General features: G+C 42.7%; 1 protein-coding gene and 1 pseudogene across 1 annotated transcript; both read left to right on the top strand.

Moving 5' to 3' along the window:
- The first annotated feature begins 1,445 nt into the window (after nt 1-1,445).
- LOC106603821 (leucine--tRNA ligase, cytoplasmic-like) lies at nt 1,446-31,899 on the top strand (annotated as a pseudogene).
- Nucleotides 31,900-32,826: 927 nt separating this feature from the next.
- On the top strand, nt 32,827-36,795 carry plac8l1 (PLAC8 like 1). Its single transcript, XM_014198064.3, has 5 exons — nt 32,827-32,990; nt 33,360-33,447; nt 33,603-33,847; nt 34,219-34,355; nt 35,999-36,795. The coding sequence occupies exons 2-5, from the start codon at nt 33,413-33,415 to the stop codon at nt 36,128-36,130; spliced, it is 549 nt and encodes a 182-aa protein (XP_014053539.1). The 5' UTR covers nt 32,827-32,990; nt 33,360-33,412; the 3' UTR covers nt 36,131-36,795.
- The last annotated feature ends 20,243 nt before the right edge of the window (nt 36,796-57,038 follow it).

The following is a 57,038-nucleotide window of genomic DNA, read 5'->3' as shown; positions in this document are numbered from 1 at the left end:
TGTAAATTATAATCTATAAATATGGATTTCCAATGATAGGTATAGGAGGTATATTTCACTGGTCATCTCCAAAGCCAACACCTCCTTTGGCCGCCTTTCCTTCCAGTTCTCTGCTGCCAATGACTGGAACGAATTGCAAAAATCACTGGTTGGAGACTTGTATCTCCCTCGCTATTTTAAGTGTCAGCTGTCAGCAGTTTACAGATCGCTGCAGCTGTATACAGCCCATCTGTAAATAGCCCATCCAACCAACTACCTATCTCATCCACATATTAGTTGTTTTTCTCTTTTGCACACCAGTATTTCTACTTGCACATCCTCATCTGCACATAGAACACTCCAGTGTAATTTGCTAAATTGTAATTACTTCACCACTATTGGCCTATTTATTGCCTTACCCCCTTACTTCATTTGCACACACTGTATACAGATTTTTCTATTGTGTTATTGACTGTACGATTGTTTATGCCATGTATAACTCTGTGTTGTTTTTGTCGCACTGCTTTGCTTTATCTTGGCCAGGTCGCAGTTGTAAATGAGAACTTGTTCTCAACTGGCCTACCTGGTTAAATAAAGGTGAAATAAAAAAAATATTGGTGTGGAATATTCTGATTGTGTTTCGTTCTACAGAGAAAGTACAGTAGGCTGCTTCCTTCTGCTGTGAAAAAGGTTCATGGCCAGAAGGAATCCAGTTATTGACAAATTAATGTCAGATTGGACTTTTCGTAGCAGGTTAGGAGAAATTACGCAGCAGGTTAGGGTAATTAACGTAGCAGGTCAGGAGTATGAAGTTAAGATTAGCTAAATGCAACAACAACAAAAAATTACGTTAATTTGACGAAAGCCCTGACCGTGAAAGAGCCCCTCACTTATACTACATTTCCCAGAAGTCTGCGCTGTGTGAATGAGCTGTAGATGTCAACAGCTAAGTGCTGAAGGTTCGTTTTACTCCAATTTTTGTAAACAAAGTAAATCTAAACAAACACTATATGTCACGACTTCTGCCGAAGTCGATGCCTCTCCTTGTTCGGGCGGTGCTCGGCGGTCGACGTCACCGGTCTTCTAGCCATCATTGATCCATTTTTCATTTTCAATTGGGTTTGTCTTGTCTTCCAACACACCTGGTTCCAATCCCATTCATTACATGTTGTGTATTTAACCCTCTGCTTCCCCTCGTGTCCTTGTCAGAGATTGTTTGTTGTTATGCTAGTGATATTCGATTGGTGCGCGACGGGTTCTTGTACCCACGTTTATTTTATTATGTACTTTGGTTTTGGAGTTTTTGTTTTACGTTGTTAAACTACTCCATTTATACCAAGTTTGATTCTCCTGCGCCTGACTTCCCTGCCACCTACATACACGGCATGACACTATATAGCCTCAAAACATGGTTAAAACTATAATTTAGATGGTCAGCCCTTGCATCCATAACCCTGTCTATGAATATGAGAGTGGCTACATTTCTCCAGCCCCATCCCTTACCTTTTTACCAGGGAATTATCTTTGTTATTGTTTAAACTGCTGATTGCAGCAATAATGATGAGGAATGAGGATGTTGTTCTTCAATCTAAATTAATTATACATATGAATTTTAGGAGCGAAACAGAACAGACTTGGACTTTCTCAAAAGATAGGTGGAAATCCAACAGAAATGGGAGAAGGAAAGGTTTGATTGTGACGCACCCACCACTATTGGTGAAAGCACATAGTAAGTCTACTTGGACCATTATTATCATCATCACAGACCTACTTTAGTTTTCACGCCCACTTCTCCCAACCTAATGTACCACCCTTTCATTCACAGCAAAAACAAGTACTTTGTCACCCACCCCTACTTGAATGGAAGGCTGCATCTCAGTCATACTTTCTGCCTTTTGAAGTAAGATATATATATATAGATTTGATTTGTAGATGCACTACGTGTAGGTCTTATTACGTTCAAGATCCTCTGTGAAAAATGTATTTTACACATTGCTCTTTTTTTCTTTGTAGTTTGCTGCTGGTTTCCATTGCTTGAAAGGGAGGTAATGCCTATTTCCATTTGGGTTGCATTGTACAGGAAGCTTGCTGTGCACATCAAACATGATTGGCTGTTATTTAAGAAGATTACATTCATCTTAATTCACAGGCCTGTGCAAGCAAGCTGAAGTGAGAGATGGAGGTTCCCTGATGAGAAGGAAGAGAACCTCAAGTTTGCAGATGAGTTCATCTTTAAAGACAAATCTAAGGGCATAAAGGTGAACATTTTATGCAAATATCAATTGATCCTCTGCACTACTTGTAAGCTTGGGGGAAATTGTTTCCTTTAATGCACAATTCAAGATTTAACTTATCTCTTGTGTGTGATCTTTAGAGCAAAGCAGTGGCAAAGGCTGTAGTTCCAATGGGACATTATGTGGTCTCTGGGGTTGAGTGACAAGGAGATGGTGCTGTTTGCCAACATGGAGCACTGGCTGGAGTACTTCCCACCCCAGGCCGTGAAAGACCAAAAGATGATGGGTGTAAAGGTGACTGATTATGACAAGAAACCATAAAACTGAGCTTGTTTCTTAATTTTATCTTATTCAGTACCAGGAAGCCTGATGTTAACCAATATACATACATTTGTTTCATGAGAACTGATTCCTAACTCGAGATCTGTGCTAATAACTTACGTTTTCTTGCAAATCTCGCATTTACATCAATGTATAATTATTGTGGAAGTGTGTGGATCTCAAGTTAAGATTCAGACCTGAATGTGCAGAGCAACAGCCATGCTTTAGTTCACTTTGAAAAAGTATTTCAGCTGCTGACAATGTTATTAAAAAAGGTGATATATCACAGATGGTACTGGCGACGCGCCTTCATCACAACCGTTGTGAAACCTTTCTACAACTCCTTAGTGAGGTGGCAGTTTATCACCCTAAATGAGAGTAATACATTAAAGTTTGGTAAAAGGTAAGCTGTTGGAAATGGTTATAAATATCCCTGCATTTTCCATGTAGCATTATTACATTGTCATGCCATTACTTTTTGCAGGTATACCATCTAATCACCGAAAGATGGAAAGCTGTGTATGGACCACGACAGGCAGACTGGAGATGTAAAATGTTCTTACCACTACATAATCTCAATGAGTTGTGTGACTATAGCTCTGCAGCTTTTGTCATCAAAGCCCCATATACTACCCACCACGGCGACCTGTATGCTCTCGTTGGCTGATCCTCACTACATATTTGTCGCCAAACCCACTGGCTCCAGGTCATCTATAAGTCTTTGCTAGGTAAACCTCCGCCTTATCTTAGCTCACTGGTCACCATAGCAACACCCACCCGTAGCACGCGCTCCAGCAGGTATATTTCACTGGTCAGTTCCGAAGCCAACTCCTCCTTTAGCTGCCTTTCCTTCCAGTTCTCTGCTGCCAATGACTGGAACGAATTGCAAAAATCACTGAAGTTGGAGACTTGTATCTCCCTCACTAACTTTAAGCGTCAGCTGTCAGAGCAGCTTACCGATCGCTGCAGCTGTAAACAGCCCATCTGTAAATCGCCCATCCAACCAACTACCTACCTCATCCCCATATTTGTTTTGGTTTTTCTGCTCTTTTGCACACCAGTATTTCTACCTGCACATCCTCATCTGCACATATATCACTCCAGGGTAAATTGCTAAATTGTAATTACTTCGCCACTATTAGACTATTTATTGCCTAACTTCATTACTTCATTTGCACACACTGTATACAGATTTTTCTATTGTGTTGACTGTACGATTGTTTATTCCATGTGTAACTCTGTGTTGTTTTTGTCGCACTGCTTTGCTTTATCTTGGCCTGGTCGCAGTTGTAAATGAGAACTTGTTCTCAACTGGCCTACCTGGTTAAATAAAGGTGAAATAAAAAAAATCATCATGTTTTTACATTCTAGGGATCTACAGGATTACACCCTCATTAAGATGAAGGTTGTCGAGCCCTACCCTGCAAAACTAAGGTACTACTCTATGTGAACCCGACTCACTGTATTTTATTATGTAGAATGAGACTCGGAACAACTTTATCATTTATGTAACAAATCAATTTTGTGTTGTTAATTGTGACATAAGGTGCAAGTTGGTTGTCGTAATAGCAGGTTACAGCAGATTATAGCAGGTTGCTGCGTGAGAATACAATATTTTTTTTGCACTCTTCTGAACACTATTTTCCTGGTCCCTGCAGTGGCATTAACAATCAGAGCATCTTCTTGGTGGCAGCTACTCTCAGACCAGAGCATGTTTGGCCAGACTAACTGCTGGGTCCATCCTGACATCAAGTACATAGCCTTCGAGACGGCCAGTGGAGACGTGTTCATCAACACACGGAGGTCTGCTAGGAACATGTCTTACCAGGGCTTCAAAAAAAGAAGAACGGCAAGGTCACAGGGATCATGGATGTTCTGGGAAAGAGAGGTACATTTAAATTACATCCTTATGTTTAAGTATCTGCACATACACTTACACACTGCAACTTATGTGAGCCTGACACATACACACACACTACATCTCATGTGACCACACACACTCACTTTTAACTCTCTCCGTAGAATATTCTTGGATGTGCTCTTAGTGCCCCGCTGACATCTTACCAAACCATCTATGCTCTGCCCATGCTCACCATCAAGGAGGACAAAGGTATTGGAATAGTCAAGAATGCTCCAAATACCACTTAATTGCTTCCATGATGTCTCTGCTCCAGCACGTCAAGATCGGGCTTGAGGCCTTCCTCCTTTTGAAGAGCTAAAGTGAGGAAGGCACAAGTCATTGTAGAGCACAGTAAACATTGAAATAAAGTAAAAAGATGGTTACTGATTTAGGCCCTGAGGGAATGCTGCACACAACTCCCACAGCATTGCTCTTAGATTGCCTCTTTTGCTATGAGTCATTACGATGAATTATTTTGGTCTGTTTTGCTCCAGGGGTTTACATCTGCATTGAAATGGTCTGACTAAATTGAAACGTCAGAATGCAGATGTCTATGGCTTTATTCTCTCGCTCATGCACAATGTCCCGTGTTTGGTAGAGAAAACATTCTCTGAGGACACCGCAGGGGCATTTGTGTGCCTCTGGGTGTTGGTTGTGTTTCTCATGTGACTTTGGTCTACTTGCTTTGTGACACCCAGGCACTGGAATTGTCACCAGCGTTCCGTCCGATGCACCCGATGACGTCGCTGCCCTCAGGGATATAAAAAATAAACAGGTGATGCTTTAACTGTACTACTTAAGTATTTACTTTGTGCTTGTTTGTGGCTACTGGTTAGTTAACCTATGCATTGCAAAATATGTTTTGGTAAATGAAGTAATTGGAGATCACTTGGATTCCTCTTATAGGTCCTGAGAGAAAAATATGGAATCAAAAACAAGATGGTCTTACCTTTTGAGCTGGTAAGCTGCCTCTCGCAACCTTTATTTGGTTGTAAATGACCAGACAGTGTACTGTGTGCCTTGTACTCACGCTGCTCTACTCCAGCTGCCCATCATTGAGATCCCTGGCTATGGGAATCTGTCGGCTCCTCCAGTTCTGTGACCAGTTGACAATCCCGAGCCACAATGACCGTGAGAAGCTGGCAGAGGCCAAGGAGAGGGGCTACCTCGAGGGCTTCTATGAAGGAGTGAGTCCTAATGGCAACACATAACATCTCAACTATGCATACATGTAATACAATACCACTTTATTTATCCTCGTAGGACAGCTATGGCTACAGAGGTGCAGCAGACCTATACAACAACCTAGAATAATATAAGTAAAGTCAACAACATAGTTTGTAATGAAGTGTCTTCTTTTCTCAGATCATGCAGGTTGAAGGCTACAAGGGCCGAAAAAGTGCAGGACGTCAATAAACCCATCCAGAATACAATGATGGAGGAGAAGGTACCCTGGTTGAAATCCATTATTTCATACTGTCGGGAAGAGTGGGGTGTGCCCGACTAAACAAGTGGAAACAGAGTAAACACACAACAGAGTTCAAGGTTCATAAGCTTTTACTCTAGCTTTCAGTGTCTCTGGAGTTCTTGTCCACAAGCCATTCAGGCAAGAGGGTGGTTAAAGATGGTGGCGATGTGGCCTCACTAGCAGAGTCTGTGGCAGGCGAGCGTAAACACAGTGTGAGTAGGCTGGCTGTCTTCCTAACTGCTCCTGCTGAGTGAGGTCCAGCCTGCGCTCTTGTGCCAGTCAGTTGATTAAGGAATGCCTTGCAGGTTTGCTGATTAGTAATCTTGTACAGGTGTGTTGGGTGAGAGGAGTTGTGGAGCTGTCTTCGGCTGGCCTGGTTTTGAACGTAGTGCAGTCTTCCGCAGTGCTGAACTGAGTGCTGCTGTCCATGGTGCTGCACTGGGACTCCTTCACCTATGCCCATGCTTCTCACGCTGCCACAGATACCACACCAATCTATATTTATTGTGTTCATGTTTATGCTTTTTAACTATATTGGTTGTTGACGTGGGCTCTTTGCTACGGTTGTTGACGTGGGCTGTTTGCTACGGTTGTTGACGTGGGCTGTTTGCTACGGTTGTTGACGTGGGCTGTTTGCTACGGTTGTTGACGTGGGCTGTTTGCTACGGTTGTTGACGTGGGCTGTTTGCTACGGTTGTTGACGTGGGCTGTTTGCTACGGTTGTTGACGTGGGCTGTTTGCTACGGTTGTTGACGTGGGCTGTTTACTACGGTTGTTGACGTGGGCTCTTTGCTACGGTTGTTGACGTGGGCTGTTTGCTACGGTTGTTGACGTGGGCTGTTTGCTACGGTTGTTGACGTGGGCTGTTTGCTACGGTTGTTGACGTGGGCTGTTTGCTACGGTTGTTGACGTGGGCTGTTTGCTACGGTTGTTGACGTGGGCTCTTTGCTACGGTTGTTGACGTGGGCTGTTTGCTACGGTTGTTGACGTGGGCTGTTTGCTACAGTTGTTGACGTGGGCTCTTTGCTACGGTTGTTGACGTGGGCTGTTTGCTGATGTGTTTGATACGTTTCTTTGTTATGCATTAGTGTGTTCTAACCTGGACCTCTACCAATGTTCCAGGGCCAAGCTTTGATATCTATGGAGCCAGAGAAGCAGGTGATGTGTGGTGGCACTCTGTGACCACACACTCTTTAGGTGATGAGATGAGAAAGAACTGTGAGGCCACTCTGGACTGGCTCCAGGAGCATGCCTGCTCTCGTACCTATGACCTGGGTGAGGAGGGGGACAGGCACATGGGGTAGGATCAGTGGAGTGAGTTTGGACAGGGGGCAGGATCAGGGAAATTAGTTTGGAGATTGGACATGATCAGTGGAGTTAGTTTGGACAGGGAACATGGGACAGGATCAGTGGAGTTAGTTTGGACGGGGACATGGGACAAGTATCAGTGGAGTTAGTTTGGACGGGGGACATGGGACAGGATCAGTGGAGTTAGTTTGGACGGGGGACATGGGACAGGATCAGTGGAGTTAGTTTGGACAGGGGCATGGGACAGGATCAGTGGAGTTAGTTTGGACAAAGGACAAGATCAGTGGAGTTAGTTTGGACAGGGGCATGGGACAGGATCAGTGGAGTTAGTTTGGACAAAGGACAAGATCAGTGGAGTTAGTTTGGACAGGGGACAGGATCAGTGGAGTTAGTTTGGACAGGGGACAGGATCAGTGGAGTTAGTTTGGACGGGGGACATGGGACAGGATCAGTGGAGTTAGTTTGGACGGGGACATGGGACAGGATAAGTGGAGTTAGTTTGGACGGGGGACATGGGACAGGATCAGTGGAGTTAGTTTGGACGGGGGACATGGGACAGGATCAGTGGAGTTAGTTTGGACGGGGGACATGGGACAGAATCAGTGGAGTTAGTTTGGACGGGGGACATAGGACAGGATCAGTGGAGTTAGTTTGGACAGGGGACATGGGACAGGAACAGTGGAGTTAGTTTGGACAGGGGACATGGGACAGGATCAGTGGAGTTAGTTTGGACGGGGGACATGGGACAGGATCAGTGGAGTTAGTTTGGACAGGACACATGGGACAGAATCAGTGGAGTTAGTTTGGACAGGGGACATGGGACAGGATCAGTGGAGTTAGTTTGGTGTCACAGCAAAGCATGTCCTGTGCAGGGCCAGGATTTTTACTGACCATGTGACCTGACAACTCTTGGCGTGGTTCTACCAGTAACATACAGTCTGACTAAACTCTGGGCCCAGTTCTACCAGTAACATACAGTCTGACTAAACTCTGGGCCCAGTTCTACTTATAACACACAGTCTGACTAAACTCTGGGCCTAGTTCTACCTATAACATACAGTCTGACTAAAGTCTGGGCCCGAAACGGAACTTCGTCAGTTCAAACACACTGAGTGTTCACATCCAAAAATATATACATTTCACCTCATATGACCATTGCGGACATAACGCATGGTGGGTGCAAAAAACATTTGTATATCTCTAATAATTAGATAACAATGAGATGGGGGCATGTAATGGTTCCAGAAAATAACCTCTCACGTCCGGGAACACATATTTTGAGAACAGAGGCTTTGGGGAAGTTTGGGATGGTGTAAAATTTGCTTGGAGGCAAAATACCCAGAATAAGGAAGCATGTTTTAGTAGATAATGTGCCAAACTACAGGAAGGACACATGTTTCACATTCTTAATGATCAGTTATCCATTACAATGGAGGAACCAGCGTGTAAAACCACACACATTTTATGATAAGCATATCCCTTACCGTTCACACTAGAAGGTGGTTGATTGTTTTTCTTTCTAGGTTTTTTTTTTGTCCGGTGTGCTTGTTGCTATAGGAACAAGGTTGCCATGGGACCAGCAGTGGCTAATCGAGTCCCTGTCTGACTCGACCATTTACATGGCCTACGACACCGTGGCTCACTTCCTCTAGGGGGAGTGCTCAACAGACAGGGACCTTCGCCTCAAGGGATCAAGTGTGCACCACTCTCTACTCTCACATGGTCATTTAATTTAGTGGAAATAGGCTTCTGTAGATGCAGACTGAGGGCATTATAACTCCTTAATATGACCTTTTCAACACATTATTGCAATACAGAAAGTTTGTATTGTAATAGTTGGAGATATGATTATAATTATTATATAATATATTATATAATATATAATTATATATATAATTATATGATTACATTTTGCACATGCATATACAGTTGAAGTCGGAAGTTTACATACACCTTAGCCAAATACATTTAAACTCAGTTTTTCACAATTCCTGACATTTAATCCTAGTAAAGATTCCCTGTCTTAGGTCAGTTAAGATCACCACTTTATTTTAAGAATGTGAAATGTCAGAATAATAGTAGAGAGAATGATTTATTTCAGCTTTTATTTCTTTCATCACTTTCCCACTGGGTCAGAAGTTTACATACACTCAATTAGTATTTGGTAGCATTGCCTTTAAATTGATTAACTTGGGTCAAACGTTTCGGGTAGCCTTCCACAAGCTTCCCACAATAAGTTGGGGGAATTGTGGCCCATTCCTCCTGACAGAGCTGGTGTAACTGAGTCAGGTGTTTAGGCCTCCTTGCTCGCACACACTTTTTCAGTTCTGCCCACAAATATTCTATATGATTGAGGTCAGGGCGTTGTGATGGCAACTCCACTACGTTGACTTTGTTGTCCTTAAGTCATTTTGCCACAACTTTGGAAGTATGCTTGGGGTCATTGTCCATTTGGAAGACCATTTGCGACCAAGCTTTAACTTCCTGACTGATGTCTTGAGATGTTGCTTCAATATATCCACGTAATTTTCCTTTCTTATGAAGCCATCTATTTTGTGAAGTGCACCAGTGCCTCCTGCAGCAAAGCACCCCCACAACATGATGCTGCCACCCACGTGTTTCACGGTTGGGATGGTGTTCTTCGGCTTGCAAGCATCCCCCTTTTTCCTCCAAACATAACAATGGTCATTATGGTCAAACAGTTCTATTTTTGTTTCATCAGACCAGAGGACATTTCTCCAAAAAGTACCATCTTTGTCCCCATGTGCAGTTGCAAACCGTAGTCTGGCTTTTTTATGGCGGTTTTGGAGCAGTGGCTTCTTCCTTGCTGAGCGGCCTTTCAGGTTATGTCGATATAGGACTCGTTTTACTGTGGATATAGAAACTTTTGTATCTGTTTCCTCCAGCATCTTCACAAGGTCATTTGCTGTTTTGCACCGAAGTACGTTCATCTCTAGGAGACAGAACGCGTCTCCTTCCTGAGTCGAATGACGGCTGCGTGGTCCCATGGTGTTTATACTTGCGTAATATTGTTTGTACAGATGAACATGGTACCTTCAGGTGTTTGGAAGTTGCTCCCAAGGATGAACCAGACTTGTGGAGGACTACCATTTTTTTTTCTGAGGTCTTGGCTGATTTCTTGTGATTTTCCCATGATGTCAAGCAAAGAGGCACTGAGTTTGAAGGTAGGCCTTGAAATACATCCATAGGTACGCCTCCAATTGACTCAAATTATGTCAATTAGCCTATCAGAAACTTCTAAAGTCCTGACATCATTTTCTGGAATTTTTCAAGCTGTTTAAAGGCACAGTCAACTTAGCGTATGTAAACTTCTGACCCACTGGAATTGTGATACAGTGAATTATAAGTGAAATAATCTGCCTGTAAACAATTGTTGGAAAAATTACTTGTGTTAAGCACAAAGTAGATGTCCTAACCGACTTGCCAAAACTATTGTTTGTTAACAAGAAATTTGTGGAGTGGTTGTAAAAATTAGTTTTAATGACTCCAACCTAAGTGTATGTAAACTTCTGACTTCAACCTTATTTTGTGGAAGAGGATGAAAGCAGTGTGCCAGAGTTTTTTAAATCCCAATAGTTGGTTATGGATACAGTGGAGCCACTTTATAATCTGAGTCTCTGTGTCTGTGCTCTCTCTGTCTCCCCTTCTCTCTCTGTCTGTCAGGCCAGAACAGATGACCAGGGAGGTGTGGGACTTCATCTTCTTTAAGAGCTCTCCCTTCCCCCAAGATGGAGATCCCCAAGGAACACCTGTAGAGGCTGAGGAGGGAGTTTGAGTACTTGTACACCATGGATGCCCGTGTGTCTGGGAAGGACCTGGTGCCCAACCACTTGTACAACCACGTGGCTGTGTGGCCCAAAGACAGGTGAGATGAACCCCCAGCCTGGCTACCTGCCTGTCTGCCGGCCTGCCTCTCTACGGTGTTAGGGCTGCTACAGGGATACAAGCTATTTGGGCTTTATGGGAATGTTGTTTTGCTATATTGAATGCTGGAATGCTGTATTGATTGAGTTAATTGAGCCTTCATTTTATGATGAAATGGGTGCGGGTGCTGTATATTAATGAGACCTGGAAGTGGTTTGTTTGTCTTTTCTGATTTATGCAGTTTTGGGTGAACTTGTACGTCCTATTCTTGACATACTATAAGACTAATGTCCACATACATTAGATACAGCTGGTGTCCTTACAAGTGTAGAATAATTATGCAGTTCCATACCTCTATTATTTGAAAGGATTGGCAGGATAAGCCTAATTACTGCAGGGTGTAACCAGTTATGGGGTAAGGCACTGTGCAGATGGTACGGATGGGAAGACAACCCCTCTAGAGATTCTCATGTTTTGAAGGAGATTATCTTTGTGTATATAGCAGAAAATGACTGCAGGCAGTCCGGGTGAATGGTCACCTGTTACTGAACTCTGAAAAGGCACGTTTTCCCTTCTCTGAAAGAGGTTTTGTTAACTACAAACAAGTCACCGATGCACTGAACTCTCTCTGTCGCCTGCTCTGGCATCACGGGACCTGTGTGTTTGATATGGTCTGAAGACGCCAAGTGTCATGCACAAATAGTGTGTGTGTGTGTGTGTGTGTGTGTGTGTGTGTGTGTGTGTGTGTGTGTGTGTGTGTGTGTGTGTGTGTGTGTGTGTGTGTGATCCTACTGACAGTCTTTGTTCATATTCATCAGATGGCAACATCTTCACTCTGAGTATCGCCATCTCCAAGTTCTCTGCTGACGGTAAGTAGGGCCCTATAAGCCTTCCAGCCTCTTAACTCAACATCTCCTAATTACTAGGCAGCTTTATGAGAGCAACAGTCATTATTTTACAGGCCTTTTCTCCAGAAGTCATTAGCATAATCAATTAGTCATTCTTTACTTCTTGATGCCTAAATGTTTCCTGCTATTTCTCTGATTAAAGGGTGGGTTTGCTTTAGTAGGGAAACAGAAGAGGAATTGGAAGGGGTAGCAGAGCAGTGAGATAGCGTTTCCTGCATTCCTTCTGACCACCTCTTCCTACTTGGAGAGTAGAAATAAACACTATGGTCAGGCCCAGAGTGGTAGTCGTAAATTAGTCATGTTGATTTGATGCCATTCCTCTGGCTGATTGCTTCCTTCTGGTTATTTATGAAGAAGTGGGACTGCCTAAATGCACTGTTCTCTTCACATACTTTTGTAGAAGACAGGAGAGGGGATGGAGGAGGGATTATGTAAGGCTGTCATTATGCATCATTATACTAATTGCAAAAATTCTGCTTTTAGTGTCAAAGTGCTTTGTTTCTACCAGTGCCACTGTAATATGGTGTGTGTGTGTGTGTGTGTGTGTGTGTGTGTGTGTGTGTGTGTGTGTGTGTGTGTGTGTGTGTGTGTGTGTGTGTGTGTCCTGAGTGTTAAGCACAGCCTTACCATGTTGTGTGTGTCCTGAGTGTTAAACACAGCCTTACCATGTTGTGTGTGTCCTGAGTGTTAAACACAGCCTTACTGTGTTGTGTGTGTCCTGAGTGTTAAACACAGCCTTACTGTGTTGTGTGTGTCCTGAGTGTTAAACACAGCCTTACCATGTTGTGTGTGTCCTGAGTGTTAAACACAGCCTTACCATGTTGTGTGTGTCCTGAGTGTTAAACACAGCCTTACTGTGTTGTGTGTGTCCTGAGTGTTAAACACAGCCTTACTGTGTTGTGTGTGCCCTGAGTGTTAAACACAGCCTTACCATGTTGTGTGTGTCCTGAGTGTAAAACACAGCCTTACCGTGTTGTGTGTGTCCTGAGTGTAAAACACAGCCTTACCATGTTGTGTGTGTCCTGAGTGTAAAACACAGCCTTACCATGTTGTGTGTGTCCTGAGTGTAAAACACAGCCTTACCATGTTGTCCGTGTCCTTGCCCATGGATGTCCAGGGGACACAGTGGAAGACGCTAACTTTGTGGAGGCCATGGCCAATGCTGGTGTCCTGCACCTCTACACCTGGGTGGAGTGTTTCAAGGAGATGATAGCCAATCAGAACAACCTGAGGACAGGGCCAGCTTTTGCCAGGTAGTTTGCAATGTCCAATGAGATAATTGAATCTAACACAGTGTGGAATCATCATCCAAGCTCCAACGAATTTATCTCCATCAAGGAGAAATGTTCTTTATTTCTGGCCATTTTGAGTCTGTAATTAAACCCACAAATGCTGATGATCCAGATACTCAACTAGTCTAAAGGCCAGTTTTATTGCTTCTTTAACAGTTTTCAGCTGTGCTAACATAATTGCAAAAGGGTTTTGTAATGATCAATTAGCCTTTAAAATTATAAACATGGATTAGTTAACAAAATGTGCCATTGGAACACAGGAGTGATGGTTGCTGATAATGGGCCTCTATACGCCTATGTAGATATTCCATAAAAAAAATCTGCCATTTCCAGCTACAATAGTCATTTACAACAATAACGATGTATACACTGTATTTCTGATCAATTTTATGTTATTTTTGTTTTAAAAAAAAAATGACATTTCTAAGTGACCCCAAACTTTTGAATGGTAGTGTATATTCCATTTAGCAGACGCTTTTATCCAGAGCGACTTAGTCATCCGTGCCCCAGTGGGAATCAAACCGATGATCCTTGACATTGCAAGTGCCACACTCTACCAACTGAGCCACATAGGACCATGGTTCACTATAACCAGCAGATGTACACATTATAATAGGTTATGCATTAGGCCTGGGACGATACCAGTATCGCAATATTTTTTCCATGCTGCCAAAAACGAAAACACGCAGCAGACCAAAGTCTTTGGTCCTGTATGTATGTAAAACTTGATGTATGTAAAATATTGGGTGCTATAGCTTGGAAAATAAATAAATGTCACTCTGGATAACAAAATAACGATGTTTGTTTTCTTTTTGGTAGATTGTTTATTTTTAGGATCAGCTTTTCCTACTGAAGTTGGAACCACAACCCAAAATATAGCAAGCTTGTTTTGGACATGAAGTAACACCATAATGGCCCTTCCTGTCTCCCACAGACTGGTTATACCAAGCAACCTGCAGCCACCCAAGAGCAGGATTATATCTAGCTACCTGGCGCCCCCCAAGAGCAAGGTTATATCTAGCTACCTGCAGCCACACGAGCAAGGTTATATCTAGCTACCTGCAGCCACACAAGAGCAAGGTTATTTCACGCTACCTGCAGCCACCCAAGAGCAAGGTTATTTCACGCTACCTGCAGCCACCCAAGAGCAAGGTTATATCTAGCTTCCTGCAGCCACCCAAGAGCAAGGTTTTATCTAGCTGCCTGCAGCCACCCAAGAGCAAGGTTTTATCTAGCTGCCTGCAGCCACCCAAGACCAAGGTTATATCTAGCAACCTGCAGCCACCCAAGAGCAAGGCTAAATCTAGCTACCTGGCGCTCCCCGAAAAGCAAGATAACATAATGCTCAGTGCTCTGCCAAGGGACAATCCATTTGTACCAGTAATAGCTGGTGAGTGAATATTGAATGGATACTTAGAGATGTTGGCAATAATGCCTTTATCTATTTCCCCAGAGTCAGGTGAACTCGTGGATACCATTTATGGCTCTGCGTCCAGTATGAAGGAAGTTAGAGGTAGTTTCACATGCCAATGCTAACTAGCATTAGCGCAATGACTGGAAGTTTACAGGAACAGTGAGCATGCTAGCTACTCCCATAGACTTCTAGTCACTGTGCTGTTCCCATTGATTTTTGTCAATGCGATAAGGCTGTTAGCAACTTCCAGGGGCGCAACAATGGTTTTAGAAGTGGGGGGGACATTATTGTTATTATTATTATTTTATTGGCTAGGGAAACTGACAGATCAATACTTGGCTATACAGACTCACATTGCGCTGAAAAAAAACATACATATATATATATATATATATATATATATATATATATATATATATATATATATATATATATATATATATGAGAGAGAATATATATATAGAGAATATATAGAAGATCATCAAAGGTAAGGCATTTATTATATCGCTATTTCTGACTTTTGTGGGTCTTCAATCACTATATGGGTCTTCAATCATTTCATCTTGATTGACTCTGATCCAGTGAGTGAGGCAGAAATAATAAAAGAATAGCTAGTGAGCAAAACTTTCCAACTATCCCCTTAAAACTTCTTATGGGCAGGTGGGACGGTAGGAAATTGCAGAGCTCGAAATTCAAACTACAGAATTATAAATATTTAACTTTCATAAAATCACAAGTGTAATACATCAAAATAAAGATTAACTTCTTGTTAATCCAGCCGCTGTGTCAGATTTCAAAAAGGCTTTACGGCGAAAGCACACCATGTGATTATCTGAGGACAGCACCTCGCATACAAAACCATGAAAAACATATTTCAACCAGGCAGGTGCGACACGAAAGTCAGAAAAAACTATATAATAAATGCCTTACCTTTGATGATCTTCTTCTGTTGGCACTCCAAAAGGTCCCAGTTACATCACAAATGGTCCTTTTGTTCGAAAATGTCCTTCTTTATATCCATAAAAACTCAGTTTGGCTTGCGCGCTTCAGTCAATAATCCACCCAGTTTCCCTCCATCAAAATGCATACAAAATGAATCGCAAACGTTACTAATGAACTTTTCCAAACAAGTCCAACAACGTTTATAATCAAACCTTATGTACCCTAATACGTAAATAAACAATAAAGTTTAAGACGGAGAATCGTTATTGTCTTTACCGGAGGAAAATACCAAAGAACGCGTTCTCATTCACTCACTTGGAAACACTACAGCCAAAATGGGAGCCACCTAGAAAAACAAAAATTTCTGGCTCATTTTTCCAAAAACCAGCCTGAAACTCTTTCTAAAGACTGTTGACATCTAGTGGAAGCCCTAGGAACTGCAATCTGGGAGGACTTCGCCTTATAATAAAAGTGACAGCCATTGAAAATAGTGGTAGGCTGAAATGTTTTTGTCCTCAGGGTTTCGCCTGACATATCAGTTCTGTTATACTCACAGACATTTTTTTAACAGTTTTAGAAATTTAGAGTGTTTTCTATCCAAATCTACCAATTATATGCATATCCTAGCTTCTGGGCCTGAGTAACAGGCAGTTTACTTTAGGCATGCTTTTCATCCAGACGTGAAAATACTGATCCCTACCCAAGAAAGGTTCATCTTAATGTGCAAGTGCTGTAGCCCTTTACACTCGTACTTGTATACGTGTTGAAAATGGCAGAGTTGTGCACTGATAAACGCTTAAATTGTAACTCAGTGGCTGTACAGCTATAGATGACGTCAGAGCTATGGCTCTATGCTTCACAGCTCTATATGGGTTTTGACTGACAGCCGTTCTGAACTTGAGCATCTTGCTCCACAAGAAGTTGCCCCCAACCCTCCCATTAATTTGGCAACTTTTGCATTTTGTTTTCTGAGTGAGGGAAATGCTGTAAATTAAGAGGACTCAATGTTTTTTGAAAGATGAGACATTGAGGATTATAATAAATAACTATTTGATGTCATACAAGCAACCCAAACACCTGTGAGTCCAATTGTGCACTTCACATTTCCATATCATAAAACTCATGTCATATGCAATGGCAACGTTTATGATCACTATGTTTGATGTACATTTACAAGATGTCATGGCGTCATACCCTGGGCTGTTCTGAACAGAATCAGCCCATCACCCTGGGTTGTTCTGAACAGAATCAGCTCATCCCCCTGGGTTGTTCTGAACAGAATCAGCCCATCACCCTGGGTTGTTCTGAACAGAATCAGCCCATCACCCTGGGTTGTTCTGAACAGAATCAGCTCATCCCCCTGGGTTGTTCTGAACAGAATCAGCCCATCACCCTGGGTTGTTCTGAACAGAATCAGATCATCACCGTGAGTTGTTCTGAACAGAATCAGCTCATCACCCTGAGTTGTTCTGAACAGAATCAGCTCATCCCCCTGGGTTGTTCTGAACAGAATCAGCCCATCACCCTGGGTTGTTCTGAACAGAATCAGATCATCACCCTGAGTTGTTCTGAACAGAATCAGCTCATCACCCTGGGTTGTTCTGAACAGAATCAGCTCATCCCCCTGGGTTGTTCTGAACAGAATCAGCCCATCACCCTGGGTTGTTCTGAACAGAATCAGCCCATCACCCTGGGTTGTTCTGAACAGAATCAGATCATCACCCTGAGTTGTTCTGAACAGAACAGGTCTGAACAGACCCAGATTGTTATTTGTAATTGGACTGTTTTTGGATTGCATAAACCAGTGGTTCCCAAACGTTTTATAGTCCCACACCCCTTCAAACATTCAACCTCCAGCTGCGTACCCCCGATTGCACCAGGGTCAGCGCACTCTCAAATGTTGTTTTTTGCCATCATTGTAAGACTGCCACACACACACTATACGATACATTTATTAAACATAAGAATGAGTGTGAGTTTTTGTCACAACCCGGCTCGTGGGAAGTGACAAAGAGCTCTTATAGGACCAGTGCACAAATAATAATATAATAATAATCAATAATTTTGCTCTTTATTTAACCGTCTTACATATAAAACTTTATTTGTTCATCGATTGTGAATTGTGAGTAACTCACCACAGGTTAATGAGAAGGGTGTGCTTGGAAGGATGCACATAACTCTGCAATGTTGGGTTGTATTGGAGGGAGTCTCAGTCTTAAATCATTTTCCACACACAGTCTGTGCCTGTATTTAGTTTTCATGCTAGTGAGGGCCGAGAATCCACTCTCACATAGGTACGTGGTTGCAAAGGGCATCAGTGTCTTAACAGCGCGATTTGCCAAGGCAGGATACTCTGAGCGCAGCCCAATTCAGAAATCTGGCAGTGGCTTCTGATTAAATTCAATTTTCACAGAACCGCTTGTTGCAATTTCGATGAGGCTCTCTTGCTCAGATATCGTTATGTGGACTGGAGGCAGGGCATGAAAGCCATAACGAATCCAGTTTTGGGAAAGTACCTGCGTAATTACACTCCCAACCTACTCAGGTCCTTCACTATATCACATTTAACATTGTCCGTAAGCTTGAGTTCATTTGCACACAAAAAAATCATACAATGATGGAAAGACGTGTGTTGTCCTTGCAACTTCTTATTAATCATAGCCTCAATTTTGTCCCGCTGTCAAGTGTCAGGGTGTAGTGGGTCGGACAAAGTCAGGTGCAGGACACAGAACTGAGTAAAAACGTAACTTTACTCGAAAATAAACCAAACATATATTCCACACTGGGAAACACACCAGCTCACAGAAATACTGACCACTTCACAACGAACAAACAGCACAAACCATGTGGGAACCAAAGGGTTAAATAGGGAGTAAATTATAACGTAATGGAAACCTGGTGTGTACAATCAAGACAAAACAACATAGAAAAAGAAACGTAGATCGGTGGCGGCTAGAAATCTGGTTACGTCGACCGCCGAACGCCGCCCGAACAAGGAGAGGCACCAACTTTGGCGGAAGTCGTGACACCCGCACATTGAATATAGTTGCGGAGAGTCCCTGTAATCCTAGATTCAAATCATTCAGGCAAGAAAAACATCACCCAGATAGGCCAGTTGTGTGAGAAACTAGTCATCACGCAAGTTGTCAGACAAGTGAAAATTAAGCAAAGAAAACTTTAAGCTCGTCTCTAAATTAAAAAAAACTTGTCAGTACCTTTCCCCTTGATAACCAGCGCACTTCTGTATGTTGTAAAAGCATTACATTGTCACTGTCCATATCATTGCATAGTGCAGAAAATACACGAGAGTTCAAGGGCCTTGCTTTAATTAACAAAGTTAACCATTTTCATTGTAGTGTCCAAAACATCTTTCAAGCTGTCAGGCATTCCCTTGGCAGCAAGAGCCTCTAGGTGGATAATGCAGTGTACCCAAGTGGCGTCGGGAGCAACTGCTTGCACGCCCGTTACCACTCCACTATGTCATACCTGTCATGGCTTTTGCGCCATCAGTACAGATACCAACACATCTTGACCACCAAAGTCCAGTACTTTAAAAATATCCTCTCCTGTTGTCCTGGTTTCCAGTGGTTTGCAGAACAGGATGTCTTCCTTAATTGACCACCCATAAACGTAACGGAGGTATACCAGGAGCTGTGCCAGGCCCGCCACGTCTGTTGACTCATCTAGCTGTAGCGCATAGAATTCACTGGCTTGTATGCGATGCAGTAATTGTTTCAAACATCTCCTGTCATGTCACTGATGCGTTGTGAAACAGTGTTGTTTGATGAAGTCATTCTCTGTATAGTTTTTGTTGGCCTTTCTCCCAGCATTGTCCCAGCCATATCCACGGCAGCAGGAAGAATGAAGTCCTCCACAATAGTATGGGGATTGCCTGTCCTAGCCACTCGGTAACTCACCATATAAGATGATAGTACTTTTGCACATATAACACACTGTGGCTGAGGAAGGGCACTACTCCCAATATAAGTGAACCCCAAATCAATGTAGTTCTCATCATATTTGTGCCTCTTCGATGGTCCAACGTCCCTGTCTGTTGTTCGGTGCTTTCCCGGGTAAGTGGGCAGTAGCTCTTCGGCTGCATCAGATTCACAACTGTCAGTATCCATGCTAGCTGGGCTAACAACAAATGTAGAATTACTGATGCTAGCATTGGATGTGCTCGTGGAAGCCGAACAACTTGTGTGGTCGACAGGTGCAGGTGTTGTACTGCTGGTACTTTTTTAAATGTGAATCACATTTTTATTTAGCTTACCCCCCGACGGCATTGCGTACACCAGTTTGGGAATACCTGGCATGAACAACATTAATTGTGTGATGACGGGGATGCAGGGTTGTGTTCAAAACATCTACACTTGTGCTTTCTCTAGTTCCCCAATGGCACAGCTAGGAGAGCTCAAAATAGAAGCTTATACAGTTGAAGTCGGAAGTTTACATACACTTAGGTTGGAGTCATTAAAAAGGTTAGGCGTCCCGCTAGTGGGACAACTTCTGGTGAAACTGGAGGGCGCGCAATTCAAATAAATAATCATAATAATTATGGATATTAAACATTTAGGTACATACAAGTGTCTTATATCGGTTGAAAGCTTAAATTCTTGTTAATCTAATCGCACTGTCCGATTTACAGTAGACTTTAAAGCGAAAGCATGCCATGCGATTGTTTGAGGATGGCGCCCCACATCAAAATATTTTTCCACCGGCAAAGGTTTCATAAATTTACAAATAGCTATTAAATATTCACTTACTTTTTGAAAATCTTCCTTTGATTTGTCATCCAAAAGGTGTAACATGTAGTGTCGTTTTGTTAGATAAAATCTTTCTTTATATCCCAAAAAGTCTGTTTAGTTAGCGCCATCGATTTGAGTAATCCACTCATTCAGCGTTCCAAGATAGGAATCCGAAAATCTACCCCTAAACTTTGTTTCAACAAGTCAAAATACATTTCTAATTAATCCTCAGATACCCTAAAATGTAATCAAACTATAATATTTCATATGGAAATAAGTATGTTCAATAGGAAAGCGATATTAGCAGGTGCCCGTTGTCTTCATGGTGCGCGGTCACACAAATTTCCAAGCAGATGTCCTTGTACTAAAACTCATTATTCTTACTTGTTTTGGAAGAAACAAGCCTGAAACATTGAACAAAGACTACTAACACTCAGTGGAAGCCATAGGAATTGCATACTGAGAGCTAGATTTAATTATTTCCATATACTTTCCATTGTAAGAGCATGGGCTCTCAAAAAAAACATATCTATTGTGTTATAGTCTCCTACATTATTTTAACATTTCTACAAACCTCAGAGTGTGGGTGTTTTCTTTCCAATGGTACCAATTATATGCATATCCCAGCTTCAGTGCCTGAGCAACATGCAGTTTATTTTGGGCACGTCAGTCATGCGAAAATTGAGAAAAAAGGATCCTAGCCTAAAGAAGATAAAACTTGTTTTTCAACCACTCCACAAATTTCTTGATAACAAACTATAGTTTTGCCAAGTCGGTTAGGACATCTACGTGTATGACACAAGTAATTTTTCCAACAATTGTTTACAGACAGATTATTTCACTTATACCTCACTGTATCACAATTCCAGTGGGTCAGAAGTTTACATACACTAAGTTGACTGTGCCTTTAAACAGCTTGGAAAATTCCAGAAAAGGATGTCATGTCTTTCGAAGCTTCTGATGGACGAATTGACATCATTTGAGTCAATTGGAGGTGTACCTGTGGATGTATTTCAAGGCCTTCCGTCAAACTCAGTGCCTCTGCTTGACATCAGGAGAAAATCTCAATATATCAGCCAAGTCCTAAGAAAATAAATTGTAGACCTCCACAAATCTGGTTCATCCTTGGGAGCAATTTCCAAAAACCTGAAGGTACCACGTTCATCTGTACAAGCAATAGTATGCGAGTATAAACACCATGGGACCACGCAGCCGTCATACCACTCAGGAAGGAGATGCGCTCTGTCTCCTAGAGATGAACGTACTTTGGTGCGAAAGTGCAAATTAATCCCAGAACAACAGCAAAGGACCTTGTGAAGATGCTGGAAGAAACAGGTACAAACGTTTCTATATCCACAGTAAAACGAGTACTATATCGACATAACTTGAAAGGCCGCTCAGCAAGGAAGAAGCCACTGTTCCAAAACCGCCACAAAAAAGCCAGACTATGGTTTGCAACTGCACATGGGGACAAAGATTGTACTTTTTGGAGAAATGTCCTCTGGGCTGATGAAACAAAAATAGAACTGTTTGGCCATAATGACCATCATTATGTTTGGAGGAAAAAGAGGGAGCTTGCAAGCCGAAGAACACCATCCCAAACGTGAAGCACGGGGGTGTCACGCCCTGACCTGAGAGAGCCGTTTTTCTCTGTTTAGTTAGGTCAGGGTGTGATATGGGGTGGGCATTCTATGTATTGTTTTTCTTTGTTTTGAGCCGAGTATGGTTCCTAATCAGAGGCAGCTGTCTATCGTTGTCTCTGATTAGGAATCATACTTAGGCAGCCTTTTCCCACCTGTGTTTGTGGGTAGTTGTTTTCTGTTTTGTATTCGTTACCTGACGGAACTGTTGGCTTTTCATTTTGTTTCTTTTGTTCTAGTGTTTCATTGTTTAATAAATCATCTTGAACACGTACCACGCTGCGCTTTGGTCCACTCCTTCAGACGACAGCCATAACAGGGGGTGGCAGCATCATGTTGTGGGGGTGCTTTGCTGCAGGAGAGACTGGTGCACTTAACAAAATAGATGGCATCATGAAGTAGGAAAATTATGTGGATATATTGAAGCAACATCTCAAGACATCAGTCAGGAAGTTAAAGCTTGGTCTCAAATGGGTCTTCCAAATGGACATTGACCCCAAGCATACTTCCAAAGTTGTAGCAAAATGGCTTAAGGACAACAATGTCAAGGTATTGGAGTGGCCATCACAAAGCCCTGACCTCAATCCTATTGAACATTTGTGGGCAGATCTGAAAAAGCGTGTACGAGCAAGGAGGCCTACAAACCTGACTCAGTTACACCAGCTGTGTCAGGAGAAATGGGCCAAAATTCACCCAACTTATTGTGGGAAGCTTGTGGAAGACTACCCGAAACGTTTGACCCAAATTCAACAATTTATGGGCAATGCTACCAAATACTAATTGAGAGTATGTAAACTTCTGACCCACTGGGAATGTGATGAAATAAATAACAGCTGAAATAGATAATTCTCTCTACTATTATTCTGACATTTCACATTCTTAAAATAAAGTGGTGATCCTAACTGACCTAAGACATTACATTTTTACTCTGATTAAATGTCAGGAATTGTGAAAATCTGAGTTTAAATGTATTTGGCTAAGGTGTATGTAAACTTTCGACTTCAACTGTATGTATGTATATTATTTTACTGCTCTAGGGATGTAATATACGATTACTTATTGATTTTTACCTTACTTTTTCTTTCTTTCTTTCTTTTGTCTTAGAATTTTTTTTCCCACTCTTTATGCGATCAGCAATGCAGAGAACACCGGAAGAAGAATTATAATTTTATTACCATAGTGAATTATTGTAAAGTTTGTTTGTGTCAATTAATCCCGTAAGGGATGGGTTGCCAATTGGCGATTTGACAAGGAAATACAATTTAATTAATTAATTAATTAATTACTTCATTGTAATGTTGTAGGCCGCATGTTTTGCACCAGAATCTCATGTTCTCTCCGTGCTTTATCATGTGATGAAAGAAATTAAAGCTGAAATAAATCATTCTCTCTATAATTAATCTGACATTTCACATTCTTAAAATAAAGTGGTGATCCTAACTGACCTAAATGTCAGGAATTGTAGTTGAAGACTCTTCTTTGAGTCATAAAAGTGCATTGAATTTACTTAGGAACTGTGTACACTTTGGAGACACCAGTAGTCCTCTCACTCAAACCCTTGTCATTTTTTGCCTTGTGTTGCACCTAAACCAAATTTTCCAGGAATTTTCTTTTTCTTTTATTTATTTATTTTACCCCCCTTTTTTCTCCCCAGTTGGTAGTAGTTACAGTCTTGTCTCATCGCTGCAACTCCCGTACGGACTCGGAAGAGATCCATGCTTCTTGAAACAATGCACATCCAACCCGGAGGCCAGCCGCACCAATGTGTCGGAGGAAACACCGTACACCTGGCAACCTGGTCAGCATGCACTGCTCCCAGCCCGACACAGGAGTCGCTAGTGCGCGATGAGACAAGGATATCCCTGCCGGCCAAACCCTCCCTAACCCGACGACGCTGGGCCAGTTGTGCGCCGCCCCATGGGCCTCCCAGTCGCAGCCGACTGTGACAGAGCCTGGGCTCGAACCCAGAATCTCTGGTGGCACAGCTAGCACTGCGATGTAGTGCCTTAGACCACTGTGCCACCCGGGAGGCTTCCAGGAATATTCTTATCATGTTACTGAATGTATCCAGAGTATTTTCTTATTTCGTTATCAACAAATGCGGGCGAAAAGTACAATAAATGTAAAATGCACACCAAATCAACAGTGTCTTGTTTGGATTCAGTCTTGTGTCAGGTGAACTTCTGTGTCCTAACCTTTGGTCTAATAATTTCCCCATAATCTTCAAATTGTTCCCTTTCAATTGCTACCATGGCTACCATATGCTTTTCATATATCTTCTGTAGAAACATTTCAAATTAGCTCTATCCATGTAGGCCAATTCCCCACGAGTATAAAGGGTTAATGGAGCTGAACTAAGTTTGAAATGTGCCTTTGTGGTCAATGTTGATGAATAGCTTAATTGTTAGATGGGACATAATGGTCCTGCAGAATCCTCTCCCTTTCACACAGCACAGTGAGCCAGAAAACAAGTCTCTTCATTAAACCCTGAAAATACCAAGCAGCCTTGGATACAGGCATATGTCACTAAGTTGTACAGCAATTACCCAATGGTGACATTTAGGTCTCATTGGATTCTAATGTTATCACAGAGACCAATGAGGTCTCAGTCAAATGGCTGCGGTCCTAGACAGAAGTTAAAATGCTACTCTGATCTTGTAGCCTATCTTGTGTACATCTCCGTAGATAGTACCATACATAATTCTATGGCGAGGAGTGTATTGACAACGTGAAGCTGTATTCTGCCAGCCTCGACAGATGGCTCTTCAGTCACTGTCTATATTTTTTGGTGCATGTAGTAAAGACAAATTATTTTTTCCATAGAAAACATAAACACGGCTATTACACATCCCCTATGAGTAGGATAGTTGGTAACAGTCAGTGAAAACAGCTCTTCTTCAAAGAGACCTATTTACAGACCATTAGCCTAGCTGAAGCTTTCTGCCATAGGGACTAGACAGCATCTTTAATGTATGGCTCACACACCCTCCACTACTCATCTGAGAAGGGAGAAAAACGAACGTGGTGGCAGTGTCCCGTGTGGTAACTAGAAGAGAGTCGACAGCTGTCATGTTAAATGAGTTCACGGATGCCCAGCTCCACTTGGCACTGAGACTAGTTCACACAGTAGCTCTTAGAGGGGGTACAATGAATACTCATCCTCCAGATAGGTTTAGGATCTTATATAACACAGTAGACTTGGCAGCATTAACTAGAGAGTGACATTTCTCAGTCATGTCATGTTAGCCCAGGTGCTAATGGACGTCTGGCTGGGTCAGGACTTCCTGCTCTGATGAGCATCACAGCCAGGCTAACACTACTGCTGTGCTAGCAGGCTGCAGACTGACTGATCTCTCTATTGTCTGTCTGTTTCTCTGTCTGTTACTCCGTCTCCCTCCCTCCCTTTACAGAAGGGCGACGTGAAACCCCCGGCCAAGCCCTTCTACTGCACCATCTACGTGGCCAAGACGTACCCCTCCTGGCAGCACAATACCTTCTCTCTGCTGGGAAAACACTACAAGACTAACCCCAGGAATCTGCTTGGTTGGGAATCAGGCCGGGAAGACCGAGTGAGCCTATGAACTTGACTCTATGTCCCAAATAACACTATAGAGGGAATAGGGTGCTATAGGGATCTGGTCAAAGTTAGTGCACAATGGCTGCATTTATTGCTGTACTTATTTTGCCCAATTATTGACTAAAGAGCTGATCTGATTGGTCAATATCAGAATTGGGCTGCCTGTGTAAATGCAGCTAGGGAATAGAGTGCCATTTGAGACACAGAAATAGATGGTTCTGAAATGTATCTGCATTTCAGCTTGTCCCTCCTGTTGTTTTGGGGAGGAGTGGCTACAGAATATAGAGACCCTACTGTGAGCTGTGATCCGCCCACAGGCAGAGAAAGTCGCTATGCTGCTGACGGCCTGGAATCCCCCTGATGATAGACTGACACTCCTGTGTGTGTGTGTGTATGTGTGTGTGTGTGTGTGTGTCCCTGGATGTGTGTTCTCAGAGCAACAAGGGCACTCTGCCTGATACCAAGGTCATTGCCATGGAGCTGAGCGCCCTGCCGGAGCTCTAGAAACAGATGGAGAGAGTTATACTTTTCCTTGCTGTGATCAAGGTGAGGCTGAGGACAGGAGAGTTGGCCCCTCTCCACCCCCCAGGGCCCTGGTCTGTCTCTGTGGTGGGGGCCAGGGCCTCACTATAACACGGCCCTTGGCTGACCTCTGCTAGGCTCTCTGCATTCTTTTGAAAAACATATATTGCTCTGTACAGTTGGTAAGCACATTGAGGACACTGTTTCCGTCATTAGATCACTTGTATTTCTACAGTCCATATTCACTACCGGGCCAGCACGACCCATATTCTCTACCGGGCCAGCACAACCCATATTCACTACCGGACCAGCACGACCCATATTCACTACCGGGCCAGCGCGACCCATATTCACTACCGGGCCAGTGCGACCCATATTCACTACCGGGCCAGCACCACAGTGATCAATATTGGATAACCTTTCTCAGTTGTTCAGAGCTTAGCATGGGTATTGCTAGAGGTATGACTGCATCAAAGTGATCAAATATCCAACAAACAATATATTCCAAGCCAGATGATTGCCTGTGTTGGGACTGTAAAACCCTACTGTATAGGTCCAATCTAAATAGCTGTGAAAATGAAGGCTCTTAGGCCAATGTGTGTGTGTGTGTAAAAACTATTGGTCTCTAAATCAGGAGAAATGGCGGACCATGTAAAACTGTTGGTCACTAAATCCTGCTAGAAAGACCATGTAAAAGCGTTTGGCTGGTATGCCCTCACCCGTCTGAGTGGTCGGTGGTGAATGCCCTCACCCAATATATAGTTATTGGTTTGGTTTTGCCCACTATGGTGCTGTCCGGTCAGAACATGATGTTGAGGCCCTTCACTGTACTCTTGAAAGTCACTACCACACACACGGACACAGCTGTTTCCATTTGAAGATGTTTATACAATTTTGATCATCCGAATGACTTGGAAATCTTATTGTTGTGGTTCTATAAGGAAAATATACTCACACATTTAAACAGTAAGGGTTACCACAATGACATATACATGTATGTACATTAATAATTGACAAATGGCATTACACTTACAACATGTCTATAAAGGGCTATAAACACAGCATCAATATAAACATAAACATTCACCTCTTGGAGAGAGAGATAAACAAATTACTTGGATTGACAAAGGGTCAATATTTATGACACCCTCTCTCTGCCAGGCTGAGCTCTTATCAGATCTGTCTTGGCACCACAGGGTCGTATGAGCAAGCTCCAAGAACCGTCTGGGAGGACTCTAGAAGCTCGCCCATGCCAGCACAATAAAACACCTTAATAAAAGCCACTATGGAAAACGCTGTGGTAGCGTGTGCATGCAAAATACTATGTTTACCAATACAACAATTTATTTAAAAATGTTATTTCACATTTATTTAACCAGGTAGGCCAGTTGAGAACAAGTTCTCATTTACAACTGTGACCTGGCCAAGATAAAGCAAAGCAGTGTGACAAAAACAGCAACACTGTCATAGGCGTCGTAAGGATTGGACCAAGGCGCAGCGGGTAAAGTGCTCATTTTCTTAATTTATTTGAAAGAAACACTTAAACAAAATAAACAAATGACGAAAACAGTTCCGTAAGGCAACACATGTTATACAGGAAAATAACCACCCACAAAACACAAGTGAAAACAAACCCAACTAAATATGGCCTCCAATTAGAGACAACGACAACCAGCTGCCTCTAATTGGAGATCCTACCAAAAACCCAACATAGAAATAGACAACTAGATATACACATAGAAATAGAAAATATAGAACATTAACCAAAAACACCGAAACACATGAAACAAACACCCCCCTGCCACGCCCTGACCAAACTACAATGACAAATAACCCATTTTACTGGTCAGGACGAGACAAACACATGGGATAAACAAACGTACAGTCAATAACACAATAGAAAAATCTGTATACTGTGTGCGCAAATGTTGTAAGATTAGGGAGGTAAGGCAATAAATAGGCCATAGAGGCAAAATAATTACAATTTAGCATTAACACTGGAGTGATAGATGTGCAGATGATGATGTGCAAGTAGAGATACTATGGTGCAAAAGAGCAAAAACAATTTACCCACTTCTGCAAAAGTACTTGTGCAGTACGGAATAATACTGCATAGATAAACAATAAGCAGAGCAGTATTGGCAACTCTAACATTAATGGGAATAGTAACAGCCATACAGTAGGACATATGGCTGAAACTTATCAAAGTAACAGGAAGTCATTAGTGGTAATTACCTATTATTACACAGCATGTAAAACCCCCAATAACCCCCCCAACCCCCCCCCCCACAGTTCGATACACGCACAACATTCAGACATTGATGTCACTGTCGACAATAAAAAGTCCTGAGAAATGTACGTCTTCTTCCTTCGGATGATGATAATACTCTGACCTGAATGGACGTGTGCAGTGCTTCTGGAGAACATAGTTTAACTGACAAACTCTCTGGAGGTAGCTACACCTAATACTCTGACCTGAATGGACGGGTGCAGTGCTTCTGGAGAACATAGTTTAACTGACAAACTCTCTGGAGGTAGCTACACCTAATACTCTGACCTGAATGGACGGGTGCAGTGCTTCTGGAGAACATAGTTTAACTGAGTTGTGAGTTGTGAAGGATAGGCTCTACAACCTGCTATTCATTCTCTTAACTCCGCCCCCTGGTAATCTCTGAAACATCTATCAAGCGTTTCTTTTTCTCCCAATTGACTGTTTTCAGTTTGACTTTCAGTTTGTCCTCCACCTCCAGAGTTGAATGCAGCTATTGTCTATCTGATTAAGAGCACTATTGTCCAACTATACAGCCCTATGTGTTTTATTAATCTCACCTATGTTCCACCTCATTCATTATCCAAGATAATTCCCCAATACAGATGAATACTTTATTAGTTCTGTAATATTATACCATGGCTCTATGCTTTCTCTGGAAAATAATGCATCTCCGTCGAAGGTTGGCGCCACTCCGCTAAAACATCTTGGAACACACTTTCCACGTCGTTCATTATTTACCATAGAACGCATAGCCCCTTGTTGATTATCCCTTACATAACTCCCATAGCAACCATAGTGATTCAGCCAGCCTGTGATGTTTATTTGGGGCATTTGCTTGCACACCAGGCCTGTCTAACTAACTGTATCTAGTTTCTAATACCCTCTCTAACCAGTCTTAATTATACTGAAACAACAACAGTTGCCTTGAATGTGTAATGTGGGTAACTTTTCTGCAGCGCCAATCGCATGAGGATTTCAGGCTAATGCCAACCATCTCCCCTGTTCCCCACAGTATGAATTCACAACGCTCCAAACATGTCACACTGGCCCTATCAAATATTAAACTACTGTGTTAATAGTTTCTCCCTCAATCTTTCTCCCTATCTCTCTCTCCCTCTTCTGCCTCTCCTCCCTGTCCTACCTCTCCCTCCTCCTCCTCTTCCTCCTTCTTCTTCTTCTTCTTCTTCTTCTTCACCCCAGCTTGATCAGATAGATGCTGTGTTCGCATTAGAGGCAAGATGGCAAAATAAAGGAGGACTGTTGCCTTGGGAAACCGTTCAGTGTCTTCAGATCCGAGGTAGACGGACAGACACATCCTTTTGTTTGAGCTGCCATTCTACCACAAAGACCTGCCTGTCAGTTGCTTCACTAGTTTGTATTTCTGCTTGATCAGCTCCCCACACAGACAAACAGACAGGACATTGTAGATGCTATTAGAATCATTATAGTAACAGCAACAGTTTCCAGAGAGACCTCTTTATTATTCATTATTTTATCTTGAAAACACTGATACCACTAAACGTGTGTAACGCCCTGGCCATAGAGAGGGGTTTTTGTTCTTTATTTTGGTTAGGCCAGGGTGTTACATTGGGTGGGCGTTCTATGTTCCTTTTTCTATGTTTTTGTATTTCTTTGTTTTGGGCCGTGTGTGGCTCCCAATCAGGCACAGCTGAAGCTCGTTGTTGCTGATTGGGAGTCACACATAAGGGGCATGTTTTCCCTTTGGGTTTTGTGGGTAATTGTTTCTGTTAGTGTTTGCACCTGACAGGACTGGTTGGCTGTCAGTTTTCTTGTTTTGTTTGTATAGTGTTCTTTCTGTGATTAAATATTCAATGATGAACACTAACTCCGCTGCACCTTGGTCTACTCTCTCTCACACGACAGCCCTTACAACGTGTTCAATCAGTCCATGTTAAATGTTTACTTAAACATTTTGAAAGTGATGATAAATAATAACTTGACACTTGACACAACATATTATTTATGGCAACATGTATGTCTGTCTGTGAAATGATTTGAACACTTTATGAATGATGACTATAGTTCAGACCAGGGAGCTGTGTGTGTCTCCTAGCTTGGTGTGGCAGTGTTCCTGGTCAACCCCCATCCATCCAACGGTCTCTTCACCATCACCTTCACCTTCACCATCACCTTCACCATCACCATCACCATCCGACAGGGCGACAGCAGAGACGGCATCATCCGCAGCCTATCCAAAGCCATCAGGCTAATTAAAGGTATATTTTTAAGCCCCTAAAGACCTTCCAACTTCAATGCTTTCCTATTGATAGCGTATAATTTAGCCATATTTGATCATGTTTTTTGATTTGCCTGCCTTGACCTATTGCCATTGCCTTAGTTAAATGTAAAAGTTAGTTTTACTGAGGGTGAGGGTTTACTGAGGGTTGTCCTTAAGATGTACAAATAGTTTATGTCTAGTAATCATTTAGATGAGTACTCTGCTCTTAGTTTTCATACAGTAACTTTTGATCATACAATTAGCAGAATGATGTTGTTTTAGGCTGCAGTTCAACACTGTTATGTCCTGCAGACCTGACTGAAGTGAGGCATCTACAAGGTTAGTGTTGTTTAACCCTGCAATGTAACCATGTTGCCTGAACTCCTACATGTCCCCTCTGTCCCCATGCAGACCTGTCCAAAGTGGAGCTGATGCGCTTTGAGGACCCGGTCCTGGGGCCTCGCCAAATAAAATAAAATGTATTTGTCACATACACATGGTTAGCAGGTGTTAATGCAAGTGTAGCGAAATGCTTGTGCTTCTAGTTCCGACCATGCGGTATCCCTCCCCAGGTCTAGTTCCGACCATGCAGTATCCCTCCCCAGGTCTAGTTCCGACCATGCAGTATCCCTCCCCAGGTCTAGTTCCGACCATGCAGTATCCCTCCCCAGGTCTAGTTCCGACCATGCATTATCCCTCCCCAGGTCTAGTTCCGACCATGCGGTATCCCTCCCCAGGTCTAGTTCCGACCATGCAGTATCCCTCCCCAGGTCTAGTTCCGACCATGCAGTATCCCTCCCCAGGTCTAGTTCCGACCATGCAGTATCCCTCCCCAGGTCTAGTTCCGACCATGCGGTATCCCTCCCCAGGTCTAGTTCCGACCGTGCGGTATCCCTCCCCAGGTCTAGTTCCGACCATGCAGTATCCCTCCCCAGGTCTAGTTCCGACCATGCAGTATCCCTCCCCAGGTCTAGTTCCGACCATGCAGTATCCCTCCCCAGGTCTAGTTCCGACCGTGCGGTATCCCTCCCCAGGTCTAGTTCCGACCGTGCAGTATCCCTCCCCAGGTCTAGTTCCGACCATGCGGTATCCCTCCCCAGGTGCCCAACCTGGGGAGGGAGAAGGAGGGTAAGCTGCCCATCTCTGACAACTCTTCCTTCAGCATCAGCCTGGCCAACAGGAAGGTCCTCATGACAGACGTCAGCCTCAGCATGGATATAGGAGACACCCTGGTTTACCTGTTACAATAGCACAGGTCTGGGGCCTGTTTCAATACTTCTATCACTGGTCTGACAAGGGCTCATCTAGTCTCATAGATATCAGTGATTACCTTCTAGGAAGGTAGGAAGGATGCATGTTAACAGTATTTGAACAGGGCCCTGCTCTCTGTGTAGAGGGGTGGGACTGAACAGCAGGGGCTGTAGCAGAATGACAAGACACTATTTTCCTGCTGAGCCTGAGGTCTATGTAGATAACATGCACAGCTCTGTGGCGTATAGCCAGGCACGAGTCTTGCCTTTACCTTTTCTATTGAAGTGGTTCTAAAATAGAATGTGTACCTTCGTCCTCTCATCTTATGTGAAATTAAATGTAATTATGTTGTTTCAGCGGCTCAGTGTCTGCCATTATGTGCTAAAGTACGGATGAATAAAGCTTCTCTGGAGCATACCTGTACAGCCCTCTGCCTACGGTCTCTTTCCACTAGATACAAGCCATATATTTTGTATTCATATGTTGAGGGGTTCCAGGCAAAGGTGTCTTCTGAACATCTCTTCAGCTGTACTTATATGTCCAATAACTACCGTATACAATGAATCATTTCCACAAATGTGTCAACAAAACAAAAGATATTCTGGCATAATTGTCAGAGATTGAATAAACACATTTTTATGTATTTGGGTGGTGCATTTCTTTCTTTTCATTCATGTTGCGACATACGGCCACATTAAACTCCCTCTGCAGTGGTCTTCTAGGTTACCAGTTTGGCGTGAATCACATGAAAAACATCTCTATAATGGACTGTAGCCAATCTACTGGCAGTATGAGCACCGCTAATTAAATCCCCCTTGGAAATCAGTCATGCAGTTGAAACACAGTCTGCCTCTGTTTCTATAAACACTACACAATAGATGTTCTGCTTTTTGCTCTCACTCAGCAGGAAATGTCCTCGGCTGTTCAGAGAAACCGGGTGAGATGTTTCTTATTATACCACAAGCCTCCCCCAGCCGATTCTCATACCAACACTGTACCAAAAAGCAGAAGTGATCAGGAGGATGTTTGCCAGACAGCTCACTTGTGTCCAGGACTAAGCGGTAGCACGTTGCTGTTGTCTGTGATTCGGGTAAGTGTTGCCTTTTAATTTTACAATGATTTTCTCGTTGCCACTGCTGCCCGTTTATGTATGTGTTGGGAGTATGAACTTACCGATCCGCTGGCTTGCCTTGGCCTTGGCCCCTACACTGTGGAAATGTGGCATTTGCGCTTTGAATTAGAGGCTCCATTCCAGACAGTCTTGAACAGGCCGGCTCTGTCCTTGTTTGCTGTGGCAGCGCACATGCTGTATAAGAGGGTGTTATGAGCCCCTAGAAGAGGAGGCCCAAAATGTCTTATCTTCCCAGAGCAGCCGCTGAGCTCCAGCCCTCTCTGGAGTAGTACACCCCATCTCAGTGGGAAACTCAACCAGTCTCCCCTTCCTTCCCTCCCATCTCAGTGGGAAACTTATCCAGTCTCCCCTTCCTTCCCTGGCTGGGAGCAGTCGTCAGCATGGAGGATACCACAGCCATAGTCACCACAGACCAGTAAGTGTTAGGCCCTTATCAGTAGAGATCATCATTGTTGGGTGTAATGAATCATTCCAACATGTTCTTAAGCCTGATGTTCTTAAGCCGCATTGCAACACAGCTAAGCCTACATTCATTTCTACATTTTATAGTTCCTTTCTTGTTTATCTCAGTTGTGCACCAGTCACCAAAGCTGCAAAGCAGCAGGCCCCAGGTGATGAGGAGGACGAGGAAGCCGGGGGCTGGGACATAGGAACAGAAAGCTGGAACACACAGAGTGCCGCTTCTGCTGCGATGAAACTCCCTGTGCTCACGCAGCCTGGCCTGGGGGTAACCACGACAACAGTGACCACCATCACTCAGACGGGAGGGGACTGGAGCAGCAGTCTGTTCAACGTGTGTGGAGACAGGACCACATGTGAGGCAGACACAGCATTGGGCTTATTACACTGCATTGTACACACTCAAGTGTAAAAGTCACATTTGCCGGTTTGAGTAACTGAAATAGTCAGATGGTGGATGGCTATACTGCTATCTTACATGCTTACGCTCTAACTATGTTAATTAAGGACATTCAATGTTACCCAATGTTAAAGAGAGGATACTTCGTAAAGATGACGATTCTCTTGCATAATACCATATCAATCTACAATTCTCTGTGGGGTTGCTAAACATGTATTCAAATTGGAAACGTTTTCCGTAACCAACTGCTACTATCTTGTGGAAAATGACATTGCACTAAACCTAGTAGAGTTTTCCTAAGCCCTGTATCGCTCTCGTTTTTCCCAGGTCTCTTGGGGGCCTTTGTGCCCTGTTGCTTGGACCTTAGTCTGGCCCACCAGTACGGGGAGTGTCTGTGTCTGCCCCTGCTCCCTGGCTCCACATTCGCCATGCGGGTGGGCATCAGGGAGAGATACAAGATACAGGTGAGGATTGTTACACAATAATGACGGGGGTTAATGGGTGTTATTAGAATCCATTAACGACCTGCTGGTGTCATGGGGACCAAAGCAGTGTTCTCTCACAGAGCAATTCGGTATCACAATGTATTTCAAGAGATGTAGGTTGCACATCATGTACAACAAATTATTGTACAACAAATTATGTGTCACTCACTCCCTCACATTTACTTTCCTCCTGTCTATGCAGCCGTGGCTGTACACCATATTTTATTTTATATTGCATGCGGTGGGAAATTTGTTTCTGATTTGTAATGTAAAGACTCATTCTGATTTGTTATGTAACGACTCATTCTGATTTGTTATGTAACGACTCATTCTGATTTGTTATGTAATGACTCATTCTGATTTGTTATGTAAAGACTCATTCTGATTTGTTATGTAAAGACTCATTCTGATTTGTTATGTAAAGACTCATTCTGATTTGTTATGTAAAGACTCATTCTGATTTGTAATGTAACGACTCATTCTGATTTGTAATGTAAAGACTCATTCTGATTTGTTATGTAATGACTCATTCTGATTTGTTATGTAACGACTCATTCTGATTTGTTATGTAACGACTCATTCTGATTTGTTATGTAACGACTCATTCTGATTTGTAATGTAACGACTCATTCTGATTTGTTATGTAAAGACTCATTCTGATTTGTTATGTAAAGACTCATTCTGATTTGTTATGTAAAGCCTCATTCTGATTTGTAATGTAACGACTCATTCTGATTTGTTATGTAAAGACTCATTCTGATTTGTTATGTAAAGACTCATTCTGATTTGTTATGTAACGACTCATTCTGATTTGTTATGTAAAGACTCATTCTGATTTGTTATGTAAAGACTCATTCTGATTTGTTATGTAAAGACTCATTCTGATTTGTTATGTAATGACTCATTCTGATTTGTTATGTAACGACTCATTCTGATTTGTTATGTAAAGACTCATTCTGATTTGTTATGTAAAGACTCATTCTGATTTGTTATGTAAAGACTCATTCTGATTTGTTATGTAACGACTCATTCTGATTTGTTATGTAAAGACTCATTCTGATTTGTTATGTAAAGACTCATTCTGATTTGTTATGTAAAGACTCATTCTGATTTGTTATGTAAAGACTCATTCTGATTTGTTATGTAAAGACTCATTCTGATTTGTTATGTAACGACTCATTCTGATTTGTTATGTAAAGACTCATTCTGATTTGTTATGTAACGACTCATTCTGATTTGTTATGTAAAGACTCATTCTGATTTGTTATGTAAAGACTCATTCTGATTTGTTATGTAACGACTCATTCTGATTTGTTATGTAAAGACTCATTCTGATTTGTTATGTAAAGATGCATTCTGATTTGTTATGTAAAGACTCATTCTGATTTGTTATGTAAAGATGCATTCAGATTTTTTATGTAAAGACTAAATTAGTTCAGCAGCCAGACTTCAGATAGAAATAAAGACCCCTGCCTGAGACCAGATGTGAACTTTCCCCTGTTGTGTGTGTGTGTGTGTGTGTGTGTGTCTGTGTGTGTGTGTGTGTGTGTGTGTGTGTGTGTGTGTGTGTGTGTGTGTGTGTGTGTGTGTGTGTGTGTGTGTGTGTGTGCGCGCACGCGCAGGGCAGCGTCTGTGAGGACTGGACTACAGTGAATTGCTGCTACCCCCTGGCCATCTGTCAGATGATCCGAGAGATGAAGAGGAGGATGAAGAGCCAAACCTACAAGGTATCCACTGCACTAGAGTGCTCTTGACAACATGGCTGTCTGTGTACTAGATTCATTCATCCAGGTCAGGACCACATCTTATTCATATTGCAATATTCATGATCTAACCTTGGTACCTATAGCAAACTTCGCTTGTGTATAGAACCTTCTGAGGCAACCTTCTGAGGCATTCATTTCATTGGTGCATCACTGATGTCTGCATATTACTATGTCACAGATGGATGGATGATTACTATGTCACAGATGGATGATTACTATGTCACAGATGGATGGATGATTACTATGTCCCAGATGGATAGATGATTACTATTACAGATGAATATGTCACATCCGTCCAGATGGTGATTATTACAGGTCTCTATGGGTGTCCTCATACTACAGGTGCCCGTTTGGTGTCTTATGAGAGCCCTCGTGGTCATTCTAGGGTTTCTGAGGACATCCCTGTTAAAGACGAGTTGGCATATGTAAAATAAAGTTGGTTAAGTTAAGAATTAAGTTAAGAATGTATTTGGGGATGGGAACTTGGAGTAGGCTTAGTATTTGAGCCTATGTAGGATGTGGAACATCAGTGATACTTTACCAGACAATGTTCCATAAATGTTTGTAAAGTAAAATAAAATTCCTAACCAATTGTATGAAACCGTCCATGTAGGCTAAGCCATTAAATAATAAAACCTATTTGCATATTTGTATTATTATTGTATTATTCTATCACGGTAAGCTAATTGTGCACGTCCCTCTCTGAACCGCAAATGCCAACCAACACCAAGCCGGGGTGTATCCAAAGGCTGAATATGCAATTTGTTAACTGCTGTTTATTGCTTAATTCAGCATTATACATCAAATACGGAACACTTTTTTTTAAAAGTCTATACTAGAAGCACATTGATCCAGGTGAGTGAGTTCATAAGTGGTAGTGTGTGTTTCCAACAATCCTTCACTTTTAATCTCCCTGTTGTAGAACAGCAGTCCTTGCTTGACCCCTTGACCCCTGACCTTTGTATGCTGTATGATCCCAGATGAAATATGCATGAATGTCAACCTGTGAAGAGGGTGGCTAGCTAGGAGCATGGTGATAGTAGCTTGATGATAGTAGCATGGTAGCTAATACAGTATTATGATTTCATCAGACTTTATCTTCTAATAACAATCAGCATCATGCTCTCATTATGGAAAAAGGTTTCTCAGTCTAATGGCAATCTGGTTCTAACCAGATGGACAGCCTTAGTGACCTTGCCATCAGCCCAGCTCCATTTACATGTGTCTACCAGTAGATGGCAGTGTTGCCTGAACTGCAGTACTGCTGCTCTGCTGCCTCCTGGGCTTCTGTAGGGACCTGAAAGCTGCTTGCGTGTGCCTCCCGCCTGGCGCACCAGGTGTGCAGGTGATGCTGTTGGTCTGTGGTGAGACCCCCTGGGGGGCGGGACTGCTGGAGCCAAACCACTGCAGAGCCCAGGAGATGATGAGAGGGAGGGAGGAGAAGAGAGTGGGAGGAGAGGAAAGGGGGAAAAAACAACAACAGTGGTGATACTGTAGATGCATACCCTGTGTATTCTTCTCATACATTCACAGTGTGGTAGGCTTGTTAAATAATGTGTTTTATATTTTACACACACTGTCTCATCGTTTCCCTTCCATGCAGTGAAGCCATTATGAAGGCTTCTGTTGGCACAACCGTTCCTGCTTCTAGGTATTCAGATTCAGTTTAAAGGATGCTTTAATAAGAGGAGTTGGCCCCTGGATTTATTGACATTTCTTACACTCCTCTTGTCTGCCATACCATCCCTCCTACAGAGCATGCCTCAGTCACTCAGCCTCTCACAAGCGTATGACGTGGGAAGAAAAGGAGGTGTGGTGCAGGGGGACCTAGGAAGTTGTCCCCTTGGTGATAACTCTGTCCAGGACAACAGCCACCTGGGGCTTACATAACAGAGTTCGCGTCCCAGGCAGATTCACACACACACATACGCCGCACACACACGCACACACACACACACACGGGAAGGACTGTTCAGATGTTAAGAGCCTGGTAGCCAGCAAGTTCTCTATACTGTATAGATGGCCAGAGGAGAGGAGAGGGATTTAAATTAATCAAATATTTTGGGGTGGGGTGGGGTAGGGGGGTGTGTATAGTCAAGTGATGCATGCATAGTCAGTCACAGCCGCCCCAAGGCAGTTAGGGGGTGATGGTCATTATTTTGTCTATTTACCGCTGGCATGCTTTTGGAGGGCTAGTCTGCTCTGTGTTCCTCTGCCATGGTCCACTGCATCAGTCTTGGCTAGGGGCATGTCTTTGCTGCTTCCCTGTGGAATCCATTTCCTCTTGTTCCTCTCCCCTCCCCCAGCCTTATGAAGGGATCGGAGAGCAGGCATGGCTACAGTAGTTGGTTAGAAGGACCTCATCTGTCTATCCCTTCTCTGCATCATCTTGTCTCACACCTCCAAGCTGAAGTGTGTATTTTATTTAGCTCTACATACAGGATTCATAAGGTCCTGGTCCCGTTGATGTTGCTGCTCTTTCGTCCGACATGGCATAGTGTCTCTTGTTGTTGGGTGTTAAGAGGCTTTCACTGTGGCAAGATGTGGTGAATGGCATTGATGCTGTGTGTGTGTGTGTGTGTGTGTGTGTGTGTGTGTGTGTGGCACTGATGCAGAGCAGCAGAGGATAGATCTTAGCACATCTATCATAGCTCCTCTCTTTGTGAATATTTGCTCCTCATCTCCCTGGCTTGGGTATGTTCTGGCTTTGGATGTGGTCCAAGGAGGTTTGTTACCTTGAGATGAGAACCCCCCCGCCCCCAATCTCTCACTTAATCATAAGGATCAAATCAAATTTGATTTGAACAGCCTCCACACCACTCCACACACGACCCCTCACACTCAGCATACTGCTCTGTTTGGGACAGTTTGATGTCATAGCACAAGTATAAAGAACCTAAAGTCGGCACAGCACAAGACATGCACGTGATGGTGCACACACAGACACACACAAACCCACAGACACAGAACAACAGATGCACCAGTTTTCTGTAGAACATCAAAACAAACCGCTCTATGGAGCTCATTAAAACACGATCAGACGCCTCGAATAATGCATATTTATCCAACTGTGCCCCGCACGCACACACACGCACGCACGCACGCACGCACGCACGCACGCACGCACGCACGCACGCCGCACGCACGCACACACACCACACACACACACACACACACACACACACACACACACACACACACAGGTCCCCTCACTGTGATACTGTAACTGTCCTACAAACATTTTATAACAGATGGACTAACACACCTCGGCTCCATTGAGATCCTTTCAACAAAGAAATGAAAGTAGAATCTTCCCTGTTGAGGGAGTGGGAATAACTCAATCTGGGAGTTATCTCAGTGGCCACAGCACTGAACAGCCATTTCATTCTGTACATGGCTGCATACATTTGTTGTCACTCTAATCCCAGCATTTCTCACCAAACTCATTACCCATACCAAGTCATTATTTTCTCATCATTAATAAGACGGCTAGTATCTCAGGCGGGTATTTTCATCCTTCTCTTCGTCTGGAGGGGAATAGAGATTGAGGGAAGTGGGAAGGTGGGTCAGACCACCTTTCATCCAACGTTCTCTGTACACAGAACGGGAGGGTTCATCAAGCTACTGTTACATCAGCAGCTGATTTAGGCCCTGTTAAAAAAAAGAGGTGAGGGAAATTTCAATCAATGAAGACTTGAAGTAAAGTAATGTACTGGGCTTCAGCAGGAGTAGGGGGGGTCACCCTATTAATAACTCCTCTCAGACGTAGGAGATGCAAGGCTGGTTTTCATACTCTGTGCATTTGATACCTAATGAAGTCAAGGACTTAGCTTATCCCTGAGCTCCATGTATGGTCCCATGACTGGGGATTCTCTTGGCAGGCTGGGGGTCCGCTTGAAGCTTCCACTGTGGAGGAGACCACTTCTCATATTTCCTGCAATGGAATGCCAACCACAGCCACTAGGTCAATCAGTGGAATAGAAAACAGGTATCTGCAAACAACCTTTGACATTCTGTTCCAGAAACAGAACTATAATTTTCAGATTAATTCCAGTAAATCGGACTGATGATACAGGCAGGTCTGGATAGAAAATGAAAAGAATTTTAATTTGGGAATTTTATTTTCTGTTTGTCCAGAGATGAGAGATGATAGTAGGAGCCTCATCGTTCCACAAGAGTAACCTTATTTGAAGAAGCACGGCTCTTGTCAACTGATCATCATTCCCCCGTCAGAGAGTTGTACTTTCCTAGAACTCTAAAAGTATGAAGAGAAAAAAATATACGAGCGCTGTCTCTCTTCAAATAGACTACAAGATCGTAGAAGCAGGTCCAATCTAGGCATGTGAGCGGCTTAAACATATTGTGTGGATGACGTGTCACTCAAGTCAACAGAGTACAAGGGAGGGTGATGAAGCATGTCTGACTGTTTGAGTTTGCAATAGCTCATTGCTTCACTCAGCCCACACACACACCCCTTTCTGTCTGCTGCCGCATACACACACATAGACACAGGCAGAGCCGAAATGGAAACTTCTAGAAAAGGAGACTGGAGAGAGAGACGGGGAAGAGTGAGAGTGGCATCAGGGATTCAATTATACCATATGTGTGCTGGCGCCCACTCTGGCGTACGTCAGCAGACATCAGCCTGTCAGAGGCGAGAGCAGAGCAGTACAGAGCAGGACCTCTCACACAGCACTCGATGACAAATCCACACAAAGTTGAGTGTGTGTGTGTGTTTCTGCATGCAAGTCAGTGCAAGTGGGTGCAGAACCTTGACGGAGACTAAGGTAATGTTGGTTTCGTCTATACAGTACTTCAGGAAGACCAAACTTCAGATGTATGCCTCGTCTATACTTCGGGTAGACGTAGGGTGTTTTCACATACAGTCCTCTTTTAAAATAACCAATCTTACTCCTCTTTAATGTGTACTCTGTGACATAGCCACGGAAAGTAGGGATGCTGAGGGTGCTGCAGCACCCCCTGAAAAATCATAATAATAATAGAATTTTATAAAGGTCCTGTATTAGCTGATAAAAAAAAGCTCAACATTCACTCAATGCACTCTGGGTTTTTACAAAGTGCAGGACAAGCCATTCCATCAGATTGTGTAATCAGACAGCTAAACTCAGCCAAAAAAGAAACGTCCTCTCACTGTCAACTGCGTTTATTTTCAGCAAACTTAACATGTGTAAATGTTTGTATGAACATAACAAGATTCAACAACTGAGACATTTCTGGACATTTCTGGGGGGAATGGCCCTAGCCCTCACCCTCCGATCCAACAGGTCCCAAAAGTGCTCAATGGAATTGAGATCCGGGCTCTTCGCTGGCCATGGCAGAACACTGACATTCCTGTCTTGCAGGAAATCACGCACAGAATGAGCAGTATGGCTGGTGGCATTGTTATGCTGGAGGGTCATGTCAGGATGAGCCTGCAGGAAGGGTACCACATGAGGGAGGAGGATGTCTTCCCTGTAACGAACAGCTTTGTGATTGCCTGCAATGACAACAAGCTCAGTCCGATGATGCTGTGACACACCGCCCCAGACCATGACGGACCCTCCACCTCCAAATCGATCCCTCTCCAGAGTACAGGCCTCGGTGTAACGTTCATTCCTTCGACGATAAACGTGAATCCGACAATCACCCCTGTTGAGACAAAACCGCGACTCGTCAGTGAAGAGCACTTTTTGCCATTCCTGTCTGGTCCAGCGACGGTGGGTTTGTGCCCATAGGCGATGTTGTTGCCGGTGGTGTCTGGTGAGGACCTGCCTTACAACAGGCCTACAAGCCCTCAGTCCAGTCTTTCTCAGCCTATTGTGGATAGTCTGAACACTGATGGAGGGATTGTGTGTTCCTGGTGTAACTCGGGCAGTTGTTGTTGCCATTCTGTACCTGTCCCGCAGGTGTGATGTTCGGATGTACCGATCCTGTACAGGTGTTGTTACATATGGTCTGCCACTGCGAGGATGATCAGCTGTCCGTCCTGTCTCCACTGTCTTAGGCGTCTCACAGTATGGACATTTATTTCCCTGGCCACATCTGCAGTCCTCATGCCTCCTTGCAGCATTCCTAAGGCACGTTCACACAGATGAGGAGGGACCCTGGGCATCTTTCTTTTGGTGTTTTCAGAGTCAGTGGAAAGGCCTCCTTAGTGTCCTAAGTTTTCATAACTGTGACCTTAATTGCCTACCGTTTGTAAGCTGTTAGTGTCTTAACGACCGTTCCACAGGTGCATGTTCATTAATTGTTTATGGATCATTGAACTAGCATGGGAAACAGTGTTTAAACCCTTAACAATGAAGATCTGTGAAGTTATTTGGATTTTTACGAATTATCTTTGAAAGACAGGGTCCTGAAATATACCTTCTTACATTTTGGAAGCTAATAGGTTGTAAAAAGCACTTCTCTTTTCCTGCTAGCACCGACTTTGTTGATAATGCTTTGTTGAGGGCAAATGTACTTGATCCGATTGTGATTGTCTGGTCTTCCTAGCTATCTTAAGATGAATGCACTAATTGTAAGTCGCTCTGGATAAGAGCATCTGCTAAATGACTCAAATGTAAAAAAAAATATTGTAATAATTGTAATAAGAAGATGCTGTTAACATGTATTATTGGTAACAGAAGAAATAGCAGAAGAATAACTGATCAGGAAGACCCAGCTTCAGATGTGGGCCTCGTCTAAACATCAGGTAGACCCAGCTTCAGATGTGGGCTTTGTCTATAATTCAGGTAGAGCTAGCTTCAGATGTAGGCCTGGTCTATAACTCAGGTAGACCCAGCTTCAGATGTGGGCTTCATCTATAATTCAGGTAGAGCTAGCTTCAGATGTAGGCCTGGTCTATAACTCAGGTAGACCCAGCTTCAGATGTGGGCTTCGTCTATAATTCAGGTAGAGCTAGCTTCAGATGTAGGCCTGGTCTATAACTCAGGTAGAGCTTGCTTCAGATGTAGGCCTCGGCTATAATTCAGGTAGAGCTAGCTTCAGATGTAGGCCTGGGCTATAATTCAGGTAGAGCTAGCTTCAGATGTAGGCCTCGGCTATAATTCAGGTAGAGCTAGCTTCAGATAAAGGCCTAAGCTATAATTCAGGTAGAGCTAGCTTCAGATGTAGACCTGGTCTATAACTCAGGTAGATCCAGCTTCAGATGTGGGCTTTGTCTATAATTCAGGTAGAGCTAGCTTCAGATGTAGGCCTGGTCTATAACTCAGGTAGACCCAGCTTCAGATGTGGGCTTCGTCTATAATTCAGGTAGAGCTAGCTTCAGATGTAGGCCTGGTCTATAACTCAGGTAGAGCTTGCTTCAGATGTAGGCCTCGGCTATAATTCAGGTAGAGCTAGCTTCAGATGTAGGCCTCGGCTATAATTCAGGTAGAGCTAGCTTCAGATGTAGGCCTCGGCTATAATTCAGGTAGAGCTAGCTTCAGATAAAGGCCTAAGCTATAATTCAGGTAGAGCTAGCTTCAGATGTAGGCCTCGGCTATAATTCAGGTAGAGCTAGTTTCAGATGTAGGCCTCAGCTATAAATCAGGTAGAGCTAGCTTCAGATGTATGCCTCGGCTATAATTCAGGTAGAGCTAGCTTCAGATAAAGGCCTAAGCTATAATTCAGGTAGAGCTAGCTTCAGATGTAGGCCTCGGCTATAATTCAGGTAGAGCTAGCTTTGGGCATGCATGAAGGATAATAAGAGAACAGCCAAAGTCTGCATCATTCATCGTTTCAGCAACCCAGAGGGAGAGGAATAATTGGGGCGGGGTTGTATTGGTGTGTAGAGGACTTTAATATCTTATGGAAATTGTATTTTTAAAAGTAGGGGGAAAAAATAAGTTAATTGTGGAGAATAATGGCCTGGGTGGACTGACCCACAAATGACCCACAATTACATAAAATCAGTAATCCACATTTTATTTGTCACATACACGTTTAGCAGATATTATTGCGAGTGTAGCGAAATGCTTGTGTTTCGCTACACCCGCAATAACATCTGCTAAGCATGTGTATGTGACAAATAACATTTTATTTGATTTGCCTCCCTTGATTTGTAAAAAGGCCTCGCTCAAATGACACACAATTACATCTAACACCACAAGCAGATCACATGATTTCAAAAAAGTTAGTAACTAATGATCACCATTATCTCTGAAGTTGCCCTGAAAAAGAAAAGAGATAAAGAAACCCCGAGGTTGTTTAACAACCTGTTCAGAACATATCTTCAGACACTGTGGAGCAGTGTTTGTTTGAGTTGGGTGCAGTGGTTATTGCTGTATGCCAAACAGAGAGACGGATGAAAGCGATAGATGACCACCTTATTGTGTTTAGCGCAGTGATAGATACTCACATGTTTATCCCCACAGGTATTCTGAACACAACACCACCTGGCAGCTATTTATAGATAAAAAGAGCAGAATTTCCCCCTCTCTTCAGACTGCTGCCTACAGTAAAGCAAGGTGATCTTACTGAGTAGTCGACAAAGCTGTGGTAACTTTGAAACTCCAAACAGTGTGTCCTTTTCACCCTTAGCTGTTCCACCAACAATGCTTTTTCACAAACATGTCTTTGTCTCTGCATGACAGTGCTTTAGTCCATTTCCAATGTTTTCATATACAAAGAACGTTAATAGTCTATCTATGATAGCCCTATGCACATTTGTTGGACACTATGTAATTTGCTTGGTTACTATAATAGGAAAAAGGATCACCAGGTGTCATTTAAAAAAAGGACAAATCACTGTCAGTGAAGCCTTAATCTGCTTTGCTATTGGAAAAGGTCAGCTATCAGTAATAGGCCTCTATCTTTTCAATGCCTGCTTCACCCATGCATGGAAATCAGGTTGACAGGCATCTGTAATTGAAGCTGCTTATGTGGTGAAAAAGAGAGGGTTCACTGCTCCACCAAGTGGAATGAGTTTTACTGGCGATAAGAGTGTGACCATTGCGTAACTTGCACAAGCGTGCAGCGTGAGTCACGGCCATGTGTGGATTGGACTGATTAAGTTTGGGGGCGGGGGAGCCTAGTGGTTAGAGCGTTGGGCCAGTAACCGAAAGGTTGCTGGATCGAATCCCTGAGCTGACAAGATAAAAATCTGTTGTTCTGCCCCTGAACAAGGCAGTTAACCCACTGTTCCCCGATAGGCTGTCATTGTAAATAAGAATTTGTTCTTAACTGACAAGTTAAATAAAATATAAAAAAGTGGAGGGGAGAGACTTGGACCACTCAGAAGTCTCCCCTCCCTCCCACCACAGCATTAACTACACTGTCCTGTCTCTTAATTCCACAAACACGGAGTCACATGCTATATGTGTAATCATTGAATTAACTGTTATGCCAGTGTTTCCATGTTTGCAGCCTGTGATGACACGTTGAGGCTCTTCACGGCCCTGCACCGCTCGTCTATGAGCATCCTGTGTATGTGCAGTGAAGGGCTTTGCTCCAAAGCCAAAGGGATGGATGACTTTGTCTATGCCTATAAGGTGAGACGTTTCATTACGATGAAGTGGAAAAACAACCTTTAGTCATGTTGACCTTACTACCAGACTCTACCAGTTGCAGGTCTTGTAGAATTTCTCCTTTTTCATTGACTTGTTCAATGTAATGCCTCTATGTACATGCATATTTCTTGAGGTAGTTAAGGCCCTGTAACTATGAGGGCATGGATTCTAGAGACCTTACACACTCCACTGTGCCTGTTGTGGGACATTTACATTGATGTTAAAATGTCATCCATCCGACTGTGAACAACGAATAGCAACACTTTCAGCCTCTCTCCAGTGGCGTGCCATGCTTTTTCATAGGGCGCTGGTCTGAATGCTGCAGATCAGGAGCCAGAGCAGAGAGGGGAAAACCTGGATAGGGATGGGACTGCTGAATTATTCAGAGTTTGAGGCATGAGTTCTAGGCAGGTCATAAATGGCTTATCCATATCCTGGCCTGCATCGCTACTGGTTCTCAGAGCCGGTGCCTGCAGGACGTCTTAATAACACTGATAAAACCCTATGAGCTCACAGCGTGACTGTCTCTGTTTCCTGTAATAAGACTTGTTCATTGTGACAGTGGTCTGGGTCGATGTGGGCCTGGAGAGAAACATCTGTGAGGTCAGCAACAGTGGACCTGACACACACACACTCAGAATTACTCTGCTTGTTCTCTCCCACTAAGTGTCATATGAAGGTTCAATTTCAGCCACAGGACGCCATCACTCAAAAGACAGGTCCAGCTCCTTAGGAATTCCTGAGAATCTCAATGCTTCTATGATCGAGCGTCCATCCCCTGTACTGCTAAAACAAACAGGCATAGCTAGTCAGTAATTTACAGTAGTGTACTGCTAAAACAAACAGGCATAGCTAGTCAGTAATTTACATCCCTGTACTGCTAAAACAAACAGGCATAGCTAGTCAGTAATTTACAGTAGTGTACTGCTAAAACAAACAGGCATAGCTAGTCAGTAATTTATAGTACTGTACTGCTAAAACAAACAGGCATAGCTAGTCAGTAATTTACAGTAGTGTACTGCTAAAACAAACAGGTATAGCTAGTCAGTAATTTACAGTAGTGTACTGCTAAAACAAACAGGCATAGCTAGTCAGTAATTTATAGTACTGTACTGCTAAAACAAACAGGCATAGCTAGTCAGTAATTTACAGTACTGTACTGCTAAAACAAACAGGCATAGCTAGTCAGTCATTTATAGTACTGTACTGCTAAAACAAACAGGCATAGCTAGTCAGTAATTTATAGTACTGTACTGCTAAAACAAACAGGCATAGCTAGTCAGTAATTTATAGTACTGTACTGCTAAAACAAACATGCATAGCTAGTCAGTAATTTACAGTACTGTACTGCTAAAACAAACAGGCATAGCTAGTCAGTAATTTATAGTACTGTACTGCTAAAACAAACAGGCATAGCTAGTCAATAATTTATAGTACTGTACTGCTAAAACAAACAGGCATAGCTAGTCAGTAATTTACAGTAGTGTACTGCTAAAACAAACAGGCATAGCTAGTCAGTAATTTACAATAGTGTACTGCTAAAACAAACAGGCATGGCTATTCAGTAGTTTACAGTACAGTACTGCTAAAAAAAACAGGCATAGCTAGTCAGTAATTTACAATAGTGTACTGCTAAAACCAACAGGCATGGCTAGTCAGTAATTTACAGTAGTGTACTGCTAAAAAAAGGCATAGCTAGTCAGTAATTTACAGTAGTGTACTGCTAAAACCAACAGGCATGGCTAGTCAGTACTTTACATCACTGTACTGCTAAAACAAACAGGCATAGCTAGTCAGTAATTTATAGTACTGTACTGCTAAAACAAACAGGCATAGCTAGTCAATAATTTATAGTACTGTACTGCTAAAACAAACAGGCATAGCTAGTCAGTAATTTACAGTAGTGTACTGCTAAAACAAACAGGCATAGCTAGTCAGTAATTTACAATACTGTACTGCTAAAACAAACAGGCATGGCTATTCAGTAGTTTACAGTACTGTACTGCTAAAAAAAACAGGCATAGCTAGTCAGTAATTTACAGTAGTGTACTGCTAAAACCAACAGGCATGGCTAGTCAGTAATTTACAGTAGTGTACTGCTAAAAAAAGGTATAGCTAGTCAGTAATTTACAGTAGTGTACTGCTAAAACCAACAGGCATGGCTAGTCAGTACTTTACATCACTGTACTGCTAAAACAAACAGGCATAGCAAGTCAGTAATTTACAGTACTGTACTGCTAAAACAAACAGGCATGGCTAGTCAGTAATTTACAGTACTGCATGAGAAGTAGGTGAGACGACTCAGTGTGGGTCCCGAAGGTAGTTGCGCAGTATCTTCCAAATCGCTGACCCAACTCAACTGCCACAGCCCAGATTCTGCCCTCAACTTCCTGAAACTTGGAATAGTTTCTTTCAGAAGTTCAGTTCCTATTTTAGTTTGAACTCTTGGCTCCAGCCAGGTGTAGAGCAAAGTGATATGAAAGACAGGAGTCTCAAAGAGTCTGAAAGATACTTCTCCTGCTCGACTTCCCTCTGGGTACCTGGCTGGTGTGGGTTCAGCTCCTCACTCGGGTTTTAGGTAGATGTCCTGTGTTCTTTCCCTTTATCTTACAGCATGCAGGAAGCCTGAAGGCTGTTGTGGTTAGGTGCAGGAAGGCTCAAGAATGGACACAACTTTGCCAAGACATACAGGCTGGGATAATGCGTCCCAGTAATGTGTTAGAGAACCACTGAGAGGGAAAGGCCATCAGCGTCTTAACGCTCTGTTAGTCTTCACCAGTCAAGCGTCATGTGCTCAGAGTGAGGTTCACCACCACCAGAAGAAGTGTGTGATTCAGTCAGACACAGGTTGCATCCCAAAGGGCTCTGGTCAAAAGCAGTGCACTATGTAGGGAATAGGGTGCCATTTGGGAGTCATCCACCGTCTTATCTGATATTGGCAGCTGCCATTCAATCGATAATCCATTCAAACACCTAGACAGACCTTTTTTTTAAAGAGATTATTCCCCAGGAGCTTTAGCACCAAGGAAATAAACTTCTGAGTTTGCTTCCCACAGACTAAAGCTTGTCACCTAAAAAAACGATGCTTTGTACTTATTATACGACAGAATCTAATGGAATGTGTCAAACTATAGTTAACCTCCCTCAGCTCTGCTCTTTCAAGCTGCAACTTCTCAGTTGGCCTGTTACGGAGTTATCTGTGGGTCCTCTTGATGCAAAAATACTAATCTCTCAGAAAAAAATTTTTTATTTATTTTTTTCATTTTTTCGCTAAAATAATACATGTAAACAGAAAATGTTAAATTGGTCTAAGAAACAGCGAGCGATGTGCCTTGGCTCTGCATTCTAAATGAAGCACTGTTGGGGTTGCACTAAAAGAGCTCCTTGATGAATAATGGAAATTAGTGATAGTTTAAAGCACTTCTATTATACTGAATACACTATACTGAGTGGTAACAGTGCCTATCATTAGGGCAATTAAAATGAGAATGAAGAAGGAAAACATATTCCTAACTCACTGCTCGTAATATGATAGTAAAAATCTATATTGCTAAAGTTATCCTCTTCAGTCCTAGCAGGCTACATTTTGATGGCATTCAAGCCAAAGTGTAAGATATTGAGGCAGTGAAAGTGCCAATAGGGTATCACATGGAATCACATTCAACATTCATAATTCCTTGTTTCTCCACCTGGTCTGTAAATCAATTGACTGACAGTACATAGGTCCAGGAATGATTATATTGTCAGTTGGATAACCTTATTGTTTTACTTTTTCTACACCTCACTTGACATGCTCTTGTCCAAGTACATACTGCATTTTGTCACAATAGGCATCTGCCTCTACCTGTATGTTGCCCTCTTACCAGCAGCAGCCTCTTGTCCAAACAGCAGCCTGGGTGTCTTGTCTGCCTATGGCATCAGGCCTGGCACTGTGCTCTGTGAGTCATCAGACTGTGCTCTGTGAGGCATCAGACTTGGCACTGTGCTCTGTGAGGCATCAGGCCTGGCACTGTGCTCTGTGAGGCATCAGACTGTGCTCTGTGAGGCATCAGGCCTGGCACTGTGCTCTGTGAGGCATCAGGCCTGGCACTGTGCTCTGTGAGGCATCAGGCCTGGCACTGTGCTCTGTGAGGCATCAGGCCTCGCACTGTGCTCTGTGAGGCATCAGACTGTGCTCTGTGAGGCATCAGGCCTGGCACTGTGCTCTGTGAGGCATCAGACTGTGCTCTGTGAGGCATCAGACTTGGCACTGTGCTCTGTGAGGCATCAGGCCTGGCACTGTGCTCTGTGAGGCATCAGGCCTGGCACTGTGCTCTGTGAGTCATCAGGCCTCGCACTGTGCTCTGTGAGGCATCAGGCCTGGCACTGTGCTCTGTGAGTCATCAGGCCTCGCACTGTGCTCTGTGAGGCATCAGGCCTGGCACTGTGCTCTGTGAGTCATCAGGCCTCGCACTGTGCTCTGTGAGTCATCAGGCCTGGCACTGTTCTCTGTGAGTCATCAGGCCTCGCACTGTGCTCTGTGAGGCATCAGGCCTGGTACTGTGCTCTGTGAGTCATCAGGCCTCGCAGTGTGCTCTGTGAGGCATCAGACTGTGCTCTGTGAGGCATCAGGCCTGGCACTGTGCTCTGTGAGGCATCAGACTGTGCTCTGTGAGGCATCAGGCCTGGCACTGTGCTCTGTGAGGCATCAGACTGTGCTCTGTGAGGCATCAGACTGTGCTCTGTGAGGCATCAGACTGTGCTCTGTGAGGCATCAGACTGTGCTCTGTGAGGCATCAGACTGTGCTCTGTGAGGCATCAGGCCTGGCACTGTGCTCTGTGAGGCATCAGACTTGGCACTGTGCTCTGTGAGGCATCAGGCCTGGCACTGTGCTCTGTGAGGCATCAGGCCTGGCACTGTGCTCTTATATTAATATGAGAAGGACTAACCACATTTTGTCATTTGATAGATGCTGTAATTAAGATAATTATATTTATTCAATACTTTACTATTTGTTGAAAACCAGCCTAATAGATCACCTACCCTGTAAAAATGGTATGTTTGTGCTTTGTCCCAGCTCAACACATCTGAAACTCCTGAATCATCTCTTTGTCTGTTTGCCAAATAAAATCCATTGTGCTGCAATAAATGCCATTCAAATGTTGGACCCCAGGAAGAGTAGCTGCTGCTTTTGCAACAGCTAATGGGGATCCTAATAAAATACCAATACCAAAATACCAAATCCCAGTCCAAAATAATGATGTATTTAATCAGTTTGCCAGTCATTTAAGACAGACATGAATATTGCATGCTCATCTGTAGCGTCCCTTCTTGTCAGAGGAGGCTGGAGTGTGATGACAAAGTCAAAAAGTACAACTTCACTTCCATGTGCAGGACGGTAATAGACCCGTAATATCTGCCTGGAACAAATCACCTGCAATGCATTATGGATGAGATTCTAAAAGGGAACTATATTGGCTGCCATTCAGAAATGGTCTTTTCTTGGGCTGGACTCACGAAAGCCTATTGAAGTCATCTTACAAAGAGGAGCTGTTCCTCAGTCACTCTGGTAGGGCTCTCTCAGTAAGTTTGCCCCTGTTTTTAGTGAATTAAATCTTCTGACACATTTTCAGCTATGTCCTATTAGGATTATATATGATTTAACACATGGGAGAATTTGAAATTGGACTCAATCCTATTTCCAGATTGTATACCATTAGAGGCCATTGAAATGAGAAATAATGTTGTGTAAAACCTTGTAAAGGCCTTCAAAAATAGTTCAGAAAAACATTTTAGATAGCCATTACTACATTTTTTGTGTGTGTTTTAAGCCATATACAATTTATTATTTAGCCCAGACATGGAATATATTCAAGTCTTTATTATATCTGCAAGCGCATGCTGAAGACAAGCAGAGGTATACTTTGCGGGATGTTCACCTGAAAACTGTTATTTATTATGGCCTTATTAGACGAACATATATGAAATGCATCAGTTGAGTGCTAAAAGGAATATTATAAACCGGGTGGTTCCAGCACTGAATACTGATTGGCTGACAGCTGTGGAATATCAGACCGTATACCACCAGTATGACAAAACATTTATTTGTACTGCTCTAATTACGTTGCTAACCAGTTTACAATAGCAATAAGGCACATCAGTGGGTGTGGTATAGGGCCTATATACCACGGCTAAGGACTGTATCCAGGCACTCCGCTTTGCGTCGTGCTTAAGAAAATCCCTTAGCTGTGGTATATTTGCCATATACCACACCCCCTTGTGTCTTATTGCTTTAATAATATACATCATAGCCTACATGTAGATTACAGTGTCAATCATTTCAACCAAACCAGTAGGATTCCTGACACTTTAAGTTATTCCTTTACTGAGAAGCACCCAAAACAATTTCTCGGATGAACGAGCCCACAGTTGTAGCGCAAACAGATTACACAGACTTGGACTGGGTAAAAGGAAACAAAAGGGATTAATCTAAGCATAATACAATAACAGTCCTCCGTGGAGATAATTGCAAGATTGATTTAGACATGCATGGGGGTTAATGGCAGCCATTGATTAGATTAGAGGGCCTATCTAAAATGGCTCTCCACAGGCATTAAGCCCCAACCCTAAAAGTTACTAATGCCATTTGAGATTTCTAAACCGAGATATTAACACACTCCATGGGAGCATGATAGTCTGAATATTTATGGCTATGTTTACACAGGCAGCACAATTCTGATATTTTTTTTGACCAATCAGATCAGCTCTTTTGCCAATAATTTCTTAAAATGGCGGACTGAACACAGCGGTGCAGATCGCCTCAAGATAAAAACATAATATTCAATGTCAGTAAATTGGACTAAATATTAGCACTTCATATACTTGTAGGTAATAACCTTCAATCTGGATAACAACAGAAAACAAATCATAAGGCAAGAGAAAAGTATCAACAAATATTACAAAAACAAGCAACACTCAGACATGGCGGAGAGTAAACGAGGAGAATCAATCTCCCCCCAAAAAACGCGACTCCTCGACGGATACAGACGATTTATGCTTTTCACCACCGGGACTGGTAAGGGTGGAAAGCGATCTGTTAAAGTTGATAAATGACAAACTGGGCATACTTCAGTAAGGACAGGGTTGGGGAGTAATGGATTACATGTAATCCGTTACATGTAAGGGATTACAAAAAAACGGCAGCTGTAATCCATTACGTTACCAGCAAAAATATTGTAATCAGATTACAGATACTTTTGAAAAACTAGATGATTACTTCAAGGATTACTTTTAAATTCAGAAAGGATGTTTGTGAGAAAAAAATCTTTGACACTTCTCTGTTTGCTCATTGACATTCAAATCAGCATTGAAAAAAGGCGCAAGTTTAAGTTTGTTCCACCTGAGTGAGTCTGACCACAAGTCAGAGACCACTATGATGACACACCAAATGTGTTTGATGGATCACGGGAAAATATCAGGAATAGGCTTTTGTAGGCCACAGTCCAAGCTATGTCTTCCAATAGTGCGACTGCTGACAGCATCCAAAGATGATCCAACTTGAATAAACGCTTGGAGGTAAGGATGATAATAGTGGTGTAGTCTACAGCAATATGGATATCACTTATTATTGATATTTACATAGCGCATTGATGTGAATCACGCTACTGCTGCTCTCATTTAGCTATTCGTGCCTTACGGATTGTGATTGTTGTGGATGGCTGTTCATAAATCTAAATGTGTATTTGAACCAAATAATGGTTGAATTCAAGAAGTTTAAGCTGCCTATCAATCATTGTTTTTCAAACCAGTGGGCAGCCAGTGAAAAATGGGCTCTCGCAACAGCTGCATAGTGCTGATCCAAATCTATAGAAAAAAAGTGGGGCTTTTATTGCTCAATCTAATTCATGCTGATAACATTTTTTATCCATTGGCCTAATGGACACTTGCTCAAACTTACACACTTTTGATAGAGTTAAAGGGACAATCTGTAGTTGCTACATCCATTTTTGGACTTATGAATTATATATATATATCCATTGATTATTGAAGAATATAACTCGTGATCTTAGTTAAACTGTCACACTCCATGAGAACCCAAAATATAAGCTTGTCTTTCTCCAATGTTTGTAAACATTGTAAATGTAAACAAACACTGTATAGCCTCATAACATGGTTAAAACAATACTTGTTATATCATGGATGGTTAGTCCTTGCATCCATAGCTCTGTCTATTAATCTGAGAGGGGTTACATTTCTCCAGGTCAAATCCCTCAGCTTTTTACCAAAACAGAGGCGGGGCAACCGTTTTGTTATTGTTTCATCAATGGATTTGCCCTTTCAACAGCTGCATATTATCAAGATATCAAAGTGTCACCAACAAAAAAGTAAACAATAGGCCTATAGCAAATGCAGCATATGGCATTCATTTTTCACAAGTAAATCGAACTTTTCAGTAGTGCTGAAAGCATGCCATACCATGGGCACAGCATTTATTTTGCAGCTGGAATCATTGAGCCCAATCAGTCCTCCATGACAACAAAATCATAAACAACAGAGTAGGGCTGGCTAACAAGTCCTTCGTTTTGGGGTCATACTTAGATAAAACAATTTGGCTAATCTATACTTTCATATTTCCAAGTCCTATTCTTGAAGATCAAGACCTAGGGCCTCCTTAGATAAAACAATTTGGCTAATCTATACTTCCATATTTCCAAGTCCTATTCTTGAAGATCAAGGGGTATAACATTTATTGATATGACTGGAATTCTGATAGACTTTGGTTTTTAATGTAAAGATATAATTTAATAATATTATTATATGTAGTAGAAAGCGGTGGGTTAGAAGAAGCCTACAAAACCAACCCATAAAGTAAAATGTAACATCCATATATGGCCAGATTTGTTAACATTAACATTGATTTATCCTGCAATAAATGTCGTTCAATTGGTAACATACATTTTTGTCTTCTTCTAATGTCTCTTAAGGGGATTACGTTACTGAGTTTGGGTAATCCAAAAGTTACGTTGCTAATTACAATTTTGGACAGGTAACTAGTAAATGTAATGGATCACATTTAGAGAGAGGGAGAGAGAGAGAGACACAGTTGAAGTTGGAAGTTTACATACACTTAGGTTGGAGTCATTAAAACTCGTTTTTCAACAACTCCATGAATTTCTTGTTAACAAACTATAGTTTTGGCAAGTTGGTTAGGACATCTACTTTGTGCATGATACAAGTAATTTTTCCAACAATTGTTTACAGACAGATTATTTCACTTATAAGTCACTGTATCACAATTCCAGTGGGTCAGAAGTTTACATACACTAAGTTGACTGTGCCTTTAAACAATTTGGAAAATTCCAGAAAATTATGTCATGGATTTAGGAGCTTCTGATAGGCTAATTGAAATAATTTGAGTCAATTGGAGGTGTACCTGTGGATGTATTTCAAAGCCTATCTTCAAACTCAGTGCCTCTTTGCTTGACATCATGGGAAAATCAAAAGAAATCAGCCAAGACCTCAGAAAAAAATTGTAGACCTCCACAAGTCTGGTTCATCCTTGGGAGCAATTTCCAAACGCCTGAAGGTACCACGGTCATCTGTACAAACAATAGTACGCAAGTATAAGCACCAATGGACCACACAGTCGTCATACCGCTCAGGAAGGAGACGCGTTCTGTCTCCTAGAGATGAACGTACTTTGGTGCAAAAAGTGCAAATCAATCCCAGAACAACAGCAAAGGACCTTGTGAAGATGCTGGAGAAAACAGGTGCAAAAGTATCTATATCCACAGTAAAACGAGTCCTATATCGACTTAATCTGAAAGGCCGCTCAGCAAGGAAGAAGCCACTGCTCCAAAACCGCCACAAAAAAGACAGACTACGGTTTGCAACTGCACGTGGGGACAAAGATCGTACTTTTTGGAGAAATGTCCTCTGGTCTGATGAAACAAAAATAGAATTGTTTGGCCATGATGACCATCGTTATGTTTGTAGGAAAAAGGGGGTCGCTTGCAAGCCGAAGAACACCATCCCAACAGTGAAGCATGGGGGTGGCAGCATCATGTTGTGGGGGTGCTTTGCTGCAGGAAGGACTGGTGCACTTCACAAAATAGATGGCATCATGAAGTAGGAAAATTATGTGGATATATTGAAGCAACATCTCAAGACATCAGTTAGGAAGTTAAAGCTTGGTCTCAAATGGGTCTTCCAAATGGACATTGACCCCAAGCATACTTCCAAATTTGTGGCAAAATGGCTTTAAGGACAACAAAGTCAAGGTTTTCGAATGGCCATCACAAAGGCCTGACCTCAATTCTATAGAAAATTTGTGGGCAGAACTGAAAAAGCGTGTGCGTGCTAGGAGGCTTACAAACCTGACTCAGTTTCACCAGCTCTGTCAGGAGGAATGGGCCAAAATTCACCCAACTTACTGTGGGAAGCTTGTGGAAGGCTTCCTGAAACGTTTGACCCAAGTTAAACAATTTAAAGGCAATGCTACCAAATACTATTTGAGTGTATGTAAACTTCTGACCCACTGGGAATGTGGGAATGTGAAAGAAATAAAAGCTGAAATAAATCATTCTCTCTACTAGTAATCTGACATTTCACATTATTGAAATAGAGTGGTGATCCTAACTGACCTAAGGCAGGGATTCTTTCCTTGGATTAAATATCAGGAATTGTGAAAAACTGAGTTTAAATGTATTTAGCTAAGGTGTATGTAAACTTCCGACTTCAACTGTATACAGAATGCTACCCTCCACAGCATAACCTTCACTGCAGATTCAAACCTCCAAACCTACAACCTAATTTTGGACAAAATTACCTGGAAGGATTACTACTACCAAGGATTCCTTTATCCAAGCTATACAGAGGGTGCTCTGGCAAACAAACAGCAGGGACCTGGAGACACCATCCAACCCGGAACTGAGACAGACCAGATACAACTTCAATTAGCACTGAGGTGTGAAATGAGAGGTGTCGAAGCCTTCAAGCCCAACAAATGGCATGAGTCTCTCAAAGCCTACCCCACCCAAATCCAGGGGCCTTTGAAGCCCCCTCCCGCTGTTCAGAGACCATCCACTGGCATTTTCTACAAGAAATCTCCAAGTCGTTATACTCACTTCTCAGTATTTGGTATTCAAGAATGGTCCACCACCCAAAGAACATCCAACCAAGTTGACACAACTGTGGGAAGTATTGTAGTCAACATGGGCCAGAATCCCTTTGAAACGTTTTGGCACCTTGAGGAGTCCATGCCCCGAAGAAATGAGACTGTTCTGAGGGCAAAAGTTGGGGTGTGCAACTCAATATTAGGAAGTTGTTACTAATGTTTTATACATTCAGTGTATATTTATATTCTGGACCCTGACATTGCTCATTCTGATATTTCTTAATTTCTTTCTTTAATCTTTTTTGGATT

The sequence above is a fragment of the Salmo salar genome, chromosome 04 (genome assembly GCF_965601325.2).
Source record: "Salmo salar chromosome 04, fSalSal1, whole genome shotgun sequence".
In the NCBI taxonomy this organism is placed as follows: domain Eukaryota; kingdom Metazoa; phylum Chordata; class Actinopteri; order Salmoniformes; family Salmonidae; genus Salmo; species Salmo salar.
Note: the sequence above shows the minus strand (reverse complement) of the source record. Positions and strands in the feature narration are given on the sequence as shown.

What these genes read in the sequence shown, in the direction of transcription:
- plac8l1 (XM_014198064.3), top strand. Translation starts at nt 33,413, where the DNA reads ATGGAGGATACCACAGCCATAGTCACCACAGACCA. An exon ending in GCCATAGTCACCACAGACCA is followed by an intron (nt 33,448 to 33,602) that starts GTAAGTGTTAGG and finishes TGTTTATCTCAG; the next exon opens with TTGTGCACCAGTCACCAAAG. An exon ending in GGGAGAGATACAAGATACAG is followed by an intron (nt 34,356 to 35,998) that starts GTGAGGATTGTT and finishes GCGCACGCGCAG; the next exon opens with GGCAGCGTCTGTGAGGACTG.